At 31.6% G+C, this 72,089-nt stretch overlaps 1 long non-coding RNA gene and 1 pseudogene across 1 annotated transcript; one reads left to right on the forward strand and one right to left on the reverse strand.

The window, feature by feature from the left end:
• Positions 1–24,611: 24,611 nt before the first annotated feature.
• Positions 24,612–28,811, reverse strand: LOC112784346 (uncharacterized). Its single transcript, XR_003193857.3, has 4 exons — positions 28,241–28,811; positions 28,050–28,118; positions 27,754–27,929; positions 24,612–24,819 (listed from the first exon to the last, which is right to left on the reverse strand). It is a non-coding gene; the product is annotated as an uncharacterized lncRNA (long non-coding RNA).
• A 13,866-nt stretch (positions 28,812–42,677) lies between these two features.
• Positions 42,678–48,406, forward strand: LOC112784352 (phosphoglucan phosphatase DSP4, chloroplastic-like; annotated as a pseudogene).
• The last annotated feature ends 23,683 nt before the right edge of the window (positions 48,407–72,089 follow it).

Here is a 72,089-nt window from a genome sequence, read left to right on the forward strand (position 1 = left end):
CAAAATTGATGAGTAATTTTCTACGGTCAAATTATTCATCAAGAAAACATAGAAAATTTGACATTTATGATATTTGTCAAAAATATATATTAATTTTGACATTTAATTATGGTGTTAAAAAATAAAGTGTTAAAATAACTCTATTTTCTTGTAGTGTTAATATATTGTTAGTTTTATTGTTTAATATAAAATAAATTGGTAAAAAAATTTTAATTTATAAGTAATTTATTATGTTATTCATTTATTTGTCCTTAATTTAATATTTTTAATTCATTTTTTTTTCAATTAGATGTTATTGGACTCTTGACCGAAAAAGAAGAGCTTATATCATGATCAAAAATAGGAAGAAGTGACTATTATATTGTGGTTGATCTTCATGATTTGGAGTACGTGAAATTTTAATATTTCACAATAAGATTTTGTTTTGTAACAATTATCTATACATATGCAAAATATTTTATCTTTTTCATTATATATTACTACTTATTTCACTTAATTCTTACTTTTATTTAGAAATGAAAAAAAATAAGGTGCACACTGTGAGATTAATTTACAACTCAATTATTCAATTATCTATGTGATCACCAAACAACCGAATACATACTTATTCTCCAATTTGTAAAATTTAATAAAAGCATTGGTAAGCATATTGGTTTAACTTTTTATTTAACATATTTGTTTATGTTATATTTGTAATCATATTATATCTATTTTTACGAATATATCTTTTTAAAAAATACTCTCAGTATTAGCATATAGTGTATTAAATAAATATTAGTAGTTTTAAATTATTTATTATTTATTAGAGAATTTTGTGCATTATAATTCTCTAATAATTTGTTATTCATTTTAAGCTGATTTTGATATGTTCTTACTTCACGGTAAAACAACATATAAAAATTTGTTGGTAGAAAGTATTACTAGATTATTTATAGTCACATTAAGTATATATGTCTGATTTATTGAAAAAAATAAATTACTAAAACTGATTAATAATTATTTTAGAGTTGATATACTTAACACTAGATTAAGAGAAAATGAACAATACATAACATGTAACTTTTTTATTAGTCAAATTATTATAATTCAAATTAATTTTAATAAAATAACTTAAAATTATAATTTCAATCTTATCACGTGCATTGACACGGGTTGTTACACTTGTTTACATACAATAGTTAGGTATTGTAAATCACAAGAAGTTTCGAAAAGGCATGAAATTATTTTATTTTTTGTATGTTGGCAAATTATTCTGTATCATAAATACTGGCATTTCAAGACGTACAGAATAAAAAGGGTACGAGAATAAGATTTGATATATAGCACCAATTTTTTGTTTCTTAATCTGATATAATTCCCAAAAGGTTTGTTAACAGTTGCATACCTTTAATATGATCAAAGGATGTGTTGATCGCAGCAAGCCATTTATCTATTTCACTCTGCATCCGTTCTATAAGCATTCTCCTTTTATTATCCTCAGTCAATTGCTTCATGCGCTTGACCTTCATCCTCTACTATTGCTTTAACTATAATAGTTTCTTCTTCTATCTTAGGACGCTCTCTCTCAATCTGACGCTGCGGCGGCTGCGGGCTCGCGATTTGCGGAGCTAGGGTTGTTCTTTCAATTTCAAAATTTCATGTCAATTTCAGAGAGGAGAGGAGAGGAGTGTGGGAGTGGAAATGGGTTACGGGCTTAAGCCGTTGGGGATTCAGTTTTTTTTTAAGTCAAAACGGCACCGTTTGGAGGAGTTATTAACAAACTGGTAACCCTTTAAAAATATTGACCAATTCTAACGGTTCACCACTTAATCACATATACGACCAATTTTGTAATCAGTTTTTTTGTCAGACGATTTACTCATAACATCTGTTAAGCCATTTTTAAATTTTATAAAATTATTTATAATAATTAAAAAAAGTGCTCATAATAAAAAAATTTAAAATTTTATAAAAATATTTTATTTAAAATTGTTAGTAAAATCTTAGTTGTACTCTGTTTTAAAATAAATAATTATAATGATATTAATATTTTATACAACAACCCATACAAAAAAATTCAAATTTCATACAATATTTTTCGTTCATTAATAGCTCATAAATACAAAAAAAATATTGTACGAAATTTAAATTATTTTTGTATTAATTTTCATATAAAATACCCATAACATTATAATTATTCAGAAGTTGCATATAATTCGAACCTTATGAATTCAATTTACTACGTATTTGCCTAAATCGAATTTATTCAATTCGATTTATATAGAAATGCAAATTCGATTTATTTAATTTAATTTATTTTTGTATGTGGTATAATTTGATTGAAAGAGCAATAATTTATAATTTTATCTAGCATCAATAAATGCAAATTATGATTTGATTCTTCTATAATTTTATCTAGCATCAATAAAATTCCACTATCACTGGTTTAAAAAAAATTAAAATCTAAAACAATGGTTAAAAATAAATAAAGAGGATAGATTTAATTTTTCTATAATTGTATGCATTTTTTTTTCTGATTTGTGTTTTTATTACAATCCACAAGTTCTATGTTTTATAAATTAACGTTAATTCATATATAGTATATAAATAAATTTAATTAGAATAAATAACAATTTATTTATTTTATTTTAAACTTTATAAATGAAAAGACTAATTCACTAATATAACGAATTATAATTAATGTAATATAATTAATTAAGTAATATAAATTATATTAATATTTAAATATTTAATAAAATTAATTAGTTGATATAATTAAGTCAGTACAATAAATTATATTGAATGAGTTAAAACAATTAAATCGGGAAACACTCTCCAAAGCATGCCACGTCAACTTCATCATTAAATGCAGACATCCGATTTTTATACAATATAATAGATAGAATAGATATGTCACACGTCACTTTTTCATTGTAATTGAAATCAAATCTTTCCTTCTAAAATTAAACAATTCTTCTCTCCTTCCTACTAATTTTATAATCAAAATGTGTCATATGTCACTTTCTCATTACAATTGAAATCAAATATTTTTTTTTTCAAAATTAAGGAATTCTTCCATCATCCCTACTAATTTTACAACTAAAATGTGCCACGTGTCACTCCCTCATTGCAATTGAAATCAAATCTTTTCCTCCAAAATTAAAGAGTTCTCCACTCTTCCCTCTTCCCTCTTCCTTTCTCTATCTCTCTCATTCGTTTAACCACTCTATCTCTTTTATATATCATTATCAATGACTAATTACGAATTTGATAATTAAAATGTGCAACATGACATTCTTTAATTGCATTAAAATTAAAATTAAAATATTAAAATTTTAATTAAAATATACCTATATTATGTATCATATATTACTATCTAATTTAATAATCAAATGTGTCACATGACACTCTCTTATTAAAATTGAAAGAAAATATTTTTCTCCAAAATCAATAAATTTCCTTCCTAAATTCTCTCATCCACCTCTCTCCATTTTTCTATTTCTCTCTACCATTTTCACTCTATATATAATTTATATTTTATATAAGTAATTTGACAAATCAAAATATATCATCCGATATTTTTTTATTACAACTAAAATAAAATTTTTTCATCCAAAATTAACAAACTCTCACTCTCATTTTTCATCTTATCTTTTTCTCTCTTTTCTCTCATTCTCTATTTTTTCTACTTTTTTGTTCTACAGAAAATAAAATTAACAAAATAATATAATTTAAATAAAAATATTATTATTATTATTATTATTATATACATATTTTTTTATTTTTTATTTAGTTTTAAAATTTTACTGCTTATCTTTTTAATCTATATTTTTATTTCTCTTCTTTTAAATATTTATTACATATAATTTGGAGAGAATACTAATGTTATAATTAAAAGTTAAAGTCCAAGATTCAATTGTTTAAAAATTTTAATTTTGAGTTAATTTTATAACTATCAATCAAATTTTTTTATGCTAATATCTAATTATATTTTTGTATACATAAAGAAAAAATATTATTTTTAAATAACAAATACAAAAATTAATTATTTTTATTTGTGCAACAGATTTAATACCTAATTAAATGTAAAAGTATACACGTTAAAATTGTTTCAAATTTTAGATAACGAATATTATAATTAATTATTAATAAAAATTAGACTTTTTCATATAAAAATAATACCTAAAAATCTTATTATTTGATTTTTTTTATCTACAGAGACCTTGGTCTTTTTAGCCGGAGACTTTTGTCAACCTACGAATTTTTTTTTGTAAAAGTAGTTTGATTTTATAAATCTTTTGTGCCATGCATAATCTATACTATTAGGATAAAGTAGACCGTAATTTTAAAAAATTTATATTTTCGTAATGTTATTACGGTTAAAAATAATACTAGTCAACCACTAAAATTAAAATATAAAATATATATTGAAAATGATGAGTTAAACAATACATATATTAAAATATAACATACATATTAAAAATAAGTTAAATAATATATATTAGTAACTAATTTTAGTGATTAATTTTAATATACAAAATATATTTTTATTTTTTTCAGATCCTAATAAGAAAGCTTTTCATTAATTTAGTGTTTGGCAATATTAATTATAGTTTTTTGTAAGCTTCAGTTAGCTGTTCAATATATAATTATATATAGTTTATTTCATTATTTTTTAATGAAAAAATTAAATAAGCATATATATATATATATATATATATATATATATATATATATATATATATATATATATATTCGGCCAAAAGTTTATTATTGAAAATTTGAAATAGCTATTGAGTAAATTACCGTTTTTTCCTCAACATTTGGGGTAAATTCTATTTGTGTTCCTAACGTTTAAATCGTCCTATTTATATCCCATATATATATATTTGGCCAAAAGTTTATTATTATTGAAAATTTGAAATAGCTATTGAGTAAAGTATCGTTTTTGTTCCAACATTTGGGGTAAATTCTATTTGTGTTTCTAACGTTTAAATCATCCTATTTGTATCCCTAACGTTTGTAAAATTGATTCAATGTTATCCTGCCGTCAATTACACATCATGAGTGTTTTAGTTTGAGTTTTAAAAATCTCTTCTTGAAGTTAGAATTCAAATGTCTGGGATAGAATCGATGATCTACTCCAAAAAATAGCTAATCAAATGTTGAAACTAATTCCTACAACATTTACCTAATTCACTTTTCTAGGGACATAATTGAATCTAAACACAAATAGTGGGTATAATATTAAAATCGACCACATCCAAGTGAGATCTAATTGAGAATGAATACATCCAAGTGAGAATAATTGAAAAATATAATCGGATTTGTTAGTATAATTGATAGTAGGATAATATTGAATCACTTTTATAAACACTAAGAATACAAATATGACGATTTAAACGTTAAGGACACTAATAAGACTTATTCCAAACGTTAGAGACAAAAACGATACTTTACTCGATAGCTATTTGAACTGAAAGCAGGAAACCTAGAAAGTTATGACCTTATATTATTGGGTGATTATTGTTTGGTGAGAATTCATACAATAAATGGAGATATATAATTTATTAATATATACTATTAAAATAGATGGATTTAAATTCTCTAAATTTTAAATTTTATTTTAAAAAAATACAAAAAAAATATTTAAAAATAAAAAATCATATTTTATTTTTTAAAATAAAAATTTAAAATTTAAAAAATTTAAATTTAAATCAGATATATTGGCATGGAAAGATTAGTAATATTAGCTTATTAAACACATCTGCTATAGAAAGATTATATCTCATCACCATCTTCAAAATAGATACTATACTTGATCCTAGATGCCGGGACTCGTAAAGTCTAAAGAAACTAATAAGGAGTCATGACTCTTGCAAATTCCAAGGGTCTCACCATTGAGAATCGTATAGTAAATGGTCAAAATTAGTTTTCGAAAAAGTATTTTTTATAAAATTAATTTATGAACTTTTTTTTTATTTAAATTTGTTCTTCAAAAATTTTTAAATTAATTATTTTAGTTTTTCTGTCACTTCTATTGTTAATAGCATCAAAATTTTTTTAGACAATGAAGAGCGAAGGAAAAAGAATAGACTGACATTTAAACATAATTCTTGAATTAAAAAAATTGGATAACATAAAAAAACAATACAATATTTTAAAACGAATTCAAGCTAGTCAAAGAATTTGGCCAAGGCTCATACATGCTGGTCGTCCACACTTGGACAGGTGTCCGTACAGGCCAAACTTAGCGTGGCGCACGATGTAGATGACGGTACGTTAAGTGATACTACAACACAGATCTAGTAGTTTTATTTGGCAGCTAACACGATAAATTTATAAAATTAGATCAAATTAACTCTAAATTGAGGGATTCTAATATCTCAAATTCTCTTGCTCATCAATTAGATTTTAATTTAATCTAATTTCATAAATTTATCATGCCAATTAAAATTTTTATGTGTATTATAATATCACTCAATGTGCTATATTAACAAATTTTGATACGATCAACATAAAAAATAATAGAAGAACTAATATAATTAATTTAAAATTTTAAAAAAATAAATTTAATTAATTTTTTTAAAAAACTAATTTATAAAACAAATAATCTTTCAGGACGAATTTCATCATTTATCCAAATATTATACATTCATATGATCCAACTAGCTAATTTAAAATTGGCCATAACACAAGCCTAACATCTTATATTAACTTGATAAAGTCAGAACATTCATATTACCAATGGATCTTTTTATTTATATATTACATATAGTAATCTCATCAGATTCTTAGGTTTTAACTTTAGAGATATAATTGAAACAAAATATATCCAAAAAGAGTTAACTGAGTAGGAGTGGATTGAATTTTCGATATATAGTTAGGTAAGATTTTACCTGTAAAATTAAAGATTTAAATCATAAAATATTTTTTTGAAAGAAGCTATTTCAAATATCAGTTAAATTTTTCCATCGACTTGTATATAAGCTTTAATCTAGGAGTGAGCACGGATAACGGGTACTCGATTACCTATCTGAATCCGAACCAAACCAATTAAATTGATTTTAGAATTAATGGGTAATCGGGTCTAACTCGAACCAAACTGATGGCTATTTTTAATGGTTGGTTCGGATATCGGTTCTGGGAGTACGGAACTCGAACCAATCCGTGAACCTGATCATATATTAATTAAATAAAAAATATATATTTCTTTTACACTTTTGTATTTAGCTTCTAATATGTTTGGTATTTAATATGTTTGGATTTTAATGTGTTTAGTGTTTAATATGTTTGAATTTTAATGTATTTAGTTTTTAATGTATTTGGTGTTTAACATGTTTGAATTATTTCTATTGATGTTACATGTTTATTGTACTTACTGAATTTTTAAGATAAAAATTTGGATTTTTTTTATGAATTTCAAAGTCATCGGGTATCCAATTACTCGAACCGAACCAATCCGTTTTTAATCAGTTTGGTTTGGTTCGAGTACATACACAAAAAAATATAAATCCAAACCAAACCAAACCAATTACATTTTAATTGGTTCGATTCTAATTTTCTCTTGAACCCGAACCAAATCGACCCGTGCTCACCCCTACTTTAATCACCGAAAGGTAATATATATTTAACAACGACCTTTTAATAAAGGACAATGTTACATACCTAGCCTAATTTATTATTTTTGATTAAGTAATTAATTAGTTTGACATGCATATTTAAAAATATTGATTAAAAATATGATGCTAAAGTGCTAGACTACTAAAAATGTTGAATTACTGACTAAAAGTACTAACTAATATAAATTAAAATTGTTGGTAATTGAAATTTTGTTTAAATAAATGTTGTTAAATAAAATTCTTTAATAATACAACTTTTGTATATAGACTATATTGCTGAAGAGATTTATTTTAAATGCTGAATAGTTTTACTAACACTTAATATAATTTAATAATAACATTAATTGGTACTTTTTAAAATGTCACTAAACTACATTTTATGCAAAAGCTAACTATGTATTTATTTATTTATATTGGTTGATACATCTATACATAATTAAATTTATCGTTATAATATCTTATTGATATTCAAATTATGTGATAGTTTAATGTAATAAGCTCCCATTTCGATAAATTATTTTTAAATTAAACATATCTAATAGAAATAACATACATAAATTTTATAAATTTTATTTGTTAGTCAATAGTATCATAAAAAATAAACTTATAAAACAGGAGAAACTACTAGGTTTCTAGGTGAATATGTAGTACCGAGCGATACTAACTGGATTGCAATTTTTATAACAAAAATACAATAATAAATAAAAATTAATTATTAAATTAATTATTATATATTTATATATATTATGTTATAAATTTTGAATATATATTTTATTTTATTTTATTTTTTTGGTAAAATAATGGGGCCTAAGCCCAACACAAAAAGAAAGAAACTAATTAATTTAACTAGTGGGTCTGAAAATCTTTCAATCTTATTCCACGAGAATCTCTAAATTTGGCTCAAGTTTATCAATAAAGCTATATCCAAATGGTTTGTTCAAATTGTGCTTAGCCATTCAGTCAGCATAGGTGTTGCCTCCCCTAAGAATATACAGAACTCTAACTTTTCAGGGTTTCACTAGCTGATCTTGAACTTTTCTTAAAAGAGAATTGTATTGACTGTGAGATTCTCCTTTCATGATCTGTTGGCAAATTTTTAGGGCATCTATTTCAACAATAATTTTTTTTATTCCCAAGTTCCAAACTGTTTGTAAACCATAAAAAATCCCCCACATCTCCGCTTGAAAAACTTGACTATTGCCAATCTTTGCTTGAAAACATGCAACCTACTTCCCATTCCACGTTCGGATTAAGCCACCACATCCAGCCACATTTCTCGCTTTCGAAACTGCACCATCAGTATTCAATTTTACCCACCCAATAGGAAGAGGCGTCCATATGCCTTCCTGGTTTTTAGTTCTATTTGTTGTGCATTTTTTACTTCTTCTTTCATAGGCTTTCTTGTAATTATTGAAAAAATTCCTAATCACTTCAACAGCATTCTTGGGTCTTATATAAGGAGGAGAGAAAATCTCAAGATTTTTCCACTTCCATATCATCCAACAAGAGACATAAAACTCATCTATCCACTCAGATGGTGACTTACCAATGAAATTTTGCAAGTTTAATTCTATCAATTCTTGAAAGTTGATGTTAAAAAACAGGGCTGCAGCAGTGGGGTTGATGAGCTTCACCCATATAGTCACAGCTCTTGGACAATCTCTTATCACATGCAATATAGTTTCAGGTTGGTGCTGACAATGATGACAATTAGGATTAGTTCCCAACATAGAGGCTCTTCTGCTGGCTGTTAGAATTCTACTATGTAACAGTTGCCATATAAAAACCTTTATTCTCTCTGGCCCCTTCCATTTCCAAATTCTTATCCATCTGTCTGCATTATTATTCACATTCGACTCAACAAGCATTTTATAAGCTGAAGCGATTGTGAATTGCCCACTCGAGGATTGGGTCTAGCACAACGAGTCCTTGAAATTTCTAGAAGGGGAAGGAATAGCTCTGATTTTATCAATAATAGAAGGAGGGATGAGCGTATATAAATCAACCAATTTCCAATCTCCTTGATTGTCCACATAATCTACAACCAAATCTACCTCTCTTCCTATTGGAATTAGATTGATGGCAGCTCTAGCAAGACAGTCTTCATTAGGTATCCATTTATCATTCCAGAAAGATATGCTTGTTCCGTCTCCAACAATTCTTCTACAATTATTCTTCACTATATGCCACAGTTTAACCAATTCTTTCCAAGTGGGAGAATCAGAAGCTTTAAAACTGATACTTGAATCATCTCTGCTATGGATATACTTATGATAAAGAACCTGAGCCTACAAGTTATTAGGTTCAGTCAACAATCTCCAAACCAGTTTCATTAGGAAAGCATCATTAACAAGATTGAGTCTCCTAAGCCCCATTCTTCCTTGATTTTTGGGGAGGCAGAGAGTTTGCCAACTAACATGGTGCATTCTTTTCTGATTTGAAGTGTCACCCCATATGAATCTCCTTTTCATTTTCTCCATTTATTGACAAATACGTTTTGGAATTCTCATATGCTGCATATCAAAATTAGCAATGGGATTTAAGATCGATTTGGAGAGGGTTATTCTCCCGACTAGTGACAAACAATGAGACTTCCACCTCTTTAATTTGCTTTGCATTCTTTCCAAAATATTCTTAAACTTGTCCTTCCCTTTCCTGTGATTGGTGATGTGTGCTCCCAAATACCTCTCCAAATAATTATTTTCTTTGTAATGGAATAAGTCAATAATAATTTTTCTGTCTGTCCATCTAACATTGCTGGAGAACGTTATAGAGGTTTTAATATCACTTACTTTCAACCCTGAAGTGGCACAGAAGGCTTTCATAGATTCAAGAATCACTTTCATTTGTTCCTCGGTAGTTTCTCCAAAGACTAGCAAATCGTCTGCAAAGAGGAGGTGAGATATGAGAGGGCCTTATCTACCCACAGTGATTGGATTCCAAACGCCTTTCTCCATAAGATCTTCAATGAGATGAGATAATCTATCAATAGCTATGACAAAAAGATAAGGAGATATTGGGTTTCCTTGTCTAATACCTCGAGAAGGTTTGAAAAATTCCGTCTTCCTCCCATTCCAAAGAACATTATACGAGACAGTAGAAACACAAATTCTTGTTAATCATTGTTATGATTAGTGACTAGGATGGAAAGTCTAGATTCTTAATCCTTGCCATGATTGTCTCTCTTTATTACTTGCTTTATTTAGTTGTTTGCTTTATTTTCTTGCCCTTTTATCAATCAAACCCCCCGTGTTCCTTCATAGCCAATAATTGATCACTTCATTGTAATTTCTTGCGAGACGACTCAAGGTTTGAATACTTCGGTTAATTTTCATTGGGGTTTGTACTTGTTACAACTAATTATTAAATTTTGATTGAGAATTATTAGTTGGTTTGGAACTATGCTTACAACGAAGAAATTCTATTTCTATTGAGGAATTTCTATATCGACAATAATTCTCACATCACTCAATTGCGACCAGTTACTTCTAAAATTTTTTCGATTAGTTTTGGATTTGTTATAACTCTGCGACGGATTTCTAACGAGATTAGCGAGTAATTTGCTATAAAATAGGTAGGATATAGCGTTTGCTTTTAGACAAAATTGCTGTTACCAAGTCGCTTGCTAAATTAAACTTGCGACAACTTAGTGACAAATGTATTTCACCCGCTAATCAACGATTTGAAATCAGCGAACGAAGTGTGTCAGTTGCTAAATGGTCGCAAAATTCTCGCTACTTAGGTCCTAGGCGCTCAATATCCGTATTTCTACTTTAGCGACTAATTAGTAAGGAACACTTCCCTAACTGAATGATTTATCTGTTGCAACGAGTTAGCGACGACTGTTTTCTGTTGCTACCCCAATTTTGAATTATACAATATTATGCGACAAAATAGCGAGAAACTAGTTGCTCGCTAAAAATAAAAACTTTGGTGACAAATTAGCTAGGAAATTGTCCATCATAAAATGCATTTCAAGTCTTTGTGACGGATTAGGTAGGAACATTATTCCTCACTAATTAGCCTTTTCACACAAAATTTATTTAGCGACGAACTAGTGTGTGAATTATTTCTCACTAATTATATATCAAACACTTGCCACGGAATAGTGACAATAATATCCCTCGCTACTTTACTTTTATTCGATTGAATCCCTAAGTGACTGATTTGCTAAAATATTGTCATTCGCTAATTAATTTGTGACAAATTAGTGAGAAAATTTTTCCTGCTCTTTTTTTAGCTACAAAAGTCAATTTACGAGAAACAAACTTACTCGTGAATCTCTCACTAATCAATCGCTTTTCTCAAATTCGGATATTTTGTGACCGCTCATTAATTTTATCGTTAATGCGTCACTAATTTTTCACAAGTTAGTGACGAATTAATAACAAAAAATATTTCTCGCAAAAATTTATCACTAATTTATCAAATTCTTGTAGTGGTACTTAACCCATAACATTACATATACACAAAATAACTATATGAAAATACATATCCGGTGTTTATGAAAAGTTTAATTATATTGTATAAAAAAATTGATTGTTTTCATTACGAAAGTAATAAACCCAAGAAGAATACAACCACAACAGAGAGAAACTCAACTCATATTATTATTGAATGTAGCATATTATCTCACTGACCCTCATACAAGGCATTACATATATATAGTTAACAGGGGCATTAGATCAAAGTGGAGACAGTGCATATAGAAACCGCAACCTCCAGGCCCATCACTCAATGCTCTGCTTCAATAGTTTTGGTGATCGACTATTTTATTAAAAAATTGTGTAAAGCATCTATATTTATATATAAATACACAATAATTAAATTATACTGATAACAAAATTTTATCAATATAATTAATAATAATTATATTACGTGTATACTAAAAATTAATTATTTATTTAAAAAATATATTAAAATATAAAATACTCAAAAAAATTAGTTAAAAACTATATATTTATATAAAAATATATAGTTATTAATTTTTTGTAGGCATAATATTTTTTTATTAACAATAAATAAAATTTTAATTTAATGATAACTTTTATAAATAATTACTCTAATAAAATTTATTCAATCTTGTGATATTTATTTATTTATTTAAATTTACAATAAAATTATTTATTTCTTCTATTAATAACAGATCATAAACCAATAAAAAACAACTAAGAAGCAATTAGACGAGGAAATAAAATTGTTGTAAACAATGGTGACATTTACATGTGTGTGTGTGTGATTATTCAATATTAACAATGATGCTAAAATCAATTTGTTACTCTACAAAAGTTACATATCACCATGTTAAAAATTAATTTATGTGTGATTATTAGTGCATATTCTAGTATAGTTGTTAAAAACCTAAGTAATTCACTGATAAAATTTTTTATTATTAATCTTTAAGTTATTATATCAACTTAATTGAACTTATTATTAAAATAATTTAGTCATATAACATCACTAACAATTTTATTATGATATAATTTAGGATTTATTTCTAAATCGTAAATTATAAACAATCACTATATTTTGTCAAAGAAAAATAAAATTTTATTATGATCCTTAAGAAGTTAAATTATTAGCATTAGAATTTTTTTCCTAAAATGGTAAATAATAGAGATGAACATAAAAATATATTTTATAAATAAAAAGAATAAAAGTAGAATTAAACTATCTCTTGAAGAAAAAAAAATATATTCTCTAAATTTTGTTATATCATTTTATTTTATTTATTTTAAAATTAATATTTTTTCTATAATAATTTGAAGACATTTAAACTATAAAATATAAAATTATAACTATTTCTTGTTATGTCAAGTTGGATTTTCTTCTTAAAATTATATTTTCTTAAAAGGGGCCTTATAGTGTACAGATGTGGGTGTACAGATTTTTGTCTTTTTGTGGCTGAAAAGCGTGTCACTAAAAGTGTTGCTTAAAGAAAAAGTGTTACCCTTAATCGTTAACTTGGCTCTGATACCAATTTTTAACTCTTTTATGTTCATAATGTGTATAGATTTGAAGATGTTTGAAAAATTTTTAACTCTTTTATATTTATAATTCTGATTTCATTTTTATAGTTTTTTAATCTTGTTTTAGTTTATAATATTCTTTTTTGCATGGATTATTGTTTATAAAGTTTTTTATCTGTTTGTCTTTTTCTTTAATATATTTTTTCAAATCTTCAAAAACTTCTTTTATTTCTACACTTTCCGTTGTTTCTAAATATCTTTTTAATTTTTCAACCTCATTCTCCATTTTTTCTTTTAACAGCTTTAATTCTTTTAAGTCATAATATGGTTTTCCAGGCATTTATAAATTTTTTAAGTTTAACTCCAACTTGTTTATATTTATTCTTATTTCTATCCTTTTTATTATAAGGTCATCAATTTCGATCTGAAGATTATTTAATTCCTTTTTATACTCCTTTATTTTACTTTTTAATTTTTTCGCTCTTTTTCTTTTTATTTTATTTTCTGGTCTTTCAATCTTTGTATGCTTCATTATTTATTTTAGAATTTCTGCAAATTCTATCATTGCTTCATCACTTTTTTCTAGAGATTCTATTAATTCTTCTAACTCTTCAACTTCTTTTTTTAACTTGTCATAGGTTATTTTTAGAGCTTTAAATGCTCTTTGATTTATTTCAGAGAACTGCAAATAATTCAAACGATTTTCTCTTTCTTGATAAGTTACATATATTTCTTCTTTATTTATTGTCATAATTTAGTATTTAGGGTTTCGTTTAATTTTTCGACCTTTTTTGTTAATTCTTTTATTTCAGAATCTTCTTCTTTAATCTTTAACTTAGATAAACTTAAGGGACTATTAATTTTAGATTCTCTTATTTGAAAATTTGATGAAACCAATTTTCTTGATGGTTCTTTTAGTAATAGAACTGAGTTTTCAATAGCTTTATATTTTGGTATTTCTGTTTTTACAATTTTCTGAAATAATTCATCGACATAAATTCTTTCTCTGTTTTTAAATATTATACTATGATGGCTATTTGTTAAAGCATAATTTATTGCATATGTAATTGAAAATGGTTCATCATCTTGTTCTATTAGATTCTTTCTATGAAATTTATAAGCCAAACTTACAGATCTTCCAAGATTTTCAGTTGATAGAGGTATAGCATATCCAAGATGGGCATTAAATTTAACATTTACGTTTGCCAAATTTCCATGAACAATTCCAATTATTTGATCTATTGGGTCATCAGTAATTCTTTTGTCACAGATTGCTAAACTTATTGGTGAATTAATTCCTTTCATATATGTAGATTTAATTAAGACTTGTATAGTACTAATATGAATCCATCCAATTTTAGATCTTTTTTGTTGATCCTTAATTTTCCCAATCTGTTTACTCAATTCTTCATTATTTATCAAAGCTATTTCAAGTTCTCCATTGGCAGATTTTATTTTTATAGGAGCTTCAAGTTGAATTTTTTCATAGTATATTATATTTTTTCTGTTAAAAACTTCTTTTAAAAGATTTTGTTTATTAAAATTTTCATTTGATTTGAGATTTAATTCTGTTTTTAGAACAGCCTGCTTTTCATTATCTAATAAAGCAGTTAATCTATAATAATCAGATTCTTCTGTTAATTCTAAACTTTCTAAATAATTCATAATTGAAAGACTAGAACGAAGATGTACCTTTCTGGAGAAAAACTTCCTTTATTTAGTATATTTTACATAAGGGGTTTTTATCTCCAGAGGGGAGATTGTAGATACTAACTCCAGAGGGGAGTTTAGAACTATTTTTTCCCTAAGAGGATTCTTCCTCAGACTATAGAATCGCCTCGGCAGCTTCCTCCTTGCTCTCCTAGCATATGAGTACTCTTAGCCTCCTGCTTCCTATTGTCTGATGCCTTTACAATTGCCTAAGCAGCCTATTTATAATAGTTGGGTTTGATGGACAATTCCCATCCTTACCCTTCTTATGACGTCATTGCTTACGTCATTGTTTGTTCTCTCTCACCAGCTACATTGTTGGTGCTCTATGACCTAAGTGCTTACGTCACTATGCAATAATGTTGAGAGATGCTTCAGATGTGCTGTCCTCTTCTTTTATCATGTGACCGTCAGATGTATTGTCTTCTTCCTTCATCATGTGAGTTGATTCCGTTTCATTATTGCTTTCTTCAGATAACTCTGAGGCACATAGCTGGCACTTGTGGTCTTCTCTGTCTTTTATCAAATAGCAGAGATTCCTCTTTATCCCTTCAGGGAGCTTTTCTAAAAGTCCAGATAAGTTGTAGAATGCTGATTCAAGCAGAGTATTTCTACTTCAGGGAGTTCTTCAATTTCATTTCTTTTACTGGACACAAGCAGAGTATTTCTACTTTTATAATTAATCCTTGTGTGAGATTCCTTCGTTATTTTTTGAGTTCTTTCAAAGACCTTTGCTAATGTGCTGGCTAGCCTTCCTTCATGACTGTAAATTGTTAAATCTTGAATTTGATCAATTGGTTGAAAATTTCCTGGGAAGACGGACATGAATATTACTTGGTGTGCTGGAACCAAGCATTCTTCTTCTTCATTAAAAATAGGTTGACTGTTTGTAAATTTTAGGGATATATCCCTTGGATTTACATTGTCAATCATATTTTTAAATCTCTTTACTGCATCAACGAATCCTGCAGGGAACTCACTAATAATTTTTAGATCATTAAAAATTAAGATTGTATCAATTAATCCATACTAGAAAAACTGATAGGTGTCAGATGGGGAAGCATCTGGAAATATAACCAGCTTTGTTAGCTGTTCTTTGGCAACAGGATAATATCCCAAAATTGCCCTTTTTTCTTCAGTCCAATTCAGGACTATGTTAAGGGTTTCTCTGAGATTAGATCTACAGACCCTTTTCTTTTCCTTGATTTCAGCCCTTGTAGGAATGTTTCTTATTATCCCTGTTCTCTGGGTTTGAATTGGAGCTTTATCTGCTCTTTTTAGGGTTTGCTCTGGATGGAGAGCTTCATATTCCTTGAAGGATTTCTTTGCCTCTTCCAGTGTTAGGAACCCTCCTTTATGAATTATCTTTGACTGGTGTGTGAATGGTGCTGCTTTTTCCCAGGCATCATATACTCCTTTCATGGGGCCATTATAAATTACATAATATTTTTTATCTTGGGTGGATTTTTTAATGATTTTAGCAATTATTTTATTTTCTGAAATTTTTTCTTCACCTGATTTGTCCACCATGCTTAGCTGGCTGAACTCTGATGTTTCTGCTTGTTGTGTTGATTTCATTGCTTCGATGGCCTTCTTGAGGGATTGGATCTGTGTCCTTATTTGCTGACAATGCTTGCATTTTTCGAGCTCTTGCTCATATTTTTGAATTTCTTGATCTAATGTGTTGTAGACGAACTCCATTCTCTTGTTAATGTATCTGCAATAACATTTTTGTCACCCTTAATATATTCAATTTTTATTGGATATTGTAACAAAAATAATTGCCATCTTACCAATCGTCCATGATTATAATCAACTTTTAAATTATATCGTATGAAACCTGTTAGGTAGCTTGAATCTGTCCTTAATGTAAATTCTCTTGGTAGTAAATCAATTTTCCATTTCTTAAGAGATTTAATTGCTGCTAGAGTTTCCTTTTCATGAGTGGTATATCTCTGTTCTGTTGGAGTAAAAGTCCCTGAAATAAACCTGCAAAGTAATTCCTTTAGGGAATCTTTAGAATCTAGTGATTCTTTTCCTTGTTCTAAACTTTTTATAGCTTTCTTAGCTTTTAGACATCCTGACCAGGTTATGTCTGAAGCATCTGTTTCTACTATTAAGTAGTCATTTTCTTCTGGAATATAAAGTTCTGGAAGTTTTTCACATAATTCTTTAATCCTTTGAATTTGCATACTATCTTTTTCATCCCATTTCCATTCTTTTTTAGTACTTATTTTTGGAAATAAGCTTTTAGTGTATTCTGTTATATTCTTTAAAAATCCTTAATCAGAAATATAATTTATACATCCTAAAAATCTTTGTAATTGTTTTCTATCTTCTATCTTATTAGGAAATAAATTTACCTTTTCTAGGACATTTGGTTGAAGTTTTAGCTTTCCTTGAGTAGATAGAATTAATCCAAGAAACTCTATTTCTTGTTTTGCTATTCTTGCTTTCTTTTTGCTAAGAACTAATCCTTTTTCTTTACATCTTTCTAAAACTATTAATAATTTTTGAAGATGATCTTCTCTATCCTGTTTTGTAAAAATTAGTATATCATCAATATACACTAAAACAAATTCATTTAACTCTTTTAGATTTTCTTCCATAAATCTTTGGTAAATACCTGGAGCTTGTTTTAATCCGAATGGTAATACATTCCATTCATAGAGTAATACACTTGTTGATTCTTTTGTTGGGCAAGTAAAAGCAGTTAATTTCTTTGTTTCTTCGTCTAAACGAAGCTGCCAATATCCTGATTTTGCATCAAGAGATGAAAACCAAGTTGCTCCTTTGATTTTTTCTAAAATAGAATCTTTTCTTGGAAGTTTATGAGCATCACCAATAGTTGCTTCATTCATCTTCTTATAGTTAATAACCATTCTTCGTTTTCCCCTTTTTATTTCATTATTGTTTTCGACATAAAAGGCTGGAGCCGCATGAGGACTTTTACTTAATCTTATAATTCCTTTTTCCAAAAGATCTCTACATTCTAATGAAAACTCTTCTCTATCTCTTGCGGAATAAGGAATTTTATTTGGAACATTTATCTCTTTTGTAGGATCTTTTAATTTAATACTTACTAATTCGTTATTTGTATTTTTAACATCTAAAGGATTTTCAGCACAAATTTCATCCAAAAGTTCTTCTATCTTTATTTCAAGACTATTTTTTGGGATATTTATCTGAAAGTATAAATTTAAATAACATGTCTCTAATATAGAAAATATTTTAAATTTTAAGACCTTATCTATAGTGGTAGTTGGTATTTTTATACGTTTTGATTTTTGATTTATTGAAGAATCGTGTGGTGCTTTTAAAACTATATATGTTAATTCTTGAATGAATGGATGATATAGCTTTAAAAAATTATTTCCTATGATAAAATCCATTCCAGAGTCTAACATATATATAGATGGAACAATGAACCTATAATTTTGAATAAAAATTTTAACCATCTCTGCTTTTTGGTTAATTTTATGTATTGATTTGTCAGCTATTCTAACTCTTAATGGTTTCTTTAATTTTTTCCAATCAAGTTTTATGTTTGAACTAGCAAAGCATTGCGTTGCTCCAGAATCTATGAAAGCATTTATAAACTTTTCTGTTATTTTTATAGTAATAAATGTAGCATTATTACTCAGTCTCTGAGTCTGTTTCCGAGACATATTCAAAAATATAGTCTAAGTTATCATCAGATTCTTCTAATGGTTCCATGAAACAGGACTTAGCAATTTCTATTTGTTTAGTAAGATCCTTTTTATCCTTCTTTTTCGGACATTCATTTGCATAGTGTCATTCTTCTTGGCAATACCAACACTTACAATTTTCTTTTTTATTCGGGCAATAATAACTTTTTTGTCTTTTGTTTTTATTGTTATTTCTTTTTCTAAAATACCTCTTTTTTCTCCAGTTTGGATAGTATTTTCTTTTTCTAAATTGATATTTTCTTTTTCTTTGAAAATTTTTATTAAGACCATATTTTTGAGGTATCTCTTCATTATCCTGACAGCAAATTCTAATTATATTTGCAAATCTTTTTTGAGTTGCTTCTTGCATACAACGTTCTTTTATTTCCTCTCTTATTGCAGAGGTTGCTCCACCAAAATTATTTTCAATTGTTTCTCTATTTATTTCTCTTATAAATCTTCCCATAATAAATTCATTAGCAGGATATGGAAGTTTTGTTATATACATACTAAGATAATGATTTTTATCTTCTTCTTTTAATTTGTAATAATGTATTCTATATTCACATATATAAGACTCCACATTACATAGATCATATATCTGAATGTTAGCTAAATGATTTTTTGCTTCTTGATATTCTTTATTATAGACTTCTTGTTTATGATCTATAATATTTTTTCCAAAAAATTCTTTATATAGAATCATCATTATATATAATATCTTATCATAAGCTGTTGTTTTTGTTGCTAATTCTTCTATTATTTGGTTTTCTATTGATGTCATATAATCTCTTATAGCTCCTTTAGTATGAAACCCTATGTAATTCCAAATATCTCTTCCAGATAATTCATTAAGTTTTGGATTAGTAAAGGCTTCTAATAAGAAGGAATTCAACCAGTTTTCGAAAATTTCTTTTTCATTCTTTTTACAGTCTAAATCGAGCATTCTTTCTCCTTCCATTTCCTGGATTTTAGGAACGTATTTTGATGGTGTTTTTGTATATTTTGAATCTTTATTTATAAATCCTTTTTTAAAAGCATAATTATCAAAACCTGTTTCCCATTTAAATTGAGATTGATTATCCCTAGATGTTCCAGCTTCATTTTTTACTTGTATTGGAATTGCTGGTTCTTCGACACTTGAATAATCTAGGATGTGTTCTTCATTTTCTATATTTTCAGAATTTACTAATTCTTCTTCTATCTGAAATCCCTGTTCCATAATATTATTTTCTTGAGCCATTTTTAATTGTTTAAAAAGCATTGTAACTTCTTCTAATTTTTCTCCAATATTCATAATTTTAGTGGTGGTTTTACTTTTAAATCTGTTATGTTGATTATATTTTGAAGTTTTTCTTCTTTGGGATTTTCTTTTTCCTTATTTCTTTGAAATTTTATAGATACTAATATTTCTTCAAGCATATCTACTATAGAATTTAATTGTGGGTTAAAAGTATGATAAAGATGTGGGGAATCATTTCCATGGTAACATTTCTTAGAAATTCCGTGTGAAAAATAAGTTTTTTCAGGTTTTTGAAGTCCTTCAATAAAACTTATAGTAAAATAAAGATTTTGAGAAAAATCATTTTGTATTGATTTTAAGAATTCGGTGTCATTACAGTTAACATTAGTTAAAATCATTAATTTTTGATCTATTAATTTTGATAACTTAATTATTTCTTCTCTTAAATCTTCTAATTTACTTTTTTCTATTAGGTGACGTTTTTCTTTATGAAGAACTACGGTTTTAAGTGAAAAGTGTGGCTTTTGAAAGTGTGGTTTAAGTAAACAAATCTTTAAATTTGTACAAATTTAGATCTGTACCATATAATTTTCTTTCTTAAAATGATATTAATTATGCCACAAATTTTATGTAATAAACAATTTATATTCTCCGTGAAACATAACTTAATAATAATACACTTTTTTTTCTTATAAATTGACATCTTCCTCGGTTATCCCTTCGAGGCAATGAAAAATCTGGCCACAACTTTCTTCCGTAATATACTTGGTTGTTTGTTGATTTTTATCAAATTGATGGTAGTTCGATATCTAGTGATTTGGGAGCGAAATCTATTTCTCTGTGCAGGTACCAGTTTTTTAAAAATGTATCAAAGTGTCTTTGATTAGACGTGTTTTAAGATAAAAGATAAATTAAAATTTATAAATCAATAAAAGAAACAAAAAGGTAAAGTTTTCGAAAAAAAAATATGCTGAAAACAGAAAAATTTGTGTTGAAATTGAAAGAAAGCAATAAAATGCCTTTGACTGGGTCAAAGGGCTTTGATATGAAAATCTAAAATGCAGAAATATAAATTGGATAATGAAAATAAAGGATACTTGAAAGATAAATTTGCTTGAAAAATAAAGTTTACAAGAAGATAAATTGAAAGAAAGAAAACATAAAAGGAACCCTATAGAAAAGTTACTCGATTGCAGACTTAAGATTTCTCTGGGGATGTGAGTGTGCTTGAGTGTTTTCTGAGTTAAAGTTCCAACCTTTATTCCCTAAAACCTCCTAGTATTTATAATCTACTTTTAGTAACTGATAACTAATTACAATTAATTACAAAAACATAGTCTTAAATGCATACTCCTTGATAACCGTTCCCGCCTTTTGGCTATAAATATTTCTCATGATTTCCTCGCGTGATGAAAGCCTCTAACTTCTCCACTACCATAACTTCTTGATCTACTTATTTGAATATCTTGTTCGATTACCTATCTCAAAAATCTTGTTCGATTTGACCTATTCGATTTAATAAAGTAAATGTAGTCGAATCCGCGTCGATTACCTTCAACCCACACTTCCGCGTGTATCTTTTTGAAAACCGTTCGAATTCTTTGATTTCTTTATCACTTCGAACTACCTCGCCTTAATCGAAAAATATTTTTCGATCAACAAATTGCCCCCTTTGATTAATGTGTTTGCCTTCGATAACATTATTGGAAGACAAAACACTTAATCCAAATTCAAATTCAAATTTCAATCTCTTAAATCAGAAATAATTACCATTTAACTTTCCATTAATACTGATCCACTCGCCACGTTTCCCGAAATCTGCGCTTTCTCTTTCCACCACTTCACCTTCTTCGCGAAGTTACCTCTTTCTACATTCTTCCTGTAATAACAGCTACAGTAACACTTTAAATTCACCATTCTCTCCCTTGTTCAATTTTTCTCGAACCCTTGCTCTCCGAATTCCTCTCGTGTTACCCTTAACTTTTTCAAAATTTCCTTCTTTTCTGTTCTGCAATGGCCACTTCTTCTTCCCATGCTGCTGCCCAAGACAAGGGTAAAGGTCACATGGTTGCGCCACCAGCTCCACCAGCCCTCCATATACTGAATCAAGTCAATGATGAAGTCATTGACCCACAGCTTCAAACTAATGATACCAGAATCTTAATCCCTTTCACAGTAGGGGAGATACCCACTGTTTCCTTGGGCCCATCGAATCCCTGGAGAGAGTGAATAAGAAAACATCTTTCTTCCCCGGCGTTTAAGGGGAAGATTTGTTAATTAACCACCCCCTTGATATATCCCTCTTCATTAATCAGAAACCATTCAAGAATAATCCAAAAATTAATCTTCGTAGGTCTGATTTTACAGCCTGGTATCAACGCCTTACTCCGACAAAGACTGCTGACTGGGGGCTCTGGGGATCCAAGAACTGTTACGACTTTCTCACTTCTCACCTTCAACACTCCCCTGGATGATTGGAGCTGTGACTTATTTTTGGAACCGAACAACCAACAACTTCCACCTTCCTTGTGGAATGATTGGTATGTCTCTTTTAGATGTAGCCGCTATCACAGGACTTCCAATAAATTTTTCAGATTGTACTCCTGACATGCAGCCTGAGCGCCACTACAATATTGTGTTATCCACTTCTTACAGTGAGTTTATTGCCCAGAACATGGGTGTAGAAGGCACTGTTGTTACAAATGATGAGCATGTAGCCTTCCTATTCTATTGGCTGAATGTAATAATTTTCTGTTCTCAAAGCGTTCAAATGTCAAAATTTTTCCTTCCCTTGGCTGCTCTACTTCATGAAGGGAAAGCTCTTAATTTGGTCAAACTTCTTCTAGGGCACATCTTCGAGGAACTTGGTCAATTTGTACATTGTCTCCGAGACAACTGTATAATTAGCACAGGTGGCCCTCTCTGGCTCCTCCAACTATGGCTAAATGTCATTTTCGAAAATTCATGACAAAGCCTGGAGGTAGTGGTACTGATAAACATCATATCGAAGGCTTTCGATTAGCTGCTTACAAGCCCAACTTCCCAAATACACAATCGGATGAAGACCGATTCTGGACTATTTTTTCTCTCTTTCATTCCTGTAAAGACTTTTATAATGACAACCTCAATTTCACTCCTTTTATGCGTCACAATTGTGGTCCTGCTTGGCTTGCCAATCGGAATTGGACAAATTTACTAGCTGTCCAAATAATTCCTACAGGACTGCCCCAACACAAAAAGGAAAGGTTCAAAGTGACCCTGTATGCCCCTCATTTTACAGCCAGACAACTGGAATTTTCTCAAGTCATTCCATCTCCACTACCTCAAAACAGTGACCCATTCTGCCACATCACTCTGACTTCCTAAAAGGAACTTGATGCTTGCCTCTTAAAAAACCAGCAACACAAGGAATGTTTCAATTTCCTTATTTATGACCGCAGCTTCTACATTACCAAGTTCTGCTTTGAATAGTGGACTGCTTATTACTCTAAATACACTCGTACTTTAGAGAAAATTCAGCAATCTGCGATTCAAATAGCTCCTGCTGCTGAGGGATCTCCGAAGAGAACCCAAAAAAGAAAAGCTGAAACCACAATCTCCTCACGACAGCCACAGCACAAAAGTCGAAAGACTCTTACCAGGACTTCTAGAAGGGTAATTACTTCTACATATTCATGTACTCGAAATTGAAATATTTTGAAAACCATACTTGCTTAACAGCATTCAGTTTTGATTTTGCATCAGTTACGGCTGCATCCATCAAATGGAAGCTCTGATGGAAGTGAACAACCCATCCAAGACATCCTTGCTGCTTCCTCACAATCGGAGGATACGGCCGATTTAGACCTTGGTGCTCGATTGATTCAAAAACCAAGACTTGTTCTGGTAATATTATCATTTCTACATATATCTTATTCGAGTCAGAATAAATTTTAACTTATAAATGTGTACCTTTCATATCAACCTACTACTGCTGCTCATTCAATTACATCTCTTGTGGCACCTGATCAACCACTTCCGCAACAACAACATCATGATCCAGTACACTCTACATCCCACGATTCGATCAAAGCCACTGGGTCCACTCAACCACTTCAAGCTGCTCTTCCACCTCCCCGTATAACACAGGTGGTCGATTTGACAAATGATCCTTCACCGCATTCTCCAACACAAACTCAGATACTTGAGTCAACCTCACCAAACAACCAGGCTGTAACATCCCATCCAGCAAAATACCTTGCTTAAGTCAGGGTATTTCTACTAGAAAGAACGTTACGTGACCTTTTCTAATATTAACTACTTATTTACTGAGCCTTTGTATCGATTTCGCGTTTTAGTTTTAAGAAAATGCCAGAAAATTTTATTTTTATTCATTAAAGACATATATCAAGGATAAACATTGCAAATAATAATAATAATCACATAAGTATTTTTAATAGTAATTCTTATACATAAGAAGTCATATAAACCCAAATATAACACCTACCCCTCTGTTAAAATAAAACCTCAAAGGACAAGAGCGAGGGGACTCTATGAAAGGAATTAAAACCATAAAGAAAGCCTACTAATCGCTTGCAGCTTCATGTTGCATCTTCAAACCTGTGTCACTGAAAGGGTGGAAAATTTGGGGGTGAGAACCAAACCACATGTTCTCAGTAGAGGTCGAGAATGCCGTGAAAGTAAAGAATAAAGCGCAAATAGTTAATTTCATTCCGAGACATCTAAAAGAAAATTAACCTTCTTTAAAAGCATTAGTTAATTCTTCAAAATCCTAGACCCATATTTTCTTTATAAAACTCTTAAAAGTTTCCTAGACTGTATGAATGACCAACCTGTTCCAAGCATAGGTTCATTAAGTCTATGCTAAACCAGTTTGATTTTTCATACTTCACTAGACCATAACATAAAAGAAGTTACCTACGCAGTATAAATGATCATCCTGCTCCAAGCATAGGTTCATTAAGTCTATGTTGAACCAGTCAGATACTTTATACAGAACTAGACCTCAAACGTACCAGTCACGGCCTCAGGCCCAAACAACTCAATCATCATCCAATCACCACAATCCAAACAATCAGTTACAAACACAGGTAATGAGGTTCAAACACAATTAAGAGCAATTACATCAAGTATAGCAATTAGCAATTAAACATAATTATTCACTTAGGCAAACCAATTACAATATACACACCCAAACAATGTCACATAGATGCATATGATGAATGTCTAGTCCTAGTGCAGGCCATGAGCTCATGTGTCGGTTAGCACCTGCATTCCCGACATTTATCCGGTCACGAGTTTACGATTTCCCGAATACGATCTTCCGTTCAAATAAATGCGCATATAATTATTAGCAGCTCTATTGAGACAGCCTCTGCTTTCTACTCGCAGGAAATATACTCTTGGAAGCAAAAAATTGCTGTAGGTATCCTAGTTTTCCTACAGAAGCTCTTGTGAACTGAAAATTGCTGTAGATATCCTAGTTTCCCTACAGAAGCTCTTGGGTTGCTTTAAGCAACAGATAAATAAATATTATTTCTTGGGTTTCATTAAGAAACAAATAAGCAAACAATATCTCTTAGGTTGCCTCAAGCAACAAACAAACATCTCTTGGGTTGCTTCAAGCAACAAACAAATAAACAAATATCTCTTGGGTTGCCTCAAGCAATAGATAATCATACAATAAGTACTTTACTCTTTCCTTTTTCTTTCATAATTGCAATTACGTAAGCGGGACTAGACCCACGCCCTTGCCAACAACCTCACAAATCAAATAATCTTTTCTTAAAAGAATCAGTGAAGTTATCATCAAGCCTTAAATATTGATTTTGATTAAGTCCTTATACTTTTATAAAAATTTGGACATAATCTCCTTTAAAAATAGGACTTAGCCACCTTTACGAGTTCCTTCTTTCTCAACATTTCATCAGCCTCTTTCAGCAGTTGCCACAATAATATATATTCTCAAAAACATTTGATAATAGTATAGAAAATCTATTTTCTTAAATTCCATATCCAAGTAATCACCAAAACAACATCGACAATCTAATTTCAATTTTATTTTTAAAATATCAAACGAATTAGGAATTATGCAAACCTTATATCCATGCGACCGTCTCGGATTAAGCTTTCTATTAAACCAAAAATCACAATTTTTTGCTGACTCTAGCTTCGGGACTATAAGCAAAACTGTGACTGCTCTGTAGTGCCTTAAAACCAGAAGACAGCAGCAACGTACAACATTTGAAATTTCATATAAAATCCAAATTAAATCCAACCACCTTCAAAATTAATGTGGTTAAATATAACTTATCCAAATTTCTTTATAAATTGGTTCCAGGGTCATACCATTTTTAATGAAGAAGTAACGTAGCTTCGAAGTTAGGTAATTCTCTGCAGAATTCTGTTTTATAAATCATTGAACACAACCTCTTCCAAGTCCCATAACTTACTTATTAAAACATGGAAAACCCTGAAATTTAAATCACATATGCTCAATATACTTAATTTTCACCTCCAATTAGTTGCATCTCAATATCTATCCAGGATCAAAAGTTATAAACTCTCAAAGTTACTAATTTAAGAAAACAGAATCTGGCTTTTTCTGCATAATGCATCATCTTTCAAAAATTCATATCTTTAAAGCTACAAGTTCAATTGTTCTGAAATTTTAAGGAATTAAAATAACAGGAATAAAGTTTTATTTAAAATTAGTTCCATTTCAAAATTCAAACTGAAAAATTTCCAATAGAAGAAACAAGTTGCTGCTGTGTTAAACATTCTGCAGAAAAACCAGATTTGACATCCATAATTCAAAAATTTACCATAAATTATAAACTTAATGAAAAAGTCTCAAATTCACCAGTCCAACTCCCTATATTCCCAAGCTTAATCCAGATTTAGTCCCATGCAAATCCGATCATCATAGAATTAGTTATAGATTTTCAAAGTTTCTAATTTCATTTAAAATAGTGCAGAAAATCAGATCCACGATTTAACTTTGAAAAAAAATCATAACTAATGTTCCAGTTAATACGAAACCTTCAAAATTGAATCTCAACAATCACACTTAATATAATTTACTTAACATTTAAATTCTCATCATTTCAGTCACTACAGAGCCACTAATTCACTTTCAAAGTTGCCGTTTAATTTCAAGAGAACCCGATTTTCAGCAAACCATTTTGTATTCAAAATCCAACCCTTCAATACCCCTCAAAACCAATTCCAAATCAACCACCAACCAAATTCATTAACATTACAATATACCAAATAATAGCTCAATGGTAACAAATCCAACATAACCCATTAAAATTCAGAAATTCTCAATAATTAGTCATCAAACAATTCCCAATCCACATAATCAATCAATATCACTAATCAACAATTCCAAATCACAATCTCAACCATTTCAATCACAATTTCAGCCATAATTCAATATTCACATAATCAATCAACTACTCACAGCTATTAAATCTATTTGCAGTTATCCAATAAACCTTGTAGGCATTCTTAAATTGAAATCATTTTAAACCCCCTACCTCGATGTCGCAATCGCATACTTTAACGTAACAGCTCTCTTCTCTTTTAGTTTCAGGGCAGCAGCGGTAACTCTCACGCAACCGGAACAGCAACAATATTAGCCTTCGCAGCACTGACCATGGTTGCAGTAAAATAGAGGATTCAAATTGGAGAGGAATCAAAAGCAATTTTAGCCCTAGGGATTCAAGACAAAGCAAGAACTAAAATAGAATTAAAACCAGAACATGACAACCACAGCAGTGACAAAACAAAACGTATAAATGGATCAACCCTAAGGAGAAGATAAGACCAGTACCCATATAACAAAATCAGAATCAGTAATGGCTTCAACCGTCCCATGGCAGCACCAGCTTCAATACTCGACCTAATTGTAGCAGGAAATAGGAGCCAAAAAGGGAATGAGCAACAAAGATATAGGCAACCATGATTAAAACAAGCACATGGAAGAGAAACACAGTATAATAAGAGTAAGGGTGAGAGTGTTACGGTTTCAAAAATGGGGAAATTGGAATCAAAACAAGGAGAAGGATCCTAGCTTAATTGAGAGTTGGTAGCGGCAGCTTGCTTTCTCTGATGACAAGCTCCATCCACGGCAGCTCCAAAAAAATCAAAAGGACAGGGATTAGAAGCAGGAACTGCCGTTCTTGTAGCAGCTCCAAATCAACAGCAACCGTATTACCCTCCCCGTCAGTCTCTCTTCTCCGTTATTCTTCCTCTTCTCCTCTACCCTAACCGACGTTGATAGTGGTGAGGAGAGCTTCAACAGCGGCGGCTAGAAGTGCGACAGCCTCCCTCCATCTTCTATTCGATAGCAATAGCAGCGACGGTGGTAGTGACACCCACCGGCGCTGCTCCCCCTTTCCCCTCTTCCCTCTGCATCTCGTGCTCTCTTACTCCCTCTTCCCCTGTTTCTCAGTCTCTTGTCTCCCCCTTTTCTCCCTCTCTGCGTTATACTATTGAAAATGTGTGGTGAATTGTTGAGTGTAAATGAATGGTAAAGAATGAAAGAACGTGGATCACTTGGGGAAAGGGTTAGTGACAGTGTGCGTGTGCATTTGTGTTTGGTTAGGGATTATACGTATTAGATAATAACGGTACGTATAAAATAAGAAACATAAGACTAGGAAAAATATATTCAAGTAACATAAATTTTAGAAAATATTTGAGATAGAATAACAATTTAAGATTCAAATATAATATTATAAAAATTACTTTCAAAACGCATAAGATTTTATCTATCAATCTATTAACGAGCTCAAATAATTATTTTTAATTTAAATTACAAAATAAGCATACTAATCACATTTTATAAAATACGATTAAACTCAAAATATCAATTACTTATATTAAATTATATAACCTTTTATTATTTTTCTATCTTAACTTTAATTTCAATTTATATAAAATAACTAGTTATAATCAAAATTGTACATAAATACTAATTGACTTAAAATTAAAGTATTTATCAAAATCAATTTAATCATTCCTAATAAATTAATCTCTAAGAACTCAATTTAATAAAATAAGTCATAACTTTTTCATTATATGAGTTACTTAAATTAAATTGTACGATTCTTTTTTTATTTTTCGATTACTAACATTATACAAAATATTTAATTATAATAAATTACTTAAGAATCTTATTTGATTTAAAGCGAAATTATCTCTGAATCTATTTAATTATTTCTAATAAAATAATTTCTAAAATTACAAAATTTAAACTTAACAAGATAAAATCACAATTTATTTATATTTAGATTTTAAAAAATGCGGGATGTTACACAGGCTGCACTTTCTGCTAAAAACCAATTGGCTCCAAATTCTAATTCTGTCTCTTGAGTTGCTGAGACTACCAATTTAGACTCATCTCGATCCAGAATTTTAGAAACTCCCCAAGGATTTTCTAGTCCTCCTCATCAGGCTGGATTTCAAACTCTCCCTAGACCAGGATCTGGAAATTCGGGTGCTTCTATCACACCTCCAAGTGCTACTTTAGCCAGCCTGATTTCTGTCTTAAACCAAGCTATCCAGGAAGACGAAGTGCCTATACCAATGCCAACACTTCCAAGACCTTTTACATCGAGGCCTTCATTCGAGTTGAGTGTTGATTTTCGAGAACAACTTTGTTCTCTTCTTAAACTCCTGGATTATCCACCTACTGCCTGGATCAGTGATGCACTTCTCAACCAGCTTCTATCTGATCTTTTAAATTCTGCCTTTGAAATCCCGGCGTCTACCCCCACATTCTGCCATAGTCCAACAATGTAAATAATTTGCCAATGACAGCGTAGCTTCCCAAAGCAAACTTCAAGAGATTAAAAACAGAGAAGCTAAGATCAAACCCGAAGTGGAGAGTTGCACTACAACCCTTCAACCAATCAAAGCCTCCCGTGAAGGATTCGATTTAAAGATCTCTCATGCTATTTCTGTTCAAGCTTTTTATGACAAAGAAAAAGCACGACTTGAAATAGAATTAGCCTAAATCAATGAAAAGCTCGCCAAAATACGCCAAAGACGAGTTGATATAGCCAAACCTTTTACTACTACTCAGTAGGAACAATAAAATCTCATCCAAGAGATTGTTTCGATTGAGACTAAATGACAAGAATATGAGAAACAACTTGAAATAGTCCAATTCGACAAGTTTAAGCAGGTCAAGGTACTTACATCTTTGGACAACAAAAGGGCAAAGCTACGTTCAGATTTGGCAAAATTTTTGGCATCTTGAATTTCTTTACTTCAGGCTTTACTTCTTTGTAATGGTTTCTATCTTTTCTGAACTTATGCATGTTTGACTTTAATTTAGCCAACAGTAATACCGTTTCAAGTATTTTTCATTAATCGAGTGAATTATTTTTTCCGACTCGATATCCTTGATTTGATATGCATTCCCATAATATGATCCTACCACTTGAAAATGGCCTTCCCAAATCTGGGACCATTTGCCAAGAAATTTTGATTTCTTTTCCATTTGCAAAATAACTTTTAAAACCAACTCGCCTATATTAAAATATTTCTCCCTTATTCAACGGTTATAACTTTGGGCAATACTTTCTTTTTGTCGAATCATATTATCAAGTGCCAGGATTCGCTATGAGTCTAACTCATTCAACTCATCAAACATTGCCTTCCAGTAATCATCAACTGGCAAATCGTTCTATTTTGACACCCTCAAAGTATTCAAATTGATTTCTAATGGTAGCACTGCATCATGGCCATAAACTAATTTATAGGGTGAAGTATTTGTTGACCCTCTTGGTGAATTTCGATAACCCCAAAGTACTTGGCTTAAAGTCTCATGCCATGTTCGAGGCTTATTTTCGATATGCTTTTTTATCAGACTTATCAGAATTTTATTTGCTGCATCAACTTGCCCATTAGCTTGAGCATAGTAAGGAGTTGAAGTGATCATACTGATATTCCTTAATGCTGTAAAATTTTTAATTCGCTGACTAGTAAATATTGTTCCTTGATCAATACTTAATATTTGAAGAATTCCAAATCGATGGATAATATGTTCCTCAATAAAGTCTATTATTTCACTTTGACCAACTTCTATTAGGGGAATTACTTCAACCCACTTTGTAAAATAATCGATTGCTACCAAGATAAACTTGTGTTGTTTCGATGAAGGAGGGTGGATCAATCCAATCAAATCTAAAGCCCAACCTCTAGATGGCCATGGTTTTATTACCGAATGTAACTCAAATGCAGGGATCTGCTGTATCAAACCATGCAATTGACATTCTTGACATGCTTTTGCATAATCAATGCAATCTTTTATCATAGATAGCCAGTACACGTGATTGCGATATAACACCCATTTCATTTTCTTTCCAGCCTGATGGGCACCGTATATCCCATTATGGACTTCGCCCAAAGCAATATTTTGATAATCTTGGCCTAAACATCTCAACAAATTCCCATCGATCCCTTTCTTATACAACTCATCAGCCATCAAGACAAAATTTATTGCTTTCAATTTCATCTTTCTATCGACTAGAATATTGGGATCCTTTAAATACTGAGCAATGGGCTTTCTCCAGTCATTATCTTCCCATTAATCTATACACAAAGCCTCTCTTTCATTTGCAGGAACTAATATTTGATGGATACTAGCCAATTTTTTAAGAGTCTCTGGACCGATTCAATATCTTGAAGCAATTTGGGCTAATTCATTAGCAATTTCATTATGGATTCTGGGAATGTGAACCAAAGAAACTTTTCGAAAGGAGGTTAACAACTCCCAAGCAGTTGTTAAATACCTTTGCAACTTCTCATTATTGCATTTAAACTCCTTTGATAACTGCTTCAAAACCAACTGGAAATCCCCTAATATCTGGACTTCCAAAACTCCTTTACTAATTAAAATTTTGAGACCCAAAATCAAAGCTTCATACTCTGCCACATTATTCGAGCAAGGATATTTTAACTCGAAAAGAAATTCTGATGGAATCCCCTCTGGTGAAATAATAAGAATTCCAACCCCTGAACCATCTTTGTGCGTCGATCCATCAAAATATAACTTCCAATAATCAATTTCAACGACGATTACATTTGCCCCCTAGTCATTCAGATTGTTCGAATTATCTACAAGAAAATCTGCAATGACCTGTCCTTTTAAAGCTTTATCCGAGACATATTGTAAATCAAACTCTGTCAGTGCCAGCATCCATTTTCCTAAACACCCTCGTAACATTGGAAAACTTAACATATATTTGATGAGATCAGTTTGCGCTATAACCCTTACCGATTTAGCCACCATATAACACTTTAATTTCATATAAGCATAGTATAGAGACAAACACAATTTCTCTATCGGGGAATACCTTGTTTCGATATTAGTTAGAACTCGACTAACGTAATAAACGGCCCGCTCATTCCCGTTCTCACCATCTTGGGCTAACATACACCCAATCGTGTTCTTAGATGTTGGAATGTATAATTTTAAAGGCTCATATGGACGAACATTCGCCATAATTGGAGCCTTCGATAAATAAGCCTTAATCGAATCGAATGCTAGTTGATGCTCATTCGTCCATTCGAACTGTGAGTCACTCTTTAGTCTCACTAAATGAGCAAGCACTCGAGTTCGATCAGAGAGATTCGAAATAAACCTCCCGAGATAATTCACCTTTCCTAGGAAGAACTGCACTTCTTTCTTCGGTTTGGGTGCAGATAACGCCATTATTGCATCAGCCTTATTTTTATCGATTGCGATTCCCTTTTTATGGACAACAAAGCCTAAGAAATTTCCAGCCGATACCCCAAAAGCGCATTTTAAAGGATTCATATTTAATCCCTTTTTCCTCATGGTGACAAATGCTTTTCTTAGGTGATCAATATGCTGATTCACCGAACTTGACTAGACCATGATGTCATCGATATACACTTCCATAAAATTTCCAATAAACTCATGGAAAATGGCATTCATTGCTCGCTGATACGTTGCACCAGTATTTTTCAAACCGAAAGGCATAACCACCCATTCATAATGCCTAATGCCCCAGGACAACAAAAAGCAGTTTTGGACACGTCATCTTCTGCAATGAAGATTTGGTTATATCCTGAATAACCATCCATAAAACTAAGGATTTCATTTTCCGCTGCAGAATCAATTAACATATCTGCAATTGGTATAAAATATTCATCTTTCGGAGTAGCATTATTCAAATCTCGAAAATCAATGCATACTATTAACTTCTGGTTTTTCTTCATTACATGGACAATATTTGAAACCCACTGAACATAGAGTGCAGTTTGAATAAATTTCGCCTTAATCAAGCGTTCTATTTCTTCTTTAATTTTTTCATTGATTTCTGGAGCAAAATGTCTTGGAGTTTGCTTCACGGGTTTAGCATTCGGTTTTAATGCTAATCGATGTTCCACAAGTGAACAATCGAGACCATGTATCTCATGATAATCCCAAGCAAAACAATCCTTAAACTCATGTAAAAGATTAAAGAGTTTAGTCCGAAAAGGATCAACAAAGTCTTTGCAAATATATGTAAATCGAACATCATCAAGAGTCCCTAGATTAATTTCTTCTAAGGGATCTTGAGATTCAAACCCTTTATAATGATCATCATCTTTTACTGAATATTTTTCAAAATCCAACGGTTCCAAATCATAAATTCAATCAAAAGTGAAATCAATAATGTCATTAGAAATAGAAGGAACTTGATCTTTTACCAAACTAATATTACTTTGATCTTCTACACAATGAGCCTCTGCTATCAGATCGGCAGTTTGGCTTGCATCATTACTTTCATTACATGAAGCAATAGAACTATGACTAAACTCGATTGAAGACATCGAGTCGATACAATTATAATTAGAAAAACTACTAACCCTATGTGATTCTACTTCATCAGAAGAATCATCTTTATTTCCTACAAGGTAAAAATTACTTAAATAATTACGTAATATTACCAGGTAATCGGAAATTTCCTCAACCCGGTCCAGAGAGCAATCTTCAGAAGATCTTTAAGATAGACAATCCCAACTAGTTGAAGCAAATCCTAACTCTGGGTAACGCAACTTCATTGAAAGTCCTTCAGAAGACAAATAGCACCCTTCACAATTGTAGGAATTCAGTGTTCGATCAACATTCAAAGGTTTTAATTTAGGATTATACATCCTGAAATCAACATGCATTTGTTTGACATAGAGGTTCGAATCTGCCTTGATGACTTCAGGCTTGCCATCCTTTGTTCAAAGAAGAAAACTTTGATGCGCAGTGGAGGGTACTACACCCACACCATGGATCCAATCTCGCCCTAACAAAGCATTATAACTTGCTCTCGATGGAACCACCACAAACATAGTGTTGCGCTCAGATGAGCCAACCTTCACAATCAGAGTAACCAGCCTTTTGCCGGAGTTGAAGTCCCACTAAAATCCGTCATGGCAATGTTTGTAGGGACCAAATCATCAGGATGATTTCCCACCTTCACTAACATCCTTTCAGGCAATAGACTGATTGCCGCTCCACCATTGATCAAGACTTTGTTTATTTTGATCCCACTCAAGATAGTAGTGATATGAAGTGGGCAAAGATGAGACATTTGTTTTTCAGTAGGCCGAAGGAAATACCCCGGCTCGTCTTCAATTCGAATGAAAGAAAAAACTTCCTCGTCCTCCATATCATAATATTCATCTGGGTCACCTTCATATTCCCCCAGATATTCAGTTGGAATGATTGAAATCGTTCCAATGATGTCATCATCCCCTTCATCAAAATATTCTTCATCGATATCAACTTCTTTGTTCTTGTCGACTCCTGAGGATTGAGCCACTGCTTTGCCCTTCTCCATATTTGTAGGAGATGGAATTCCTTTCAGACAAGTCTCTCCATCAGAAGGAAAGACAATTCGAGAATGCACAGAGGGCATTGCTCCCTTGCTTACTTCCACCTGAGGCTTCTTATTCTGATTGAAATTTCTTCTTCCTCCTCGACCTCTTGGGTAACCTCTGGCTCTGCCACGAAAGTAGGGGTATTGATTTTGGGGAAGTCCCCGATGTCCCCATTGTGGATTGCATCGATAGAGAGCATCTCACTTCTGGAACTCCTGACAGTTCCGAATCCACTGAACACCAATGGCCTGAGATCGGCTTAACGGTGCAACTATACTATGTTGGAGGGTCTTAGAGCTTTGACCCTCTATACACCGAATTGGTTGTCTCTGGCGCGCCTGTTCTTCTCTATGAGCCAATTCTTTCTTCATTCTCTCCTTTTCAAAAATTGCCGCTACTTCGACATCAAAAACAACATTACACCGTGGACACAGAGATACGTCCCGGTCTTTAATCTTTTGCTGAACTAAAAAGTCCAACAAACCATCTCCCGCTCGGGGATACACCGATCTAACTTGTGACTGAAAATCATCAAGAGCCACATCAAAGTCATAGGACATACCAACCATGTTTACCCCGAAACATGGTTCAACAAAGCTAGCGTCCGCTTCGAAGGGATCAACATCAACCTTTATCTCTTTCTTCCCATCATCAAATTTCAATCGTCCCTCCATTATTGCTCCCTGAATCAAGTCCCTAAAATGAACACAACTGTTAGTCAAATGACTTTTTGCTTGGTGAAATTTACAATAAGGTTTTTCTTTCAAATCTTTCACCGAAAGTAAAGTTCTACCCTCAGGCAGAATTAACTGTTTATCTTTAAGCAACACATCGAAAATCTGATCAGATTTTGAAATATCAAAACTGTATTCTTTCCACTCTTTAGTTTTGAATCATTCGACTTTTCATTACTAGGATGCTTTTTAAGGAACAGACATATGGAGGGCCTTTCTTAAGTTCGGCCAAATCGACCTCTGTCTCGAAATTGATTTCATCCTCTGAGGACTCTATAGTCACATAAACAACCTTTTCTTTTCGAGTAAAAGGTTTACTCTTTGATCGCTGCTCACTCCTATGTTTCTCTTTCTCTTTCTTCATGAGTTCGTTCTGGCGAACCTTTTCGGCCAAATGGGCTAAATCAGGGATATGCACATTAAGTAACTTTCTGCACATATAAAATCCTAGTCCCATAGTTGCTATTTTCACTACTTCGCTCTCAGGTAATGAAATATAACATCTGCTTCTAGCATTCTTGAAACGTATCATGTAATCATCAATGGTTTTACCATCTTCACGTTTCAAAGCTACTAGATCAGTAACTGCCACATTCATTTCCCCTCGACAGAACTGAGCATGAAAAGCAGTCTCTGACTGATTCCATGTCGTTATCAAATTTAGTCTAAGATTCGAAAACTAAGTAAATGCATTCTTCGTTAACGAAGAAGGAAAAAACTTCATTTTCAAATTTTCATCATTGGCTAAGTTTCCGATCTCAACCAAGTATCGAGCGACATGTTCAGTAGTTGATTCTCCAACTTCCCCAGCAAACTTTGTAATTATCTTTGGATTTTTCACCCCTCTTGGCACTTTAGCCATTTGAAAAACCTGGGGAAAGGCAGATACAAAGTGGGATCGATTCATAAAACCAACATTTAGACCAACTCGATTAAGAACTTCTTCCACAATTCTGGTGACTTGATAATGTTCACCGCCATGATTAGCGTGTAATCTGGCTAGAAAGTCATCAGCATTTTGACCTCGGGGAACTACATGAGGATTTTCTCTATTAACCACATCCTTTTCATTTTGAAATATATTTTTGAATCCCTCATTATTTCCCCTGGCATTATGCCTTTCACCTTCCTCATAATCTACGATTCGAGCAATACGTTCGACTTGTCTAGCAAGACGTTCGAATTTCTATTTGTGATTAGCCATCATCGAATTTAGAATTGTAGTCATTTGTTAAGTCAATAAACTGACTAAGTCATGATGACTTTCCTCTACTTGTTGTCGATATACTGCCATTGAATTCGCAGCATTCGAAGTAGAGCCTACATTATAATCACGAGAATACTAGGAATACTGTTGTGGTTTTGAGAATTATTCCCTCCATTTACACTCCCGAATCAGACAGGAGGAACAAAATTACCCACTGGTGGGGTATAACCAGGAAGAAGACCATAAGGAGGCCAACCAGAAGTTAATGGAGGAGGTGGCAAATTACCACGTGGACGAATGTTACGCCCAATATTTCCAGTTTGCACAGTGGTAACTGCTATGTTTTCACTTCCTATTGCACCTTCCGAACGTGAAGCCACGTCTACTTGTTGCACAATTACTGGTAAATTATCATTGTGGAGGAACCACCATTCACATTTGACACTTCATCAGCCATGTGAATGATCTTCCCACTCCTCAATTGCATACACCAAATGATACAAAAACTTTTGACACACTTTAATGTTAAAACTATCCCACTGGGTGTGCCAATTTGTTTTGTCGATTTTTAGCAAATCGATGGTGGTTCGATATCTAGTGGTCTGGAAGCGAAACCAACTCCTCTGCGCAGGTACCAATTTTCTAAAAGTGCATCAAAGTGTCTTCGATTAGACGTGTTTTGGGATAAAATATAAATTAAAATTTATAAATCAATAAAAGAAATAAAAAGGTAAAGTTTTCGAAAAGAAAATGTGCTGAAAATAGAAAGGTTTGCATTGAAATTGAAAGAAAACAATAAAATACCTTTGACTGGGTCAAAGGGCTTTGATATGAAAATCTAAAATGCAGAAATGTAAATTGGACAATGAAAAGAAAGGATACTTAAAAGATAAATTTGCTTGAAAAATAAAGTTTACAAGAAGATAAATTGAAAGAAAGAAAACATGGAAGGAACCCTACAGAAAAGTTACTCGATCGCAGACTCAGGAATTATCTGAGGATGTTAGTGTGCTTGAGTGTTTTTTGAGTTAAAGTTCCAACCTTTATTCCCTAAAATCTCCTAGTATTTATAATCTACTTTTAGTAACTGACAACTAATTACAATTAATTACAAAAACACAGTCTTGAATGCATACTCCTTGATAACCGTTCCTGCCTTTTGGCTATAAACATTTCTCAGGATTTCCTCGCGTGATGAAAGCCTCTAACTTCTCCACTACCATAACTGCTCGATCTACTTATTTGAATATCCTGTTCGATTACCTGTCTCGAAAATCTTGTTCGATTTGACCTATTCGATTTAATAAAGTAAATGTAGTCGAATCCGCGTTGATTACCTTCCACCCACACTTGCGCGTGTATCTTTTCGAAAACCGTTCGAATTCTTCTATTTCTTTATCACTTCAAACTACCTCACCTTAATCGAAAAATATTTTTTGATTAACACTTGGATTCTGTTCTTTGTAAAATATCTCAATTTCATCATCGCTTTTAGTTATGAAAATCGAACTGAATGAGTTGGATGGACTAGTCTAACCATGAATCGAAAGTTTAGATGATTCGGTTTGTTTTATAAAGCCATTTATAAAAAAAAATTGGATGCGAGCCATTGAACCGGTCGATTTTGATAAAACGATGCCATTATTTCATTTATGATAAAAAAAAAGAAATTAATAGCACTGAGCTAAGAGTCTCTTTTCCACTCTCCTGAAAATTTGCCTTTACCCTCACTCAACTTCAACAAAAAGAAAGTGAAAAGCCCTAGCCTCTCTTCTCGAGCCATTGCCACCATCCGTTGAGCCACTGCCACTGTCTGTCGCACGCAAGTGCTTGTCTCTGCGTCCTGTCAGCGTTCTCCAAATCTCCAATCCCTGCTCTCTTATTCCGCAAGTTCAGGCCATTACCCATTCCTCAGTCTCTCGTCTCTCAGCTCTAATTCCCCAAAAGACCAAAACACAATCCTAGGTTACAGTCTCTCCTATCGCCGCAAGGAGAGACTCAACGCTGCCGTCCGTGTCGCTCAGAGACCATCGTGTCATGGTGGAATGTGAAAGTCTCCAACAATTCAACCTCTCTCTTTATTCACCAACAGTCCAAACCCTCTCCATCAGTTCGGCCGTCGTCGCCCGTCCTCTGTCGTTGCTCATCTTCCGTTCGTCTGCTGCTCGTCATCAATGTTCTTGCTCTTTCTCCTTCAATCACTGCTCATTAAAACCCTAAACCTCTATTTTGTTCATTTTTTTATGTTTTTAATTTCTTGCTTATCTCTGTTTTGAGTTTTCTTAGATTTCTTGTGTTTATTGTTGTTGCTGGGTATTGCTATTTGTTCTTGATAGTTCTAACAGTTGATATTTGTTCACTATGATGTTTATTCTTATTGTTCTTGATTGTTGCTTTGTTGCTGCTTTTGCATTTTTATGTTTTGTGTAGCTTAATTTATGTTGTTATTACTTGATTTTTCTTTTTCAATTATTGTAGTTAACTTGTTATTACTATCATTATGTTATGTTGATTGATTCTGTTAGTTGATTCATGTTCTTGTTGTTTTTCTTTTTCATTTTTTTTGTTTTTACTGTGATTTTTTATTCAAGTTGTTACTGTAATGTGGGGACCTGAGTCCCATACGTTTCACCTGCCATGTGGGGAGATGACTATCACCCTGCATAACGTGGCGTACTAGTTGGAACTCAACATTGATAGAGATTCAGTCAGTGGCTACATCGGTAGGAGAGAGGAATTCCATCACGGACGGTCTATTGAGGACTTATGTCAATAGCTACTAGGTGTTGTTCCAGGCCTCGATGATAGATAGTCACAGACCAAGTGGACTGTCAAGCTTACGTTTGTTCTATCAACAACCGGACCTAAACTGGATACACTTTACAACATACTTTAATTGATCACTCTCTAGTATTTTATACTCCACAGCCATCCTAATGTTGTACGTCTTAATTGTCAATATGACTTTCTCCTTGTTTTCAAACTATTGTCCAATCTCAAACTCATTGGCGGGATCCTCTTCGAGGCCTCTATGACTAAATAAATAATTTGAAGTCATTTCCTCGAGATTCAAAGTGAAAAAGTGATCCAGCGGGTCATATAGTCGAGAAATGATAGGCTGTTTCAGTGCGATTTGTGTGTCACCGTAGTAGTTCTTATCTTCCTCCTCCTCACCCTCATCAGAAATTTCTGTTGGTTCAGCCTCAGCATATATATATATTCACCGTCATCGGGATTAACTTGATAGAAATTCATCATTGGGTCTCTCATAGCAGAACCCTCGTGACTTTCAATCAGTTTGCATCATACCATCATTAGAATGTTCAAAGTTTGACCCCTCTTGACTACTTTAAGGTGGCGTATTTAGGTCAACAATCGTTCTTGTAATATTTCATCTGATTGCTCCACTTAAAGAGGTATCATCAATAGTATCCGCAGATGACCCTCGTCCACCGAACTCAACTAGAAAAACAAATAATTCCAACAGATAGACATTTATTCAATGGATGTGCCACACCCTTATAAGATGTATGTTCTCATCATCACGTAACCAATACTTAATTCAAAAAGCATAAAATATTCTTAAAATTGTGATCTAATAAAAATAATACAAAAATAACAATCACAACTATAATCTATGACATACCTTTTATAAAACAAAGTGTTATCTATTTCGGATAGATATCTGTAGTAAATTTTTTTCACTCTTTTTGTATGTTGTTGGCCAAATGGAATATAATATCAAATTTATCAACGCTGTTAAACTGTTGACTTCGGGTGCCATGTATGCAATTGCTGGTTGAGCAAATCTAAACATGATAGAACCTTCTTTATCTTATTATACTATTTTACTATCATAATGAATGGATAACACCGGAACTTCAGACATTGTAGAGAATAAATTAGAAGATCAATATCAAAGAAAAGAATGAACTACTAGTATTGAATTTCGTTCTCAATCAATCTGAGTATATATGGAAGATTCAGCTCAAAGTTCGTAGGGAGGGGGGCGCGAACTTCATATAACACTTGAAGTTCGCTGGGGTTGTGCCGAACTTTATTCCAACGAACTTGTCCTAAATGCTAAAAAAATGTATCTCGAAAATTAAAGTTTTAATAATTTTTTCGAAAAATAAAGCTTTTTTTATTTATAATAAAAAAAATCCATATATAATACTTAGATAGTTATCATAATTACATTTAAAGGTATCTAAATTATTTTCATATGATAAAAGTGATATGCTTCAAAAAAATTATTTGTATATAATTTATTAACAAATATATGTGATATTTACTATCATTTTTATTTTTAATAAAAAATATCATTGTATTAAAGTGATATATTTTAAAAAAAAATTACAAGATAGTAAGTGCTATTTTGCTTTAATTTTATCCTTAACATTTAGTTTTAATTTTATTCTTGAATTTCAAAATATTTTAGTTATATCACTAGGGTGAATAACATTAATTATAACTAATCGGTTATATTATTTGATTTGACCAAGATAAATATTAAATTATTTAATAAATAAAAAATAAAATAAAAAAATTTAATTTAAATTATTCTCTTATTATTTTCTATATATATGAATCAAAATGTGTTTTTATATATTTTGATTAATTAATAGTTCAAAGAGTTACTATTTTATTTACTAATATTTCAAATTTTTTATAATATTTCCATAGAACTTGATTAATAAGTTCTTTTTCATAATATTTTTCTTGAATTTTTTAATAAAAACATATTTTAATTTTTGTCTTTCATCTTTTATATTCATTGATTATACTAAACTTTTTTACAGTGTATTTTTTATCGACTACTTGTATATAATTATACTAAACTTTGTTAAAAACTTTTTACCTTATTTTTAATTATTTATTTAATTTTACTCCTTATATGTTTGTTGTATTTCACTTTATCATAGTCTCAATTTCATAGTTATCTTTCATTTATATAAAATTAAATAATTTCTTTTAAATTACATATATTATCTATTGTATATAATCATTAGGATAAACAAACAAATATAATTGAATATATAATTTAATTTTAATTTAAACTAAAAACTGAATGAATTATTAGAAAAATATTAGTTATTGTGTTTTTTATTTTTCTATAATTTTATTTAAATATAAAAACTCTCTATAACCACTAACATCGCCGATAAAAAAAAGTATAAGTTTCTATAAAATAAAATACACATAAGACATAATATATATGTAATTCTAAAGTTATTAATCATAGACTATAGACAAATTTTTTAAAAGAAAATCTTATAGATCAATATATAATTTTTTACTATTTTTATTTTTTAATATTTTTTAATATCAGATTTATCAACATTTAAGTTGTCAATACATCACTTCTCAAAATATTATGATTTCACAAGTTATAATACGTGATATTAGTTATTATTATTTTATATATATATATAAAATGTGACTCATTTAGTATTTATCCATTTATCTTCGATTAATATTGTTATAACAAGGAGACATATGACTTTATAAGAATGATATATAACTTATTAGACTTTAGTTATCTGAGAATTTACTAAGTGACTGAAATAGTTCCACGTCACGAAGCAAAAATTGCTAGCAATATGAATGATAAAAAATAGCCAAAATGGATATTCGTGGAGATTACTCACGATTTGAGGTTAGATAGGCACATGTGAAATCTCAAGCCCGCTCATGTGAGATGGATAGGGATGAAGACATAGGATACCCACCTCATGAGACTCGTTAAATCTCTGCGAATATAAAATTATTTATTTATCATAATTTATATATACATAAATCAATTTCTTGAATTTAGTAATCCTCATTCATGCCTTCAATTTGAATCGTTCCTTTTTTTTTTCAGACTCATTCTCAACCTCTCTCTCTCTTTCTCTCTCCCTCTCTCTCTGCCTCTCAAATTCGTCATTATGTCGTTCAGTATCGCCCCAAAAATTATGTTATATTATTATGTTGGAATATATTCTTATATTTTTTTGAAATATTATTTTCATAATGAATATGATATGAATTGTGTTGAATTAATTATTTTATGATTATTATATTATACTTTTTTATGTCAATTTTTTCAAAACTTTTCAAAGAATACCCGTAAATACTCGAAAAGATCTACATTCTCTGAGGGGATAATTAAACAGGGACTTATAAAGACGGAGAGAGGACGTGGGATTTTTTTTTAAAGAGAGTGAGGGATGGAAAAGGGATTTGCTACGCTGCCTTGAGTATCTATTACCATACCTAACTAGTAACGGAGATCCAATCTAAACCGATTTGAGAGAGAACATGTGAACTTCATTTGCATTATTAGACCTTAAGATAATGAACTTAAGTCGGATTTGGGACCCTAACAATAAACTTAGGTTAATCTTACTTATTTTAAGTTCTTACTAGACTCAAGTATATATTGGATTAATATTTTAAGTTATTATTGTAATAAATATTATACTATTAAATATTATAACATTTAGTATATGTAAAAATTAAATATATTTACAATAAATTTTTTAATTTTAAATATTATTTACTAATGTAATAAAAAAAACAATAATCACTCACATGGTTAAAATAGATAATTTTAATATATACATGACACTACATGTATCAAAGATTATTACATATGATAAATATTTTTTATTTTTTGTAATGATTATTTATATGATTTATTGCATAAGTTTGCTCCTTTTAATATATATTTAATGAATTTAAGATACGATATATTATTTACATTATTTAACATATAAAATAAGTAACTTAAGTCCTCATCTAAGACAATAAATATAATATTACAATGCCTACTTATTTATTTGTATTGAAAAAATATATAAATAGTATAAATTGATTTTTTTAGTAAAAAAATAACAATAGAGATCAGATTATAATTAAGTTAATTACATAATTAAAAATTATAAATAGTTTATTAAATCATAATAAAAGATAAGATCACTATTTTCATAATTTATTAAAAAAAAATAAAAAATAAATGAACCTTCAATAAATTATATATTAGCCGTGTCAAAAAATAAATAATTAATACATTAAATATTATTATTTACGTACTAATATATATATATTATCGATTATTAAGTTATAATTAATTTTTAACCTAATTTTTTATAATTAAAAGTTAAATGATTAAAATTATTAAATGCTAAATATTTTGCACTTAACTAATTTTTTATTGAAATTTAAAAAATGATGATTTGTTAATCAATTCTAAATTTAATTTTAAATTTGAGTAAGAAAATAAAAAAAATATTTTGAATTTTTTCTCACTAAACAGAATTAATTTTAAGATAAGAAATTATTTTGAACATCATATTATAGAATAATGTGGTTATTTGCTATTTTTAATGGCAAATATTATCAAATAAAATGATATAAGAAAATAAGAGAAAATGTATTTATCAATTCAAAAAATACTAATTTATTTTTTAATAGAATAAATTATATATTAAATAACAAAGTTGTTATTGGTTTCTTTTCACAATAACTAATACTCAACCATGGTGTTTCGATAATGTTACCATGAATATCAATTTAATAGATTTTGTAATAACATAAGTATGTAAGTTTGAAAACTTGAAAATTATGTCATAAAATATAAGTTTTAACGGGTAAGAATATTGATCATATTCACTACAAGAAAATGAAATATTTGTAACAAAAATTTTGTAACAAATTTAAAATTGTTACAAAAAATTATTTTTTTTTGTAACAAAAATTAGTAATTGTTACATAATAATAATGTTTTGTAACAATAATACAATTTGTTACAATACGTTTTGATATTTTGTAACGACTTGGTTTTTTTTGTTACAAATTATATTGGCTTTTATAACAAACCAGTGTTTTGTTGCAAAAATTTATAATATTTTGTAATAAAAGATGAAGTTATTGCAAAAGTTTAAAATATTTTGTAACAAAAATTTAATTTGTCACAAAATTCAATATTGTTTGCAACAAATTATTTGTTTGTCACAAAATACAAAAATTTTTGTAACCAAAAAAACTTATTTTAAAATGTTAAAATCTTTAAGATAATTTTATTTTTTAAAATATTATTTGTATTAATTAATTATTTTTTATAAAAAATTAAAGATTAAATGATTAATTTTTAAAAATGATATATATTATTTTATATTTTTTATAAAATTAATATATAATTTTTACTAATATTTAAGTCTTAAATGTTGACTAAAAATTAATTTTTTAAATTAAAAAAATTAATTGTTAAACATAAATAAAAATAGTTTAAATTTAAAAATAAAAAGAAATATAAAAAGTAAAAACTCTAATTCTAACTCTCACCTTTACTCTTCATTCTGTTGTTCGCCGCCCTCGTCCACTTTCACTGCCTCTACGACTCCACCTTTCATACTCAAAGTCGCCCTGATTCTCTAATTTAAAATAAATTTATAACAAATATTATTTTTTGTTTTATTACCGTTCTAATATTTAATATATTTTTATACTTAAATAAATTTTTGAAAAATTCACGTAAGAACAAAGTATAGGACTCCGATTTTTTTCGTCCCTCTACTAATCCTAAACCCACCATAACCTAACACTCATCGTTAAACCGATGAGACCTCCGGTTGTTAGAAAATAAATAATAAATTATTTGTAATTTATTATAATTGTTCATGGTTTTATTTTCAAAAAATCATTTACTAAAAAGTAAATAAATTAAAGTGATAAAATTTTAAATTTAAAATTAATTAAAAATCATATAATTTTTATAAATATTTTGATATTTTTTATTTAAAATTTAAAATTTTAGTAATTTAATTACTCCTAATTTTATTAAAAATACTTATTCTATACCTTAATTTTATTAAAATTCACAAATAAAAACCGAACTAACCCTCATCCTTGCCCTTTTTTTCCTAGCAGCCCCGCACACATAATCAGACCCTAAACCATACACACACACGGAACTGAAAGAAAAGGAAAGAAAAGGAAAGGGGGGGGGGGGGAGCTCGAGGGGGGAAGAAGGAGAAGGAAGGAGAGTGGGAAAAGGGGAGACGGCAGTGGTGGATGTCATTGCCACCGTCGCCGCCGTCTTGTCGCTGTCGGGAGAGTCATAACATGAGGGGAGAGAGAGACGAGCTCGCGAGGGAGTAGCGTCGCTGCCACTGGAGGGGAGCCTGGCTGTCCTCGTCACTGCCAGCTCCGTCGTCGTCGTCACCAATGGAGCTGCACAAAGACGTCATCGCCGTTGTCACCATCGATGCTTCTTCTTGTCATTTGTGGGTTGTCACCTCTTCTACTTCTGTTGCCATGCCATCATCTGCCCCTCTGGACTCGCTGCTTTTGAATCGTGTCCTATCACTCGGATATGCTGCAAGAAGCTATCAGAAAGTGACATTGATGAGAAGAAGCACAAACCCTCCACCAGCAAAACCACTGCCTCTAAATCCAAAGATAGAATGGAAGATTACAATTTTGCTATGAAAAGGATGACGAGGAATCCTTATGAGTATCACCACGATCTGGGTTAGTTTCCTCTTTTTTTCCTATTTGTTAGTTATGACTGCCAACTGTTTGATATAATGATGAGTTTTCTTTGTTAATTACTTGCAATTTTACTATAAAGTGCTAGAAGGAATAGTTAGTACTGTATTAATTTGTGTCTATTATATAAAATGCATAGCACAGTAATATGATTGCTGCTGCTGATGCAATCTGTGATTGATTTATTTCAGGTATGAATTACACACTTATAATTGACAATCACATTGTGGGATCCCAACCACAGAAACCTGAAGACATCGATCACCTCAAGAAGGAAGAGGGTGTGACATACATTCTGAATTTGCAGCAAGATAAGGATGTAGAATATTGGGGAATAGACTTGAAGTCGATAACAAGGAGGTGCCACGAACTCGATGTTCGACATATGAGGAGGCCGGTAAGTAAGAAAGCTGCAAACATGTATTTCAGTCAATTTTGTTGAGAAAATAGACTCCCACTCTGAATTTTATAAAAGTATATACAACAATGTCAACTTATCTTGCTTAATGGCATTGTCATGAGATAGAAATTTTAATTTTTCCTATCTGGTTAATACAATGTATGGCTAAGTCAAGGATCCATATACTTTTGGTGCAATTGACATTGCACTTTAAATGTGTTAGAAAACCTTTTTCTGAAAGAGTTGTGAGTTTGTTAAATGCTTTGCTTACTTTTCTGAGACTAGATTATAATTCATAACTTGATATATTTTATAAATTAAATCTATTTTATTAGGCAATAGACTTTGATCCAAACTCCTTGCAAAATATTCTACCTAAAGCATCTTATCATTGGAATGGGCAATCTCATAGGGAAAAGAAAGAGTTTACGTGCATTGTACTGCTGGACTTGGGAGAGCACCAGGGGTGACAATAGCGTATTTGTTCTGATTCTATGACATGAATGTGAGTTCTAAACTTCCACTTATCTTTGATTCAAGAAATGATTATCAAATTTGATATTGTTAAGTGTAATGTTATGGTTGCACTAATTTTCTTGCTAGATATGAGGTTTAGCTCATGTTATGAAAAAATAGTATTTTTAATTTGTATGACAGATTAGTTCACAGTTTCTTAAGAAGTCTTAATTATCAAGAAAAAAATGTGTTATCTTTCTTGTGACAACTAATTGCCTTGTGTTATCTTTCATGAATGCATTGCTAATTGCCTTGTATTTACTGCAAAATAAATATTCAAGGCAAAATTAGCAATTCTTTATGAATGCATTGCTAATTGCTAATTGCTCTGAACCTTGTTTGATTTTCTGCAGCCACCATTCTTTATGAATGCATTGCCAATTGTTGATTGCTCTAAATCTTGCTTGATTTTCTATAACTGTCATTCTCTATTTCCAAACTTTCTCTGCATTACTATTGCTTCTGCAATAACAGAAACTCTGTTCAGGTGCTTCTCTATGTTCTTATCTCGTGTTTTGACATAAACCTCATTATGGAACTTTATGAGTGTAAAAGCATAAAAAAAGGTCAAGTATATTTGTTATGAAGATTTTGGTGAAAATTGTGTTTTGTAATGATTGTTTGATAATTAATACTTATGTAAATTTAATAAATTTGTTCACTAAGTTGTGATTGAATTGTGATTAGTTGGCCCAAGTTTATATATTGAATTATTAATTCTTGATAATTTGCATTATTGATTGGCTAGTTTTGAACTCTGAAAATATATTTTTAAGGAATTAGTTAATTTTAACTTGTAAGTTTTAAATTTTTACTCGGATGAAGATAGTGTTATGTGTTATTTTTTAATTTTGGTTTTCATTGTTTATATTTGTAGGGGTACAAAATTGATGCCAACATGCTAGACTTTATATTGACTGAAATATGCTAGAAAAGTCAAGAATTATAAATTTGATATGATACAATTTTATGTTAGAAAAAAGTTGTGTTTAGTTGAATTTGTAGAACTTATTTTATTGTAAAAGAATTTTAATAACATGTAAGATATTTTAATTATCTATATGATTATATATCATATAAATGTTGAGTTAGTGGGATTAGAAAATTAATTGATATATGAATTATTTAATTAAATATTTTAAAATCAACTTTCTATTTTTGTAACTAAAAGAATAAAAAATGTTACAAAAGTAAGTAGTATTTTGTAACAAAATATTATGACACAAAAATCTAAATTGTTACGAAAAATATTTTAAAGGTAAAAAAGTGTTACCACTTTTGTAACAAATTTTGGTTTTTGTATTAAAAAAATTTGTTACAAAATATTACTTTGAATTGTAACAGTTTCATTTTTTGTTACAAAATTTTTTTGTAACGGGACATATTGCAACGACCCCTTTTTTTGTTACAAAATTCTTTTGTTTTAAAATTTTGATTTTTGGTAACAATTTTTTTGTTACAAATATTGTTTTTTCTTGTAGTGATTGTTTTGACTTCAAGAATAAATACGATACCAACAAATAAAATTATTCCAGGTAAATTTTAACAAAGATAAATTTTCATAAGTACTACTATCGATGAGAAATTGTTCTACTTTAAAGACAAATACTTTTTTTTTTACAGATTTTTTAACTCATATTAATACTTTATTTATTAAGGATCTACTACCACTAATCAATAAATTATTATACACACGAGACGAAATTCGAATTTTAAATACTTACTTAAACAATGAATAAGATGACCACTTAATTAATTTAAAATAATTAAAATAAATACTAATTGTTTTTAATATTTTTAAGTTATAAAATATTTATAGTAATAATTATTATATATATTTTTTGTTTAATTTTTTAATAAAAAACTCTATATAATTTTATGTATTATATATATATTCTATGTAAGACACGAAACCATACCCTAATTATTTTCACAAAAACAGCATGCATCACTATGGAGTCACCATAACCAATTAACCACGTACGTCATCAATTTCATAATTTATAAAGAATAATCTCTGTGCTAATTACTCACGCAAATCTTAGTCGTACAAATGACCCCCTAATTTTTTTTGGTGACTAATGACCCCCTAATTAATTACGGTGATTGTTGGTATTTAAAAAATAATGTCTAATTTACCAAAAACATTTGAGAATTAATATTTAATTTAAAAATTATAAAAATAAATAATTTTTTAAAATATAAAGTTTATTATAAAAATAAATTAAACAAAATTTACACACTAAATAGTCAGAATTGAAAATTAATTGTTGGACAGCTACTCGCAAGGCAAAACTTAGTGAAGCTGTTGAAGTCAAACCAAATGCATTTCCATAGTAGAAATTAGTTTTGCCTCAACTGTCGTTAGTCATCATCAACCAACTTGTTCCGCCATATAGATCATAGATGCTAATCAATTACATCATCAAAACGACTTGTTAAATTTGTTTGGATACATATTGAACTAAAAAAAAATCCAAAATATCAAAGTTTAATTCAAGAAGTTTTAATTTATTAATATATAATAAATAATTAATAACGAACAAATTATTCGAAAACTATTCAGTCTTAACATAATTAATATAAGAGGAGTACTAAGGGGCTAGTATTTTTGTTAAATTTTGGCCAACACTTAATTATCAAAAGGAAATTGAATGATTCTACACCATTAGATGCAATCTCACACTATTAAAAACATCATTGATGGTTAATTAATGGCTAAAAACCATAAAATCTGCTGGTCTCCTAGACTTTCTCTTAATATAAAAGATCAAAGATAATTTTTACTTTCCTACCTAGTGTATGGACTGCGCTGCGTGCGAATCGTATATTTAGAGCCTTTTGAGAAATAGTAAATTTTTGGGTTAAGTACTTTTTTCGTCTCTAAGGTTTGGGGTGAAAATCAAATTCGTCCTCGACTTTTTTTTGTTATTAAAATTATCTTTAACGTTACAAAATATTATAAAATCATCCTTTTATCCATAAACAATATTTTTTTTGACAATTTTACCTTTTAAATAAAAATAAAAAATATTAAAAAAAAATCACCCCACCCCACCCCTTACCCGGTTACCCCCACCCCACCTCTTATCCCTACAAAAAACAGAAAAAAAAAAGAAAACAAAAGACAAACAAAAGAAGAGAGAAACAGGGGAAGAAGAAAGAAAAGGAAAGGAAGAAAAGGGAGGTGACGGTAGGGAAGAGTGTGGCCGCCGCCGTCGCCGTCGCTTTCGCCATTGTGTCGTGGCTAGAGAGAGTGTTGGGACTAAGTAGTATGACCACAATCCAATCAATCACGTATCAAATAATTTGTTATTGTTATTATATTAAAATGTTAATATAATAAGGTCCTTGATTAAATTTAGAGATTTATCATTGTGATAGTGATCATAATATTGAGAGATAAATCTTTTATAATTTAATCTAAATTGTTCTTGGTCATAGGATTATAAAAAAGGACATTAATAATCCGGAAAGATCAATATATATATATATATAATGGTCTTCATTGGATGAAGATTAATAGATCTCATTTATTAAATTATATATATATATATATATATATGGGGTGCATATAGAGATATGACCATTAAACTGACTCACTTTGAGAATTCCTAATGGTTATAATTACCGCATATTTGTCAATAGGATATTCTCAAGATGAACATAGTAATAGAGTTTCCTTTGACCTGCGACTGTCATAGTAATTAACAATGTATTTATTATACTTTGATTCCGGACACCTAATACCCTAGGGTGCTAGTTATATGGATATTGGGTATGATTTAAATACTTGTAGAATTAATGATTAGTCAATAAGGAATCCGTCAACTCTTGGTAAAGAGTTTGAGTTCTATAATTATAAGGACTGAGATAAATAAAACCTTGGCCAATGGGATTAAATGAATGAAGAAATGAGTTTCTTAGGTCATTCACAGTTCATTATAATAATGGTAACAAGTTAGAGTTTGACAATTAAACCATACTCTAAAGGTTAACCAAGAGCTGGAAAGATGGAAGGAACTATACTTTGTTCTTCTAAGGTTCTTAGTAAAAATATATTACTTCATACTATCGGGTTGTTGAGGAGTGTTGCTAGACGCCAACCTTGATTAGTAAATTTAGTATGACTAATTTACTACCCGCTTAGTATTGAACCTATGGGGTCACACACTAACGAGTGTTCTAATCTTTGCTGTAGAATTATTTAATTATTATTTTGATTTGATCAAATAAATAATTATATCAATTCAAATGGAATATTATTATATTATTTGCTAGCACCAAGAATATAATAATAATATGATAATTGAGAAAATTAAATGAGTTTTGAGAATAATTAGTTATTCTATTTCTAAATTTGAATTCTAAATTTGGATAAGATCCTAATCGATTCTATTTCAAATCGAATTATGATATGATTCATGAATTTGAAAGATTCAAGTTTAAAATTTATTTATTAAAATTTATTGTGATTTTGATCACAATAAAAGGAATAAGATGCAAAATATCTTTTGTTTGTTTCTTATATATATAAGTGTATATATAAAGGTCAAATTTGATTTGATAATTTTTTAAGGCTAAACGTTAGTACATGAAAAATCAAATTTTGATTTGATTAATGTGTTTTGAACACTATAATTTTAAAAATTAGTTTTCTAATGTTCTTGATTATAAAGAGCGGCCTGACAACCAGGAGTTTTTATTTTCAAGATAATAATCAGTGCATACATTTAATGTATTAAGGATTTAATTTTATATTTTTACCTAGATAACCTGGGAGTATAAAATTTAATCCATATACTGGTAGAAATTCTCTAACAATGGAGATAAATCCTAAAAGTTAGGAGATTGTCAAAAATAAATTTATCTCTTGTTTACAAAGAGCAACCTGACAACCAGGAGACTTGTACTCAAAGATAGAATTTATTTATGCATATGATGATGTATAAAAAGAATTAATTTTATACTTGAACCTAGACAACCTAGGGGTATAAAATATAATTCAGTTAAATAATTGTCTGACAACCAGATAATTATTTAGGATTATAATTATATGGGATATAATTTAATCATGTTTATTTAGAATAAGTATGAGTAACAACTTGACAACCAAGGTACTCATTCACGATTCTAAATAATTTTGACAGAAATATAGATTTCTTGATTTACTTTCACATTTTAAAATTTTTAAATACGTCCATCTTTAGTATGGCATACTTAAAAGTAATAAATTGGCTATACATTGAGAATTGTTCTTATGTATGAAAGGGTTATCATGGACATGATAATCCTATTGAAATAATATTGTCCAATAAAATTGGTGATGGAATAGTCAGTACTTGTGAAGTATCTAAAATATTATTTTACTACAATATGGGTTGTTTTGACAACCATGAGTTCTAATTTCAAAACCATATACTCACTATTTATTACTGAACATCTTGAGAAGATGTATGGTGCTCAAAGTAAGATAGTATGACTATCAAAGATTTTATTTAAACTAGTGGAAGTATTGGGCAATATATTTTGAATTAAACAACTTTAGAAGTTGGAATGCCATTAACCAAATGGCTTTAGCGAGAATTGTTCTTGCAAGCATTTTTGGAGATTTAGTTTGTTACAAAGAATTTATAATTGGCCTTAATATGATTAAGATTTGTGATATTTTTGAAAAAACTCAATATGAGTATTGAGGATGCGAATCAAAATTGCTCTTAAGATTTGGTTTGACCAATAATAAAGATATTGAGTATTTTTATTATAAGAGCTTAAAGTAAAATCTCTAATTATCTCATTGATATTCTATTGAATAGAGAATGAGATTCTCTCAATGCACAAATACTAGTACTCTATGTACTCCATCATGTTTAAAGAAACATGGAATTTGATTTAGCTGAGGATCACTTTTTGTTAAATATTTGGACTACGTTTTAGAAATGTTGCTAAATTAATAAATTTCTCACTAAATCAATTTTTTACCCATATGAGATATGGAAAATGCATAAGCTGAAACTCAAGAACATTAGAGTTTGGAGATGCCTTATATGTGTTAAGAGATTGTACAACAATAGAATTGATATTAGGTCCAATAAATGAGATTTATTGGTTACCCTAAAGAAATAATGAGATTATTTTTATCACTCTTCTTATGACAAAGTGTCAGTGATAAGAGGTTAAACTCCTTTTTAGAAAAGGGATTCCATCTTAAAAAAAGAGTGGGAGTACAATTACTTTTATTAGAATTGTATACCACTCAATAGAGGATATACTTTTTCCTGAAAGTATAAAAGGTTTGATCGTCAAACTAACTTTTCAAAAAAATAGCCTATTTGTATAATGATACAATTCTATAAAGATAGATCTAATGGTTACTTAGATTTTTTATAATTATGTTCAATAAGGATTGTTCTTAAAATAAAATTATGCACTATTGTAGTGGAAAATTTCATATTTTGAGAAAATCGTGATATTTATTATGTACTATGTGTATTTTACAAAAGGTCAAGCAAACATGCTCAAGAGTTAAGGTGTTTAAGGTCAAAAGAGTTTTGATAAACACAAATGTGCATTAAAAATTATACACATGATTGATTGGCTCTAGTGCAAGTGGGAGATTATTGTGATAATAGTATGCCCAAGATCCAATCTATCATGATTGGCTCTCGTGCAAGTGGGAGATTGTTGGGACTAAGTAGTATGATCACAATCTAATCAATCACATATCAAATAATTTGTTCTTGTTATTATATTAAAATGTTAATATAATAAGGTCCTTGATTAAATTTAGCGATTTATCATTGTGATAGTGATCATAATATTGAGAGATAAATCTTTTATAATTTAATCTAAATTGTTCTTGGTCATAGGATTATAAAAAAGGACATTAATAATCCGGAAAGATCAATATATATATATAATGGTCTTCATTGGATGAAGATTAATAGATCTCATTTATTAAATTATATATATATGGGGTGCATATAGAGATATGACCATTAAACTGACTCACTTTGAGAATTCCTAATGGTTATAATTACCGCATATTTGTCAATAGGATATTCTCAAGATGAACATAGTAATAGAGTTTCCTTTGACCTGCGACTGTCATAGTAATTAACAATGTATTTATTATACTTTGATTCCGGACACCTAATACCCTAGGGTGCTAGTTGAATGGATATTGGGTATGATTTAAATACTTGTAGAATTAATGATTAGTCAATAAGGAATCCGTCAACTCTTGGTAAAGAGTTTGAGCTCTATAATTATAATGACAGAGATGAATAAAACCTTGGTCAATGGGATTAAATGAATGAAGAAATGAGTTTCTTAGGTCATTCACAGTTCATTATAATAATGGTAACAAGTTAGAGTTTGACAATTAAACTATACTCTAAAGGTTAACCAAGAGCTGGAAAGATGGAAGGAACTATACTTTGTTCTTCTAAGGTTCTTAGTAAAAGTATATTACTTCATACTATCGGGTTGTTGAGGAGTGTTGCTAGACGCCAACCTTGATTAGTAAATTTAGTATGACTAATTTACTACCCGCTTAGTATTGAACCTATGGGGTCACACACTAACGAGTGTTCTAATCTTTGCTGTAAAATTATTTAATTATTATTTTGATTTGATCAAATAAATAATTATATCAATTCAAATGGAATATTATTATATTATTTGCTAGCACCAAGAATATAATAATAATATGATAATTGAGAAAATTAAATGAGATTTGAGAATAATTAGTTATTCTATTTCTAAATTTGAATTCTAAATTTGGATAAGATCCTAATCGATTCTGTTTCAAATCGAATTATGATATGATTCATGAATTTGAAAGATTCAAGTTTAAAATAAAAAGATATGTTTTTAATTTAAATTGAGATTCAAATTTAAAATCAATAACAAATCTCATACTATGTATATGTATGCTAAGAGTACAGGAAATATGAAAGAGAATAAAACACAAGAGTTTTATTCCTTTACCTCTACACACATAAGTGTATGTGAGCCTAATTCTTGTAGAAGAATTTTATGGTGTGCAAAAAATTGCAAAGAGGTTCTCAATTTAGATCAGATATCCATTGGTCAAAGAGTTGACAGCAAAGGTTGGTCTCGGTGTGGATACGCATAGCGCCTTCATACCATCGAAGGAGAAAAAGATTTTTACTAGCGTACTCAGGTATTTAGATCTGATCTACTATATATTTATTATTGGAATAAAGTTTAAGCACAAAAATAGATCTTTAGGATTACCATCTTTTCTTCCGCTGCGTGTTATGAACACATGGTAATCCTTCAGTGGTATCAGAGCTTTTGCTTTTTGTGTTTAAATTTTTATTCCTATTTTCTTAAAGTTTGTGAATTAATAGGATTAATTCAAATTGTTTTTTAAGCATGTGATGTATTTATTTCCATTGAGAATGTTTTCTAATAAATTAATAGTTAATTTATTTTAATTATTTAATTGTGATTAAATTATCATTCTTTTAATATAAAAGTTATATTTATAATCAAATATTTTGTTTGATTTTATTTATTTATTAAAATTTATTGTGATTTTGATCACAATAAAAGGAATAAGATGCAAAATATCTTTTGTTTGTTTCTTATATATATAAGTGTATATATAAAGTTCAAATTTGATTTGATAATTTTTTAAGGCTAAACGTTAGTACATGAAAAATCAAATTTTGATTTGATTAATGTGTTTTGAACACTATAATTTTAAAAATTAGTTTTCTAATGTTCTTGATTATAAAGAGCGGCCTGACAACCAGGAGTTTTTATTTTCAAGATAATAATCAGTGTATACATTTAATGTATTAAGGATTTAATTTTATATTTTTACCTAGATAACCTGGGAGTATAAAATTTAATCCATATACTGGTAGAAATTCTCTAACAATGGAGATAAATCCTAAAAGTTAGGAGATTGTCAAAAATAAATTTATCTCTTGTTTACAAAGAGCAACCTGACAACCAGGAGACTTGTACTCAAAGATAGAATTTATTTATGCATATGATGATGTATAAAAAGAATTAATTTTATACTTGAACCTAGACAACCTAGGGGTATAAAATATAATTCAGTTAAATAATTGTCTGACAACCAGATAATTATTTAGGATTATAATTATATGGGATATAATTTAATCATGTTTATTTAGAATAAGTATGAGTAACAACTTGACAACCAAGGTACTCATTCACGATTCTAAATAATTTTGACAGAAATATAGATTTCTTGATTTACTTTCATATTTTAAAATTTTTAAATACGTCCATCTTTAGTATGGCATACTTAAAAGTAATAAATTGGCTATACATTGAGAATTGTTCTTATGTATGAAAGGGTTATCATGGACATGATAATCCTATTGAAATAATATTGTCCAATAAAATTGGTGATGGAATAGTCAGTACTTGTGAAGTATCTAAAATATTATTTTACTACAATATGGGTTGTTTTGACAACCATGAGTTCTAATTTCAAAACCATATACTCACTATTTATTACTGAACATCTTGAGAAGATGTATGGTGCTCAAAGTAAGATAGTATGACTATCAAAGATTTTATTTAAACTAGTGGAAGTATTGGGCAATATATTTTGAATTAAACAACTTTAGAAGTTGGAATGCCATTAACCAAATGGCTTTAGCGAGAATTGTTCTTGCAAGCATTTTTGGAGATTTAGTTTGTTACAAAGAATTTATAATTGGCCTTAATATGATTAAGATTTGTGATATTTTTGAAAAAACTCAATATGAGTATTGAGGATGCGAATCAAAATTGCTCTTAAGATTTGGTTTGACCAATAATAAAGATATTGAGTATTTTTATTATAAGAGCTTAAAGTAAAATCTCTAATTATCTCATTGATATTCTATTGAATAGAGAATGAGATTCTCTCAATGCACAAATACTAGTACTCTATGTACTCCATCATGTTTAAAGAAACATGGAATTTGATTTAGCTGAGGATCACTTTTTGTTAAATATTTGGACTACGTTTTAGAAATGTTGCTAAATTAATAAATTTCTCACTAAATCAATTTTTTACCCATATGAGATATGGAAAATGCATAAGCTGAAACTCAAGAACATTAGAGTTTGGAGATGCCTTATATGTGTTAAGAGATTGTACAACAATAGAATTGATATTAGGTCCAATAAATGAGATTTATTGGTTACCCTAAAGAAATAATGAGATTATTTTTATCACTCTTCTTATGACAAAGTGTCAGTGATAAGAGGTTAAACTCCCTTTTAGAAAAGGGATTCCATCTTAAAAAAAGAGTGGGAGTACAATTACTTTTATTAGAATTGTATACCACTCAATAGAGGATATACTTTTTCCTGAAAGTATAAAAGGTTTGATCGTCAAACTAACTTTTCAAAAAAATAGCCTATTTGTATAATGATACAATTCTATAAAGATATATCTAATGGTTACTTAGATTTTTTATAATTATGTTCAATAAAGATTGTTCTTAAAATAAAATTATGCACTATTGTAGTGGAAGATTTCATATTTTGAGAAAACGTGATATTTATTATGCACTAGGTGTATTTTACAAAAGGTCAAGCAAACATGCTCAAGAGTTAAGGTGTTTAAGGTCAAAAGAGTTTTGATAAACACAAATGTGCATTAAAAATTATACACATGATTGATTGGCTCTAGTGCAAGTGGGAGATTATTGTGATAATAGTATGCCCAAGATCCAATCTATCATGATTGGCTCTCGTGCAAGTGGGAGATTGTTGGGACTAAGTAGTATGATCACAATCTAATCAATCACGTATCAAATAATTTGTTCTTGTTATTATATTAAAATGTTAATATAATAAGGCTCTTGATTAAATTTAGAGATTTATCATTGTGATAGTGATCATAATGTTGAGAGATAAATATTTTATAATTTAATCTAAATTGTTCTTGGTCATAGGATTATAAAAAAGGACATTAATAATCCGGAAAGATCAATATATATATATAATGGTCTTCATTGGATGAAGATTTATAGATCTCATTTATTAAATTATATATATATATATATATATGGGGTGCATATAGAGATATGACCATTAAACTGACTCACTTTGAGAATTCCTAATGGTTATAATTACCGCATATTTGTCAATAGGATATTCTCAAGATGAACATAGTAATAGAGTTTCCTTTGACCTGCGACTGTCATAGTAATTAACAATGTATTTATTATACTTTGATTCTGGACATCTAATACCCTAGGGTGCTAGTTGAATGGATATTGGGTATGATTTAAATACTTGTAGAATTAATGATTAGTCAATAAGGAATCCGTCAACTCTTGGTAAAGAGTTTGAGCTCTATAATTATAATGACTGAGATGAATAAAACCTTGGCCAATGGGATTAAATGAATGAAGAAATGAGTTTCTTAGGTCATTCACAGTTCATTATAATAATGGTAACAAGTTAGAGTTTGACAATTAAACCATACTCTAAAGGTTAACCAAGAGCTGGAAAGATGGAAGAAACTATACTTTGTTCTTCTAAGGTTCTTAGTAAAAATATATTACTTCATACTATCGGGTTGTTGAGGAGTGTTGCTAGACGCCAACCTTGATTAGTAAATTTAGTATGACTAATTTACTACCCGCTTAGTATTGAACCTATGGGGTCACACACTAACGAGTGTTCTAATCTTTGCTGTAGAATTATTTAATTATTATTTTGATTTGATCAAATAAATAATTATATCAATTCAAATGGAATATTATTATATTATTTGCTAGCATCAAGAATATAATAATAATATGATAATTGAGAAAATTTAATGGGATTTGAGAATAATTAGTTATTCTATTTCTAAATTTGAATTCTAAATTTGGATAAGATCCTAATCGATTCTGTTTCAAATCGAGTTATGATATGATTCATGAATTTGAAAGATTCAAGTTTAAAATAAAAAGATATGCTTTAAATTTGAATTGAGATTCAAATTTAAAATCAATAACAAATCTCATACTATGTATATGTATGCTAAGAGTACAGGAAATATGAGAGAGAATAAAACACAAGAGTTTTATTCCTTTACCTCTACACACATAAGTGTATGTGAGCCTAATTCTTGTAGAAGAATTTTATGGTGTGCAAAAAGTTGCAAAGAGGTTCTCAATTTAGATCAGATATCCATTGGTCAAAGAGTTGACAGCAAAGGTTGGTCTCGGTGTGGATACGCATAGCGCCTTCATACCATCGAAGGAGAAAAAGATTTTTACTAGCGTACTCAGGTATTTAGATCTGATCTACTATATATTTATTATTGGAATAAAGTTTAAGCACAAAAATAGATCTTTAGGATTACCTTCTTTTCTTCCACTGCGTGTTATGAACACATGGTAATACTTCAGAGAGAGACAAAACGAGGAGATGAGAAAGAGAACGAGAGAAGAGAGGAACAAATGAAGAAGAAAGGAAAGGAAGAAGGAGGAGATGACGGCAGGGAAGAGTGACAGCAGAGAGCTGCTCTGTCGGCGTCGGGCTCCACACCGTCGTCGAGCTTTTGGTGGTGAGAGGGTCTGCTCTTCCTCCTCGCTTGATCTGTCCTCTCCTCAGCTACAGCTGCGACGGCGACGGTGACGGTAGTAGCTTTCGTGCCGTCGCTTCTTCCTCCTCTTTCCTTCAACCGTGACGGCGGCGGACGGCAGCAACACCACCCCTCTTCTCTGAGTTTTCCTCTTCATCTCTTTTATCTCTCTTTTGTCTTCTCTCTTTTCTGCGTTCTCTCTTTTGAGTTTGAAGGATTGGAATTTGGAATTTTCTGTCTTGAATTTTGAAGGATTGCTGTTATTGTTGATGAATTTTTGAATCTGAGATATTGTTAATTCTGTGTTAGTTTTGTTTGATTTTTTTGAAATTAAAAAAATAGTTGGTGTTATTGTTGTGATGGATTTTTGAATTTGGATATAATGTTATTGTTGATTCTATGTTGGTTTTGTTTGATTTTTTTGAAATTAAAAAAAAATTTTGGTATTGTTGTTGTTGAATATTTGGGTGGAGAGAGTGGAGTAGGGAGGAGGCTGAGATAGAGGCTGAAGTAAACAATGGAGTGAGGAAGGTAAAGGGAAAAGACCTCCGCCTCATTCATGGGAGCTCCTCTACAGTTACAAAAGCAGGTTCCAGAGGTTAGGACGGAGAAACTTAAGCGGCGCCAGCGAAAAAGCGAAAACTAGCACTAGCATTAGTTCCCAGAAGTTTTCAACAGAGGAAAAAGTAAGATTGGTAGGAACAAGGTATGTGCAATACTCTTCACAGTGGCAAGATAATTGGTTCATGCCAATGCATCCTTATGCTCAAATTGGTTTCATGATTTTGTCTGAAGAGGAAAATAGGGACATTGACCTTGCCCAATTTCTCCTAGCTTTAGCTGATAAGATTGGGTGCCAACAATTCGAGCGTGCGAATTCATTACTCCTTCAATATCAATGGAATTCATCAAATCTTGGGAATACAGTTCAAAGACTCGTCTTTTATTTCTCTTGCGCATTGAAAGAAAGGCTGAATAGATAAGGGGATGAGGAAGGGGATGGGGAGAGAAGAAAAGGAAGAGATACGGGAGTGGGGGTGCAGGTGGGGTGAGGGGGGGGAGTTTTTGTTTTTATTTTTTAATATTATTTTTATTATTTATATTAATTATTAAGGGTAATTTGGTAAAAAAAATAAAATTAAAGTAGAAAGGGACGATTTTATAACGTTTTGTAACGTTGAGGATAATTTTAATAACAAAAAAATGTCGGAGACGATTTTGATTTTGGCCTCACACCTTAGGGACCAAAAAAATATTTAACCCTAAATTTTTTTTTTGAATTATTAAAAGTCACATTAGAGGTATTTGGTATTATTTATAACAAATATTTTTAACTTTTTAAAAAATTAATTTAAAATTTTTGAAAAAATAAAAAATATGACTTTTCTAATTCTCAAGTTATTTTATCACTTCTATTAAAAAAAATTTTGACTTCAAAATAAAAGAGACTATTGCGTTACTTTTATTTTTGACTCTGTAAAAAAATATTTTTTGTTTTTGCTGGAATTACGGGTCCTCCACCACTATTTTCACACAATATTTCATCTGCTGGAAGTATTGACCCTTCGCTACCATTTTCACACAATGTTCCATCTGAACTACGTATTTTTTTATCATTTTACCACTCTATTTTTAATATTAAATTGAAAAAATAACTATTAATACCCATGAACTTCATAGACACTGACAAAAGTACCCATCAAACCAAGAAATTAAAATTATACCTATAAAATATGGGTTCCGTACTTAGAATCTGAAAGGTCCTTCCCACTACTTACACCACCACCACCACCAACAACAACAACAACAAAAAAGAAGGGTTAAATTACCAATCAATTTACTTAATCAATCCATACCCAAAATTTATATTGCCAAAAAATATTGAACAAACTCTGAACCCAAAATGTTAATCAGAGAATCGGACTTAGTACAGAAGGGGGCAACAAATGTATGGTGACCACGCCAGAAGGAAAGATTGATGCGACGACGACGAGGCTATGAGAAGCAGCAACAATGAGCGACAAAGAGGCTGCTAGAGGTGACAACGATGCTACTAGTGGCGATGACGATTCTGCTGGAGGCAGCAATGACAAGGAAGATCGATTAGGAGGCCGCAACAATGACGAACGAGTGTGGAGCAGGAGGTGACGATGCTGTTGAACAAGCGTTGTGCAAGACACGACGATGATGAGGCGATGGCAGTGAGAGAGTGTGACGGACAGTGAGAATGGTTGCTGTATATTCAACCATGTTAAGCTTCTAATTATGACTCTTTTAGATCTGAAAGAGTGTGTTTTTGGGTGAATTTTGAGAAGAATAAGAAGATTTGGGAGAAAAAAAAATAAAGGTGCTAAAACTGTAGCTATTGATGGATGGAATTTTTTGTAGCACTGCTGTTGTTGAAGTTTGGGAAAGAGAAAAGGATTGGGTTAATTTGAAAATTTTGTTAAAAAGTCAACAAAAATTAGACTTTGAGTACTTTTGTCATCTGGAACCCATTTTTCATAGGTACAACATTAGTTTTCTTGTTTGATGGGTACTTTTATTAGCGTTCGTAAAATTCATGGTTACTAATGGTTGGTTTTCTATTAAATTTATATTTAACATTGTTTGTGGTAAGAAATCTCAATTTCAATCCTATTTTTTTCACATGTGGTTTTATTTTTATATAGTTTGCTATTTTGTATAGTTATTACAGTAAATTCTTGACCCTAATAAAGGAGGAGAGAGTTCTAATAGGAGTAGTAAAAATAAAAAACAGCAACAAAACATACATAACATACATTTCATATTTATTTTCTATTTTCACCTACCATATCATACACAATAAAATACCAAAAACGAACTATACAATAATTTCTTTGGCATTGCCATCAAGATTACTGTAAATTAGAATTTTATTATAAAATAAAAATTCAACATTAGAAGGCATTTGTTATCGTCATTATTTTAAGGGTTAAGTACGATTTTGATCCCTAAGGTATAGACAAAAAAATTTTTTCGTCCCCAACCTTTTTTAACATACAAAATAGTCCCTAAAGTCCAACATAATTTTAAAATCGTCCTTCGAACCAAAATGCCCTTCTCTTCTTCTTTTTCTTCTTCTTCATCACATCTCTTCTTCTTCTTCATCATAGTATCATCTTGATTCTATTTTGTTAAGGTTTATACTAAAGTAGTATTTGATGGTTACTTCAACGTTTTTGAGAAACCATTCTGAATTTGTTATTGAAAAATTAGATGTTAAATGGCCATGAGAACACCTTAGCTGTGTTGAATAATCAGCCATTGAGTAGCCCTGCATAGCATACTTCTACTGAGCATATAACCCTTCAAAGCAAAGAACCCTTGAACAGTTTGTCAGAAAATGTGATAAAGTGAATAGGTTGGAACATCAGCCTGACCCAAAATGACTCCATCAATCATGACTTGCGAAATACGCAAGATGAAAAGTAAATCCATTTTGCACATACAAGACCGGTGACAGGTGAATCGGAACTTAAATGTTGATGTCTACATGCAGAAATTTTCCACTTGTTCTTAACTTTTTGCTCCCCTAGCTATGTATGGGGATTTGTACAGAGTAGTAGGGGTGTAAGTTATCGAACCGGACCAAAAGTTATCGCAAAACCGAACCAAAATTTACAACAACCGAATGGAAAACTGAAAAAACCGGTTTTTTTTTTGAATTAAACTGATCAGTTCGGTTCGGTTTTCGGTTGGCTCAGTAAAAATTAAACCGAACCAAACCGAACCGAAATATTAGTTCAGAAACCTTGTTTTTACACATTTTCCCTTTAACCTAATATGCAAACATCTAACCTCCCAATCCCTACTCACTCAGCGCAGCCACAACCCAAGTCACAACCCTATAAATCACAACCTCCATCTTTCTCCTCTATGCCTGATTGCCTGAGACCCTGAGAGAATGAGAGCTTGAGAGAGCCAGAGAGCCAGAGAGCTGAGAGCGCCATCGTCGAGTCGCCGTGAAGGACGTCGTCGATCTCCATCACGGGTGTTGCAGAGAGCTGTCTTCACGCCATCGTCTCGCCGTCGTCGAGATCCATCTGAGCCGTTCTTCTCCGTCGTCGAACAGCAGTCCTCTCGCCGTCCAGCAGTCCTCGTCACCGAGCCTTCTCCTGCAACTCACAATGTCGTCTTCTGACGTTGGTAACTCGATTTTTTCACAAATTGTTGGAAGTTATTACTTATTAGATGTTCTTGTTGGTGGGCTGATTGAAAGTTTGTTGCTGTTGCTGTTCGTTGAATTGAAGAAGCTCTTTGTATATATATACTTCTTATCACAATTTTAATTATAAATCCACATGATTTAATTTTTTAATTTTTACTTCTTTATATCATATCAATTAAGATTCCAATTCCGAATATTAAGTCATATAACCAAAATAATAAAATTTGGTGCTTACAGAGATATTTTACCTACTTTAGTCACTGCCTAGCCACTTGAATCCTAATTGAATTTTCTCTTTGATTAATCTTTAGGATTGGTTTTGTCTCCCTGATCTTTGGTTTTTTTCAAAATTTATTGCAAGTTATTAGATATTCTTGAGTACCTTTTTCTGTCTATGAAGCTGAGGGATTTGGATACCTTTTTCTGTCTAAGTATCTTCGTAATTTAATTTTTGGTGTTCTTTTTTCTTTAAGTTATGGATTTGGGATATTGTAGTTAAACATTGTCATGTCCTTATATCTGCATTATGTCATGCAGTATCCCATACTTAATAAATCAAGTTTAGAGGTAAAAATGAACATGAATAGTAGTACTCCTTAGTCTTTTCTAGACCAAAAGACCAATAATTACTTTGATGCAGGTTTGATAACGCTAACACAGAAAGATTAAATAAAGAGTACTTAATTTAGAAAATAAAGAGTACTTAATCTAGAGAGTAAATAAAGAGTTTAGAACCATGGTTCTTTCACAATGAAGCTTAGAAATAGGTACATGGCACATGGGTTTACATTTGATAGTACATTACAATTTCTTCATGCAATAATTTAGGCAAGTAGCACAAAGGCAATAATGCAGATTAGTGCAGGAGGGTCCAATTATGAGATCAACATGGCTGCATAAGTGCATATATATGGCTGCACATAATTAATATATTTTCACAAGTTTGAATGCTAAATTTGTTGCTGGAAACAATATTTTTGGTGCTGTTGATGAGTTAAAATGCTAATTTTTCATTATTATGTTTATATATATGCAGCCAACAAGTAATGAACAGCCCAATGAACCGACGCCTGAAGTTGGGGGTGAAAATGTTGAGTCCGTGGTACGTTCTTCAACGGACAGTGTAACACCCTACCATACAGAGTCTTATGCTTAAGTCATAATTCAGAGATGGCAAGGTATTACGACCTCTAAAACAAAAATCTAGTATGTATAGTAGTATGAATGATTGATTATAACTAGGAGCCTTTGCAGAAAAAGGGGTAAACAAAAAACCGTAACTCAAACGCGCAACACTCCGATCGATAACGTAACGAGCAAAGGATAAGCTAACGCAAGATCATATATATAAGGAGTGTCAAAAATGGGAATATCAAGACTCAAAATCCGGCTGCGAAGATAATCGGTCCGAGCATAATAATATATACATATAATAAAATAAGGAAACCCCAAAGGAAACCCAAAGGGACACAAATACATAAAACCTATTCTCCAAAATCCCCTCCAGAAGGAGTCATCACAGTTTGTATTATTTAATGGAGATAAAAGTATCTAAACAAGATATATAAACCAAAACAGAGTCCCGAGAACAAAGGATCTTCGCTAATCCAGAAGTCTCCAGCATGCTTCAGCGAGAAACCTCACGTCCTGCATCTGAAAACCACAAAATCCGCATGGGTGAGAACCAGAGGTCCCCAGCACGGTAACAGCTTCCACATATATAATACATAATAATAGAGGAAAGCCGAAGGCAATCTTAGAACTTCCTCCAGATAATATCAAAGCTTATAAACAAGCTAAACCGTAAGTGGCAACTGACTAAAGATCCTTCAGTCTAACTAATACTTCCCTTTCCAATTCCTTCAGACCTCCCAACCACTAGCAGGAGTATAATATAGCAAACACAGTTATATCAGACAAGAGATTTACAAATAGGAACAGATAAGGCATTTAGGCAATTAGCAAGTAATATGCAGTCAAATAGGCAATCTCAAACAATTCATTTAGTATGCTTATGATGCATGCCTGTCCCTAGTGGCTGATGATATCATCTGTCGGTTATAGAGCCAACCCGACAAGTCCTGGTAGCTAACCATTGGACTATCTCTCTGTCGTGCATCCCCAACTCGAGTTATACTCATCATAAACTTGATCATAATCATGATCCATATCCATCACCATCACTGGTGAATATTTATCCATCACCATCACTGGTGAATATTTATGGAGGCGAGCTCATCCGGGCCTTTCACAGTGCCCGGCCACACTTACGACATTGGGTTAACAGAGCTTCGAGTCTCAACCTGGAGCACATGGTGGCTAGCCATTGCTACTACCCAGGGAAACCCTCATCTCCAATGGTGGAAGTGCAAACATTCACAATTCAATCAACAGCATATATGCATTTATACTTGGCCATAAACATGGCTCCGCCGTAACACGGCAATAATCTAGCCATCCGGCTCATGGTTAAATCCATAACCAGCCAATTCATTAACAATTATGGCCCTTCGGCCCATGGCATAACAAGCACTTCCACCGCCATTCTCCGCATCTCACATTTTCATCTTTGATCCTCAATGATCATTCATTTTTCCCCTTGCTTCACTCGCAAGTTACCACATTCACTAGCCCTTTTTCCTCATGCTAGGCATATCATAATGATTTAAGATATAAGTGGTGAGATCGGAGGCTTAGAAGTATGAAATTTGGCTTTTAAAACTCAAAAATCAACTTTGGGATGAAAACAGGGCCACGCGTACGCGCACTCTACGCGCACGCGTGGATGGCCTTAAAACTCATCGACGCGCAAGCGTCATACGCGCGAACGCGTGGATTGAAAATTAGCCAAACGGCGCACACGCGTCAGCCACGCGTACGCGTGGGTACTCTTGCGCCCCAGGCACAAAACTGGCACAACTTTGGCACAACTCTCGGGAAAATGGCTGGGCATTGGGTGCAGCACATTCGGCACGCCCGCGCACATCACGCGCACGCGTGGATGGCGCTTCCTGAAAGAACGGCGCGTACGCGCCAAGTGCGCCTACGCACGGGGGGTCATTCTGCTAAAAATTTTCTAAGTTAAAAACTGCAGAATTCACAGATTCAACCCCAATCTTCCGACGGTCATAACTCTCTCATTTTAAATCATTTTTCACCCGTTCTTCGAACGGCATGGACATCCCGGATCTAATTTCATTTCTAAATAGATTTGGCACAAATCAGAGATCCGTAGTCCAAGTTATGTCCCGTCAAAGTATGCCCAAAAACCATATTTTCATTCAAAACCACAAAGTGCTATTTTCAAAACAAGCCACTTTCAACTCTTTTCAAAATCAATCAAAACATGCCAATTTCAACCCTTCTCTTTGAAATCATTCAAAATGTACCAAAATCAACAACAAGCCATCCTCAACTCACACATTGACATTTTACCAAAATTTCCAAAACCACATCCAACCATTTTAACACTTCTCTATCAAATGGCTAAAGGACAAACACAATATCATGTCATACATCCTTCCATATCCCAATTTCCAACAATACCATTTCCAATTAACAATCACTATACATAATCAACATCATACTCACCATCAACATGGTACCACCCACCAATTCAACCTTAATCATCCATCAAGCATATATCACAACATGCATTTCTTATATATCACACAATCAAGGCATCAATATTCATAATCACATATATGAACACATCATATATCTCAACAATTCAACAACACCAACAATTCAATGCCTATCTTAGGGCCTCTAGCCTAAGTATTTCCTACCACATTACATATTAGATACGGGAAACCGAAACCATACCTTAGCCGATTTCCCAAGCTCAACCGGAGCACTTCCAAACCACTTTTCCTCAAGCTCTCAAGGTCTCAACACCTCCAAGAACAGATTTTGTCACACAAAACCCTCTTCCAAGCTTTTCAAAATCACCAATCAAGCTCCAATATTCACATATACACAACCTAAGCCACAATCATCATACCCATACACAACATCTCAATGCCCAAACCTCATAGAACAACAAATTACACTAGGATTGAGAATCTTACCACACCCAAGGTCCAAGGAGACAAGATTAACCTTCTCCTTCAAGAGAGTTGGGTCCTATAACATCAAAGAACCCAAAATCTCAACATTTTTGCTCATGAAACTCGAAATCAAGGGCTGGAATTTCGAACAGTAAAATGTAGCTTACCTCAAGATTAATTGTATGGGTTTTGTAGAGCTCTCCGCGGTGAACGCGTGACCGCAAACGGAGCGGCAATCGGAGCTCTAGATCAAAAGTTATGGTGGTTTGAAGATCAAGTGAGAGATAGAACTTGAGAGAGTGTTCTTCCCTTCCTCTCCACCATTTCAGCGTGTTTGAGTGTGTTGTAAGGAGAGAGAGTGCTGAAAACTAGGGTTTTAGTTTAGTTTAGTTGGGCCAAGGGCCCACTTTGGGTCCGGTTGGCCCGGTTTGGCCCGTTTGGTCCAGTCTTGGTCCGATTTCTATAAAATTGGTACCGAAATTCTCGTCTCAATCTCCTCTATCACATTTAGCCATAAAAATAACATTTTTGGCTTTCTAGAATAAATTCTCAATGGGTTAATTAGCCGTTAATTAACCGGGTCTTACATTCTACCCACCTAATTGGGAATTTTGCTCACAAAATTCAAATGCAATTACCTGAGAATAAGTGCGGATAATCCGTTCGCATCTCCGACTCAAGTTCCCAAGTGTGTTCCTCAACACCGCCTCGACTCCAAGCCACTTTGACTAATGAAACCTCCTTTCCACACAACCGTTTGATACTAGTATCGTCAATTCTGACTGGAGCCACTGGAAGCGTCAAATCTTCCCTTAACTGAACCGATTCGGGTTCTAACACATGGCTAGCATCAGGGGTGTACTTCCGAAGCTGCGACACGTGAAACACGTCGTGCAGGTTCGAAAGATGAGGTGGTAGAGCCATCCGATATGCCACCGGTCCAATCCTCTCCAGGATCTGAAATGGACCAATGTATCGAGGATTCAACTTCTTCGCTTTAATCGCTTTACCTATTCCTGTGGTCGGAGTAACCTTAAGGAAAACATGATCTCCTTCCTCAAATTCCAAGGGCTTCCGCCTCTGATCGGCGTAACTCTTTTGGCGACTCTGCGCCGTAAGCATCCTATCTCGGATTTTCTTCACTTGTTCAGTGGTCTCAGCTATCATCTCCGGCCCCAACAAGCCTTTCTCTCCAGCTTCATACCAACATAGCGGAGATTGACATTTCCTCCCATACAACGCCTCATACGGAGCCATTCTAATGCTCGCATGGTAACTATTATTGTATGCAAACTCCACTAACGGCATATACCGATCCCAACTCGCCGGTTGGTCCAAAACACAAGCTCTCAACATATCCTCTAGTGTTTGGATCGTCCTCTCGGATTGACCATCTGTTTGAGGATGGTAAGCTGTACTCAAGCTTAATCGGGTTCCAAAAGCTTTCTGAAATGCACCCCAGAACCTCGAAGTGAAACGAGGATCTCTATCAGAGATTATAGTAGCAGGTACACCATGAAGTCTCACAATCTCCTTTATGTATAACCGTGCTAGCTCCTCAAGGGTGTAAGTCATCCGAATGGGCAAAAAGTGAGCTGACTTCGTCAGTCGGTCCACAATCACCCAGATAGCATCAAAACCAGTCCTAGTCCTTGGCAATCCCGACACAAAGTCCATTGCAATACTTTCCCACTTCCATTGTGGAACCTCTAAAGGTTGCAACATCCCGGAAGGTCTTTGATGTTCAATCTTTACCTTTTGACAAGTTAAGCACTTTGAAACATATTCCGCCACATCATTCTTCATACCCGGCCACCAAAACATCGCCTTTAAGTCATGGTACATCTTAGTACTTCCCGGGTGAATGGAGAATCCGCTTTTGTGTGCCTCCTTTAAGATATCTTGCCTCAAAGTGCCAACATCCGGCACAATGATCCTACCCTTGAATCTCCATAACCCGTCTTTTTCTTCCGACATTCTCCACTGTTTTCCTTGCTCGATAGCCGGTAACACCTTCCATAACGCTTCATCGTTTTCATGAGCCTTTAGGAGTTCGGACTTAAAGTCACTTGAGATTTCTAATCGGCTCAAACACAAGGTTCCAGATACTTCTCGAACACCAATTTTTAGACTCTCGAATCCCTTGAGCAACTTCTCCTCTTGAAGCATCATCCAAGCCGCATATAACGACTTCCGACTTAACGCATCCACTACTACATTCGCCTTTCCCGGATGGTAATTCAACTCAAAGTCGTAGTCCTTCAATAATTCCATCCACCTCCTTTGCCTCATATTAAGCTCTTTCTGATCAAAGAGATATTTCAAGCTCTTGTGATCAGAGAAGACTTGGAACTTAACCCCATAGAGATAATGTCTCCACACCTTCAAGGCAAACACAACCGCAGCGAGTTCCAAATCGTGCGTAGGGTAACTAACTTCGTGAGGTCTTAACTGTCGTGAGGCATACGCCACCACATTATGATGCTGCATCAGCACGCATCCTAAACCCTTTAGTGAGGCATCACAGTACACTTCAAATCGTTCGTTCGGCTCAGGTAACACTAACACAGGTGCAGTGGTCAACTTTTTCTTCAATGCCTGAAAGCTCTCCTCGCACTCAGGATTCCAAACAAACGGAGTGTCTTTGCGAGTTAACTTTGTCAACGGTAAAGCTAATTGCGAAAAGCCTTTGATGAACCTTCGGTAATAGCCAGCTAAACCCAGAAAACTCCTTATCTCGGTTACTGTGGTTGGTTGCTTCCAATCCATCACAGCTTCTACCTTAGTTGGATCTACGGCTATTCCCTTCTTACTCACCACGTGACCCAAAAATTTCACCTCATCCTTCCAAAACTCACACTTAGACAATTTCGCATAGAGTTTCTTCTCCTTTAGAATCTGCAACACGGTCCGCAAGTGTTCTGCATGCTCTTCTTCAGTCTTGGAGTAAATCAGTATATCGTCAATGAAGACAACAACGAATTTATCCAGAAACGGACGGAATACTCTATTCATGTAATCCATAAACACTGCAGGAGCGTTCGTCAACCCAAAAGACATTACAGTATACTCGTAATGACCATAACGAGTCCTAAAGCGGTCTTAGGGATATCCTCACCCCTCACCCTTATCTGGTGATAACCGGATCGCAAATCGATCTTAGAGAAAACCCCAGCTCCTTGTAACTGATCCATGAGATCATCAATCCTCGGCAATGAGTACTTATTCTTTATGGTGACCTTGTTCAGCTGCCTGTAATCCACACAGAGCCGCATACTTCCATCTTTTTCTTTACCAGTAACACTGGAGCACCCCACGGGGAAACACTTGGTCGGATAAAGTTCTTACCCAACAATTCCTCTAACTGAGACTTTAGCTCGGCCATCTCTAACGGTGACATCCTATAAGGAGCACTTAAGATTGGTCCCGTCCCAGGCACCAACTCAATAGCAAACTCGACCTCTCGGTTAGGTGGAAATTCCTCAATATCATCTGGAAACACTTCCGGAAACTCACACACTACCGGAATCTGATCCAACTTTTGATCATCACCCGAAACACCAGCGGTTAACAACAGGATACCCTGACATTCGATTCCAGAACAGTTCACCATCATCGAATTCAAGTAATAATTATTCACCACGACCGGCCCTTCTGTATCCTCCGGTATAAAGTACACCGACTTTGTAGAACAATCAAGCAGGACATGGTTCTCAGATAACCAGTCCAATCCCAAGATAAGATCAAGACCGATCATCGGTAAG

This window comes from Arachis hypogaea, chromosome 20 (assembly GCF_003086295.3).
Source record: "Arachis hypogaea cultivar Tifrunner chromosome 20, arahy.Tifrunner.gnm2.J5K5, whole genome shotgun sequence".
Classification (NCBI taxonomy): domain Eukaryota; kingdom Viridiplantae; phylum Streptophyta; class Magnoliopsida; order Fabales; family Fabaceae; genus Arachis; species Arachis hypogaea.